Source organism: Prunus dulcis, chromosome 7 (assembly GCF_902201215.1).
Source record: "Prunus dulcis chromosome 7, ALMONDv2, whole genome shotgun sequence".
NCBI classification, from domain to species: domain Eukaryota; kingdom Viridiplantae; phylum Streptophyta; class Magnoliopsida; order Rosales; family Rosaceae; genus Prunus; species Prunus dulcis.
This window is the reverse complement of record NC_047656.1, coordinates 7,230,283-7,292,137: the sequence shown is the minus strand read 5'-3', so window position 1 is coordinate 7,292,137 and position 61,855 is coordinate 7,230,283. Positions and strand designations below refer to the sequence as shown.

The 61,855-nt window shown below is 35.8% G+C and overlaps 6 protein-coding genes, 1 long non-coding RNA gene and 3 other non-coding genes across 12 annotated transcripts; 3 read left to right on the top strand and 7 right to left on the bottom strand.

The window, feature by feature from the left end:
* Window positions 1-1,904: 1,904 nt before the first annotated feature.
* Window positions 1,905-8,668, bottom strand: LOC117634906. 2 transcript variants are annotated; one of them, XM_034369183.1, is made up of 13 exons: window positions 8,561-8,668; window positions 8,379-8,480; window positions 8,088-8,212; window positions 7,852-7,949; window positions 7,672-7,723; window positions 7,257-7,349; window positions 6,822-6,932; window positions 6,104-6,434; window positions 5,281-5,789; window positions 4,538-4,647; window positions 3,384-3,442; window positions 3,114-3,301; window positions 1,905-2,170 (listed from the first exon to the last, which is right to left on the bottom strand). In XM_034369183.1, exons 1-13 carry the CDS (start codon window positions 8,613-8,615, stop codon window positions 1,982-1,984), a joined length of 2,022 nt encoding a protein of 673 aa, XP_034225074.1. In that variant the 5' UTR covers window positions 8,616-8,668; the 3' UTR covers window positions 1,905-1,981. The 2 variants fall into 2 exon arrangements, with proteins under 2 accessions (XP_034225074.1, XP_034225075.1); XM_034369184.1 differs by having other exon boundaries at window positions 3,114-3,232.
* A 5,939-nt stretch (window positions 8,669-14,607) lies between these two features.
* Window positions 14,608-15,550, top strand: LOC117635583 (probable F-box protein At5g04010). The gene has a single exon (XM_034369891.1). It carries the CDS (start codon window positions 14,676-14,678, stop codon window positions 15,417-15,419), a length of 744 nt encoding a protein of 247 aa, XP_034225782.1. The 5' UTR covers window positions 14,608-14,675; the 3' UTR covers window positions 15,420-15,550.
* Window positions 15,551-16,481: 931 nt separating this feature from the next.
* LOC117636120 (GTP-binding protein BRASSINAZOLE INSENSITIVE PALE GREEN 2, chloroplastic) lies at window positions 16,482-21,156 on the top strand. 2 transcript variants are annotated; one of them, XM_034370585.1, is made up of 4 exons: window positions 16,640-16,754; window positions 16,850-18,204; window positions 19,258-19,425; window positions 20,580-21,156. In XM_034370585.1, the coding sequence occupies exons 1-4, from the start codon at window positions 16,640-16,642 to the stop codon at window positions 20,928-20,930; spliced, it is 1,989 nt and encodes a 662-aa protein (XP_034226476.1). In that variant the 3' UTR covers window positions 20,931-21,156. The 2 variants fall into 2 exon arrangements, with proteins under 2 accessions (XP_034226477.1, XP_034226476.1); XM_034370586.1 differs by lacking the exon at window positions 19,258-19,425 and having other exon boundaries at window positions 16,482-16,754.
* A 1,727-nt stretch (window positions 21,157-22,883) lies between these two features.
* LOC117635572 (protein EARLY RESPONSIVE TO DEHYDRATION 15) lies at window positions 22,884-24,625 on the bottom strand. Its single transcript, XM_034369875.1, has 3 exons — window positions 24,541-24,625; window positions 23,394-23,722; window positions 22,884-23,277 (listed from the first exon to the last, which is right to left on the bottom strand). Exons 2-3 carry the CDS (start codon window positions 23,698-23,700, stop codon window positions 23,132-23,134), a joined length of 453 nt encoding a protein of 150 aa, XP_034225766.1. The 5' UTR covers window positions 23,701-23,722; window positions 24,541-24,625; the 3' UTR covers window positions 22,884-23,131.
* A 4,505-nt stretch (window positions 24,626-29,130) lies between these two features.
* Window positions 29,131-31,211, bottom strand: LOC117636139 (protein TIC 20-I, chloroplastic-like). The gene is made up of 3 exons (XM_034370619.1): window positions 31,082-31,211; window positions 30,161-30,330; window positions 29,131-30,012 (listed from the first exon to the last, which is right to left on the bottom strand). Exons 2-3 carry the CDS (start codon window positions 30,318-30,320, stop codon window positions 29,375-29,377), a joined length of 798 nt encoding a protein of 265 aa, XP_034226510.1. The 5' UTR covers window positions 30,321-30,330; window positions 31,082-31,211; the 3' UTR covers window positions 29,131-29,374.
* Window positions 31,212-35,839: 4,628 nt separating this feature from the next.
* LOC117635085 (protein GAST1-like) lies at window positions 35,840-37,003 on the top strand. The gene is made up of 4 exons (XM_034369417.1): window positions 35,840-36,026; window positions 36,382-36,441; window positions 36,538-36,571; window positions 36,686-37,003. The coding sequence occupies exons 1-4, from the start codon at window positions 35,949-35,951 to the stop codon at window positions 36,865-36,867; spliced, it is 354 nt and encodes a 117-aa protein (XP_034225308.1). The 5' UTR covers window positions 35,840-35,948; the 3' UTR covers window positions 36,868-37,003.
* A 1,115-nt stretch (window positions 37,004-38,118) lies between these two features.
* LOC117634656 lies at window positions 38,119-40,927 on the bottom strand. The gene is made up of 3 exons (XR_004586816.1): window positions 40,740-40,927; window positions 40,595-40,649; window positions 38,119-38,425 (listed from the first exon to the last, which is right to left on the bottom strand). It is a non-coding gene; the product is annotated as an uncharacterized LOC117634656 (long non-coding RNA).
* Window positions 40,004-40,091, bottom strand: LOC117636240. Its single transcript, XR_004587040.1, has one exon. It is a non-coding gene; the product is annotated as a small nucleolar RNA Z152/R70/R12 (small nucleolar RNA).
* Window positions 40,176-40,263, bottom strand: LOC117636239. The gene has a single exon (XR_004587039.1). It is a non-coding gene; the product is annotated as a small nucleolar RNA R11/Z151 (small nucleolar RNA).
* LOC117636237 lies at window positions 40,373-40,470 on the bottom strand. Its single transcript, XR_004587037.1, has one exon. It is a non-coding gene; the product is annotated as a small nucleolar RNA Z157/R69/R10 (small nucleolar RNA).
* Window positions 40,928-61,855: the final 20,928 nt, after the last annotated feature.

The following is a 61,855-nucleotide window of genomic DNA, read 5'->3' as shown; positions in this document are numbered from 1 at the left end:
ATTTGGCTTATTAGTAGTACAGTAATCATCAAGCTCTATGATTACATTAAATCATGTTTCATGATATCGATAAGTTAAGTGATTGACCAAAATAGAAATAGGCAATTCCATTTATCACTAAATATGAAGTGTGACATATTGAACCTATAGCTTAAACACCAAATTACAAATGAAGGTTACAGATTGGTGTATCATTCTACTAGAGACATAATTTTGGTCTCCTATCGTAGATGCATCCACATTTCTATAGGTACAGATGTTTTGCCATGATGGTGATGACGAAAGTCTGTTAGTTTGGGTTCAAAAACCAATATACCTTGTGAGTCTCGAGCACAAGATTATTATTTTAACACCAAACTTATAGCATGTGTTAAATGCATATTTATTAAGACTATATGATACATGGAAATTTTTAAAAGCTCATTAAATGAATAGATCTCTTCATAGATTTAAAGTATCATGAAATTCTTAATTAAAGGATTGACACTAAGAGCCCAAAGCTCAAGTTATGTACTCAATATTATTATGATTGATCTAAAATTCTTTTGTGAGTACTTTGACTTTAAATTCGATATTGTTACAACATTGTGTTTGGAACACCAGTGATCTTCCTTCAACAGTAAATTCTCCTAAAATCATGTATGAAAACATTGCTGCTTGTATAATGAAAGTGAAAGAATGATTCATCAAGGCTGATGTAAGCAAACCTCTTTACTAAAATATTTTTTTGAAGTCAAGATTCTAGAAGTTGTTGAAGATCATGGAGGAATATAAATCACGGGGAGCATCCCAGTTCTACTACAGGACATATGCGCGTTGTATTCTTTTTTCCTTTGACTAGGTTTTTGTCCCATTGGAATTTTCCAAGCAAGGTTTTAACGAGGCAACAATAAGCGCATCCAACACCATATCAATGATCCATAAGATTGTTGCACTCTTTTCCCCTTTGCTTAGGTTTTTGTCCCACTCGGTTTTTCAAGCAAGGTTTTTAATGAGGCAACTATATCATTGTATGGTAGACATCCAAAGGGGAGTGTTGTAAATCTATTGATTGTGAATGACCACCATAATAACACTCATAATACCTACCATAAAACACATCATAATGTCGTTGTAACTAAAGATTGTATTTAGTACATTTATGGGTTGTAATTATGTGCTTGTAACCTACCAATAATGGGTGGTGAATATTTGTCTATCCCCGAAGCCTATAAATAGTATACCTTAAAGATGAATGATATACAAGTTCATAGAACAAATTCTTTGTCTTTCTCTTTCTCTTATTACTCTCTACAATTCACCCTAATTTTATAACACAAATAACTTAATTATTTTTTGTTTTATTTTTTACATATTTTACTAAAAAGGAAAATTGTGAACACCTCATAACCGCGAATGAATTTAGGGTTCAGAATAATGAATTTGGGTCAAATTCAAGAAACCCATCAATTTTTTGTTGTTGCCAAAGTTAGGAAATGGAAAGGGGGAACTCACACACATAGGGATGGCAACGGACAATTCGGGGCCGGGTATGGCAAATACCATCCCTATCCCCACTCCCCCGATAAGAAATTACTAATCATCACTACAAAAGAGGCCACCACCATTAACGTAATCACCAGCAGTTAACCACAACCAGTAACACTAACACTTAGAAAACTGAGTTTTACAATAATGTAAGACTTGATTCAGCTAGCACTAATTTCTCCAAAGTTCGAAGTTACAGTCCCATTAGAAACACAACTTTATGCTTCAGTTGAAAACAAAATGGGCCTTGTACTATCCTAAGAGCATCCCAGCCGAATAGACTTTGGAAATCCGCCCTTGGGTACCAGGAATAAACGGTCTTTCATGGTTAAAAGAGTTCTAGAATATATTATAAACAAAAATTATAACAAAAAGAGTTCTAGAATATATTTTAATTTACTGTTATGAGATATTTACATTCACTAGAGATATCCACACCATGCATATGAGTTCATCAAAGGGACTCGGCAAACTGGGGAGCCTCCAAGTCAAGCTCTTGTCCCATGACACAGTTCATAAGCCAATCACTGCTAAATGTCCATACCCCCTTCTTTACAGCCAACAATACTTCTTCCATGTCTTCTTCGCATGCCACAAAGATTGTTTTTGAAGCTTCATTTACTTTCTCCAATTCACTAATAATCTGAATTTGATCCAACATTAATCAGTGTCGACCGTTATAATATGAAGACACTACTTAGAAATAAAACATTGACTAGCAGCGTTTTAGTTCTGAAAGCCACAATGAAGGAAAATGAACATGGCAAACAGGTATACAAACAAAGTGGGGGCATGTACGTCATTAAAATTCACAAGCTCAATATTGTATACTGGCAACAATATCCCTCCCAATGGCAAATTCGATATTCCTCCCAAAAAGTTTAAGATAGTTTTGAGACTAACAGAGGAGTAAACATTCCAGATTAATATCATTACCATTAACAGTTTATCTCCTGACAGATGGGAGAACAATGATTATATAAAAGTGAAGTATTAAGAAAGAATGTACGAAATTGTTTTCAAGACAAAATGCCAAGAGACATTCTGGTCATCCTTTCTCCCCATATTACCCTCTTATAGATCCCTATCCCTATAATAGATAATAATCAATTTAAGGAATTACAATCTCCAGAATCCACAACCATGTTTATGATAACCAGTAAAGATCAAGCACAGTGAACCTAACACTTGTCACACAACCAGTTCTGAGCAGTTTAATGAAGACGGGGAAAATACGGAAAATGCTATGTTGAAATTGCATCATGCTCAAGCTGGTGTGTCCATGTCCAAATTTGAGAATCTTGAGTTTATATCTTGACACTTTTGTAAAACATGAATTTTTTTAATTTCGTTGCTTCCTCTAGAAACTAATAAAGGTGAAGATAAATATTGAAGCACAAAACACATAGTTAGCAGCGAAAACATTTTCTGGTTGAAATTAATGTTTTCTAAAACACATCCTGCCAGTTTGGTGGTAGGTTTCATTTGCTAAAAATTCATTTTATAAGTATGACATACAAAATGCAAGATGCCATTCCCCTAGACCATTACAATGTTCACATTTAGATTCAGAGTGAGGAACTTACATTTCCTCCAGCAGACCTGACAATGGAAGATAACATCCTAGCAGTGGGTTGAACATGAGCTGCTATGCATACATCGTAGCCTTTAAGCAAGCCTTGGGGACTTGCTTTTGCTCTGAGAACTGCACCTCTTAACTCAGTTTTATATTTGAGCACATATTCTTTATCATCTAATATGTAAGATGATTCATCTGAAAAAAAGAAATCCAACAATGGGAAAAAAAATGCTTAAGGTGTTACTAATACAACCGAACCATAGTCAATTCAACTCACCCACATATCTTCCTTGACGAAAGCTTTCTTTCAACCAGCTGGGAGAAACTATCCAAGCTCTGCACAGCACAGAAAGCTCTATTAAATATATTATAGGACAAACAATACTAGACTTTTCCTAATAAATTAAAGCTATAAGCAGAAATGAGTTGTTCATAATTGGGGCTTACACATGTGTTGTTCATGTAGGCTATAAACAACCTATGTTTGGGGATGATTGAGCTAATACTGTTGATTTTGTATAGCTAAATTATGGCTACTTTTTTTCCGTATAACTAAACTCTGGCTACTGATTGCGCTAAATTAGTTGATTTGATTGAGCATTCACCGACCTTTGTGTTTATTGAGGCTATATAAGGCTACGTATATTACTCAACTGAGGAATGACAAAATATGATGATCGTCTTCTCCCTTTTTTAAATGTTCTTTTCTACATGTTATCAGAGCGATATGCTTCTGAGAGCTACCTAACCCACAGCTATCCTTACCCTACTTTCACCACACAATAAAAAGGAGAAAGGAACAGAAATTTTCTTTATAAAAAAAATTAACGTATCTCTCACTACTGTGTTGTGGATTCCAATCAATCTTAATCGCCACATAAACAAATCCAGTGATCCTAAATACATAACTTCCATAATACATTAACTCCACCAATGAAGTTTGACTGTGATTACACAACCCAACTTGATATAACTGGCATTCTCCCATGTGAAATATTTTTCTGCCATTTTGGTTTAACTAAACATATAAGTTTAGTTTTTTTTATTTTTAAATAAGCTAGAGGATTAGGCAAGATTAGCTCCTCAGTGAATGCCACAGGATGCAAGCATCCACCCTCAATCCCAGAGGAGAGAGGACCTACACTTCGAGGAGCCCCTCATTACAGAATGAGTGTTAATGTAATAGTACTTTTTGAAAGCATAATGTGTGTGGACACAAAGGAAGTCCCCCTTCTATCATAGTACCTATTGAAGATTTGAGGAATATGTTCAGCATATAATTAGTAAAGAAGATCACTTCATAAAGGCTTGTAATTTACATAATTGACTACAAAACCTATGAGATCATCAAATGTAACAGATTTTTGCACTAGCAATGACAGTAGCAGAACAAGAGAGAGAGAGAGAGAGAGAGAGAGATTGACTACTAACCCTGAACAAAGAGCAGTACAAAAATTCAAAGTTGTTCTCACTTTCCCCGTGACAACATGTGTGCTTGTGCTTCCATCAGACGTAATAGCACCACCAAGGTCCTCAATTACCTGTATATAAAACAAATATAAAAATCAACAAAACTCAAAATAATTATATGCAGTGGAGGGGAAAATAATTAAATTTCATTCCAAAATATTGGACCCTAAAACTGAAAAACGATTATCAGTGTAACAAGAAAAAGTAAAGGAAATGCATTAAAATGATCAAAAACAAAAAAGCACAGCCTCCTTATTTATATAACCAACAAACTCATCTTTTCTGGCACATTATATTAGTTTGGAGGATGGGAGATCTTATTCTTTTAGGAATGATCTCCAAGCCGCGCCCATGATCAGGTCACGCATAGGAACAACTGAGCAAGGAGGAAAGGATTACAGTATTGTATCACCTCTAAGATATTAATTGGTCCCCTTTCTAATGTCAAAATAAAATAAATATCTACCAGGTCCATTCAGAAGCCCTAGATTATTCACCCCACTCTTTTTGTATGGTGAGTTCAAAGATAGAGAATCATGATTGAACAAAGACATGCACACACATTATGAATTAAGTTGTTGTGGTAGCAAACTGCAGTCTGCAGATAGAAGACATGATCTTCAACTCAAAAATGGATGCCAAAATAAGAATGAAATTGATATCAATTATTGATATTTGACAAACAGAATTAATAGAATGTATACCTTTGTGAGATTTGCTTTCTTGGTATCATCAGCAATATTCATCAACATGATTTTAAAGAATTCTCTCTGTGTCTGAAATTCCTTCCTGACTAAAGTTTCTGATGTAATATTAACGGGTCCACATTCTTCAGCATTTTTTTCCTTGTAACTACTACCCAAAAGATCTCTAGGAGGATCTGCAACTAAAGGTTTGTCTTTGTAAGAAACAAAGGAGCACCCTCGTAGACAAGAATCACTTCCATCAGTTTCTGAAACTAAACTGAAGTTAGACTCAGATTGGCAGCCAACTTGATGGCTTCCCTTTACTTTCTTTGACTTCAATGATGACATTGAAGCTTCCCAGACCTTTCTCTTTGCACATGAAACTTGTTTGGAGCAAGAACAGTGCCTTACATCAGCATCAACGCCACTAGTGAATACCTCTGCTGCACTGACGAACTTGCTGGAGTCCTCTCTGAAGAGATGAACTGGATCCCTGATACACTGCATTGTTTCCCGACACTGAGAACCTACCAAAAACATAAATCTTTAATACTTGCCATCATAACAGATTGAAGTTGTCTATGCAAGATATATGGGCAACTGAAATGTCAATCGATTAGTGTTTGTAAATGAAAAAATTTTCATTTTGATTAAGAATTTTCATAATGGTTTAATCTACAGTAAGAAAACGTGCATTCATATGATGCATACCCTTTTGTTTATAGGTATATTATATATATATATATATATATATGTATGTATGTATGTATGTATGTATGTATGTATGTATAACGAAACCACTGGAAGTTCAAAGAACTTGAATAAACCCAAAACTACCTACCTTTATCTTCTCTTGGAAGTCCATTTACCAAATTTTCAGGCTGACAATTTTCACTTCTTAAAGACATTTGATTTTCTGTATTCAGAGTAGTGTAATTCCCTTTAGAAAATCCCGGCAGTTGGTTTTCCGAAGCAGTAGATGACTTTCCATTAGGCTTCAATAAAATGCCCAACTTCAAAGATTCTGCAGTATTTGAGGAAACATCCTGGTTAAGATGTAAAACCATGAGGGTTGAACCACCAGGAAAGCATAATGCTCGACGAATGTCAGCTTTAATAGGTATCCTGCGGCATTTACCCTTGGTATCCACCTCTGCTATTGATACAAACCCCTGCAGTTTCGATCAATTTCTAGAAAACTTCAAAATTGAAAATCAAATGAACATAATTTTTAACAGTATTTTAAAAGGAAACAAAAATGAAAAGAAGCAGCATATGGCACTAAATTTCCAGAAAACGTACCCCCATACTGTCAGATGTATATCTTTAAGAAGTTTCCTTCTCTATCTAAATCTTAGATTAATTATGTTGTGCATGCAGGCCGCGTTTATATAAGCAAGAGAGAGAAAGAGAGACAATGAGGAGAGAATTACTTTCTTGTGATACAATATTTCCATCTTCATTCAAACAGAACAAACAAAATAATGATTGCCAAAACCAAGATGAAAGTAGAGTTACTATATCCTGCTCCAATTCTGAGGATCTACATCATGAATTACCTGTTTAAGCCAAAATCCTTCAGAATCCTTGTCTCCCCAACAGAATATTGTACATATACCAACACTTTGAAGTCTCTTTCTCAGCTCCATGAACAAGCAGCTACCAAATCCCTGGAATTACTGATTTTTTTAGTTAACCAGTAAAAGCAATTTCCAAATAATCCCACAAAATTCTTTGTGGTACTAGAGAGTTAATATGGGGGAGGGGAAATATTGAAAGGCACATAAGTAACAACCAAACAAACAATATTCATTCTTAGAAAGGAGCATTTAATCATGTTTATTGGGTGTAAGTTTGTTCTCATTCTTAAGAATCGAAACATATATCTCAGAGGAACAGCATCCCAACACTAAACAAAACTTTAATCAAAAGTAACACAATAAAGAATAAAAAGAACTGCAAAAAAAAAAAAAAAAACATAGGAGATAAAAGACCTTGTGCTGGTAAATTGAACTGACAGCAGCAAGAGGAATCTCAGCATACTGTGTATCAGCAGGAACTATTTGGTAAGTGATTGCAGCTATAACCTGCAAAAATAAAACAGAGGGGAAAGGAAGAAAACAGAAGAACAACAATTATCATTACGGGAAAAAAAAGGCTACTGAATTTCATTCCCATGCAGTAACTCTATTCAAGCCTAAATACAATATAATTTAAAGGGAGCTGATTTTCCCACTCCTCTTTTGTCCACTTACACTCCCTTGTATGTTATAGTAAAAAGTATTTAAAAAAACAAAAGGGAGTGTAAGTGGACGAAAGGGGAGAGAAAATTATCAACATGGACACAAATGTGCAGGGGTAAAAATTCAGTTGACAAAAGCACCAGAAAAAAGAGGACAGCAAGCCTACCTCTTCAGAATCTCCCACGGATTGCGATTTCAAAAGCAAAGTGCAATATTTCCTGAAACAAAATATATATATATATATATAGATGATCAAAAGCCACCTTCATAGATGTCGAGACAAGATGTGAAAACAAAAATAGGCACACAACTAACGAAAGGTTTATAAGAAGTTAGATAATGATACCCATTTGTAACGCATCTTTCTAGAAACATTGATTGCTTTCCAGTATTGGCAGCAAAATTCATTGCAGGAAGTTCCCTAATATACATCTTTAGTACTTCCTACAAGGAAATACCCATATGAGATCATCCTTAGCAGAAACGTAAAGATGTTAGGTCAATAAAACTAACAGATAAAGAGGGCAACTATTTCACATTCACACACACAGAAACAAGGGAAGATTAGCATAACAGAATTACCTGGAGATAAGATTTTTGACAGCTATCGGCATCTTTGGGATTAACAACCACGAACGAAGGATTACCAACTAGAAATGTTTCATATGCCGCAATACTATCATTATTTCTCTCCATCTCTTTCCTCACTGCCATAAACAACAACCCAATAAGCACAATCGACGGTAACTTACTTAAATACGAATGCAAATTTTTTATTTTTTATTTTTTTAAATAAAAGTGTTAAAGATTTGGACTTTGTTTGGTTTTAAAGATAACTGTTGGGAAAGGTGGAAATGGTTGTCGAATAAGTACCTGAGATGCTGATTTTGGCGCTCCTGGAAACGGAGATTTGGAGGGTGTTGGGGTCCGACTGGCAACTGAAATTACCTGCTTCCACTGTGACCTCGCAATTACCTGCGAAGGACAAGCGATTAGGGTCAGCGAATGGAATTGAATTTCTACCGTTAGGGTTTCTTCTGTGAGATTTTCTTTACCGATTGGGATCGGAGAGCGTGTGGAAGACGGTGTTGCGGTCTTTCTTGGCGCCATAAGAAATGAATGTGTGGTTTTTGATTTTGGAAGTGGGAAGAGTGAGAGGGTTAAATAGGCGGGAAAGAAATGAAGACCAACTTTTAAGTGACAATGGGACGGGATGTTTTATTTATACCCCACTAATAAAAGCACTTCTTTTTTTTTTCTTTTGAGAAATTCACTTTCTTCCGTTGATTTTATATATAAACACTAAAATCTATAAATTAAAGAAAAAAAAATCCAAAAATGATCAGTTAACTATTTTTTTTAATTTCAACTACCCCTTTGGTACATGCTGATGCATGTGCCAATTGTTTTTTTTTTTTTTTTAAAGAATTAAGAAAAAGATAACATGGGTAGTTATGTTCCAAAAAAATATGGCTTATTATCTGATTTTGTTTTTAATTTTAATTTTTTAATATAAAGAAATGTAAATTTACAATATTATCCTCATTTAATTAATAATTTTAATTCTAAATGTTTGAATTAATTAGGGGCATTTTCTGGTATTTTAAATGTTTCATCATTCTCTGCCTTTTGCTTTATATATATAGATGATGTGTGAAATACCATTATTATCCTTGCATTATGATTTTTAGAAAGAAAAAAAAAAAGCATTGATGGCAGTGTTTTAATTTTTAGGTTTTTTAAGACTTGTATTGTAATAACCCAAAACAAAATATCTAAAAAGAAAGAAAATATCTAAAAAGTAAGGAAAATATCTTTTAGTAAAAAGACAAGTTTGCTCTCGCATATTTTAATGGGGGAAAATTTAACTTTTTAATCGAGAAATAATTTGGGAATTCCGCTTACGCCATTGCGTAGAGCGCGGCGAAACGAGTTCGTGGACACGGAGTAGACCCGAATCGGAGCTGTAACGAAGAAGATTTGGTCTAAAAACCGCGAAGAGCAAAATGGTAATTTGGTCAAAAAGTCAGATTTTTATCTCATCTCTCTCCTCTCCCCCGTCAGTTTCTCTCTCTTCCTCTCTCTCTCTCCCGTCGCACCCTAGTCGTGCGACCCTTCGACTTCAACAAGACGGCCCGGCCACCACAAGCCGAGCCGATCTCCGCCGCGGGTACCATCGGGTCCGCCTCCCTCTCGCCGTCAAAACCTGACCGACCTCCACCCTTGGGCCGCCCTGAGCTGATCGGAAAACCATGTTTTCCGACGGAGGTTCGTCCGAGTCCACCCGATTTTCCAGCACGAATTTCTCCTTCGTTTCTCCACCAAATCGATCGAGTAAGGTATGGTTTCTCAGCTATTTTTTGTGTTCTAGCTGATGGGTGTATGGGTTTCGATCGATTTTAGCTCTAAAGCGATCAATTGTCGACTTGAATTTTGGCTGAAACTTCGGCCGCCTAAAACTACTGTTTCTGGTCACTTTTTGGGGTGTGTCCAAGAACAAAAGTGACTCCAAATGGGGTGTTTCACCTAGGGTAGGAGTTTGGAGTCTTGGTTCTGAGATTTTTCGGCCACCCGAAATCGCTTTAGACACCCGAATCTGCCCGCGAGTGCTGGGGCGCGTGGGCGAGGGTGGTGAAGTAATTCTGTACAGTTTTGTGACCCTCGTGTCGTCACGAGCACGTAGGATTTCGCGGATCTCAATTCGAAGTCCGTTTGAGCCCCGAACGGATTTTCCATATCGCGCGATCCGTGGGTGCAGTGTCGTCAAATCGTCGGATCGCGCTGAATTTCGGATATGTCGGTCTACATGACCTCAGGATCATGTAGGATTCGACGGATTGCGAATCGGAGTCCCAGATACTCCGGAATCGCAAACCCTGGGGCTAGGGTTTGGATTTTAAGTGATAACGCGATTTTGGCTAATCCGACCGTCCGTTTCGGACCAAATTCACGGAACATGGTTCCTTCTCTATGAGGAACCTTTAGAGAAGCCCAGATTGGCCATCGGAGGCCGTGGACCCGCGGGGTCCCGGGTCGGCCGATCTGACAGCTTATCGCTTAACTAAGCGTCGGGTCTTCCAAAACTGACCTAAGAGTCTAAAAAGCTAATGTGAGCTCAGGAGTAACTGGGATTTGAATGCACGTATTTCTAAGAGCCGGGGGCAGGGTATTTAATTTAATTCTTTTATTCAGCAGTTTATTGATTAATTATTTATGGATAATCAGGCACCAGGGGTCCGGTCGACCCGCAGTTGAGACCTTCGAAGGGTCAAATTAGCTCGGACCATCTGTGAGTGGACTTTCTTTCATGAATTATTTTATATAAATGAGTTATATAAAGAATTTCTATAAATAAGATTTTTATATTGATTTTATATAAATGAGTTTTTATAAATGAGTTTATTTGAATAAATTTCTTTATTTGATCTTGAGTAAGCTTTATGGTGGTTCCGAACATGATTAGTACAGTAATAGTTCTATAAGTCTGTGCTGCTTATTTACTAGTTATAGAAACAGAGTTTGAGGTTGGAATCAGTTGAGACCGCAGCACAACTTGAACTTTACAGTTATTACTCAGATATTTTTCTAAAGGAATTTATTTTAAAACCACCTCGTACCCATTTTCTTTGGTGATTACCCACAGTTGGACCGATGTCTACGGACATCCAGTCCGATTTCAGTTTATGTCAGTGCACTTGACTTTGCCTCACGAGTTACGGGGACGCTCGGACCGTGAGTGCCAGGATTTGCGGCTCGGCAGACTTGGTGTCCCGAGACCTGCCAGGATTGCGGCTCGGCTGACTCTGTGTCCCCAAGACCTGCCAGGATTGCGGATCAGGCTGACTACGGTCCCCTGCATCCTGCCAGAGCGACTCGAGCTGACTTGGTGTCATCGAGGAATCTGCCGGCGGGACAGGCTGATCATAGTCCCCTGATTTCGCCAGTTTGCGGCTCGGGTAGACTGCGTGGCACCCGAGACCTGCCAGGGGAATTGACGGATATGACAGGGGTACAAATATGTGGTATTTTCAAAGGATTTTGAGTTTTCTTTATTTAATTATGATTTTCAGTGATTTTATATCAACTTCTCTGATTTTTTTTCAAGCATTAATACCTTTATATATTTGTTCAGTTTTGCAAGGTTTGAGTACAGAGCTTTTATACAAGTTTGATTTCAATGTTTTATGCAAGCTTTGATTTCAGTGCTTTTGTGTGAAACTTTTCGAGCTTGAATATGATTTATATAGAATGCCTTGAGTTTAGTATGCTTTAAATGGAGAGTACGTATTCAGTTTTATTTAACTATTTTTGCAATGGGGGTTATTATGGTTATAAAGTTGTTTCTAAAGAACCTTATTTATGTCCACTCACATTTTTCAACTTGTTTTTCGCCCCCAGGCCGTAGAAGTGCACGGGATCCACCACCGGGCCATTCAAAGTTTCCGCGTCACCACGTAAGGTAGAGTTTCGTAGAAAACCCTTGAAACCCTGAAAAATTTAGAAAAATGCTCTGATATCTAGTTGAAACTGAGAAACTAGAGTTGAAATTGGTTACTTGAGATATTCTGGCAGTTGGTGTGAATTTATTGATTGTTTAACAGGTGAAAAAATTTTGGGATTGGTCAAAATACAGGGGAGACTCTGCCGAAATTTCGGCAGAAGTCTAAGGAAAATCTGAAAAGAATTTAAGACGAGAAGGGTAAAAAGGTCTTTTGTGCCCGATATTCGCCAGATGTCGGACATGCACAGGATTCGACTCGGATTCCAAAGCGGAAATTGGGTCGGGTCCTGTCATGTATAGTATTTGATCCTTGCAAAAGTCAAATAGGTTTTTTTCCTAAAATTTGAATATTATAGGATTTTTTTTTATAGGGATTTTTGTTAATAAAAAAGTCACTTGAACTTATACCTTAAAGAAAAATTTAAGAGAAATGTCACCTTAAAATTTCAAAATATATGATTTGTCATCTTACTTTAACACAATCCAATTTTTCATCCATTTTAAAGGGTGTTTTAGTTTTTCCATTTTTAAGGATAAAAAAAGAGAGAAAAAAGAGACCTCTCTCTCCCTTCTCCCCCACCCCCAAAACACATCGCACCGGTGAGATTTTTTTTTTTAATACACTTTTTCAAATAAATGAATTTTCTATTTTTAAAATACCCTTGAATACCCTTAAAATGGATGGAAAATTAGATGGTGTTAAAGTAAGATGGCGAATCATGGATTTTGAAAAATTAAGGTGACATTTCTCTTAAATTTTTCTTTAGAGTAACAAATTGAAACTGAGGTATAAGTTTAGTTGACATTTCTACAAAAATCCTTTTTTTATATTTTGAGCCCTATTTATAAGCTTAGATGTGAAAACCCTTTCATAATTCAACCAAAAAACCCTATAATCATGTACAAATTATTAAACATCAGTGAATAAATCTACACATGCTACCATACATTTTCTTTTTCCAAACAACAGTCTTGTCTTAAAGTGGAACAGTGCCACCATCTCCAAAAAGGACTTAGATTTTCCTCATTCCGCCGAGGTTTTGTAATAAAAATTGAAAAAAAGGTAACACTCAAATTTAGATTTTTCTCTTTCATATATAATTACTCATCTATACAAGGGATTACAATTTTCCTCACAAGTTAGGGACTTCTCGAGGTTTTGATATTCTAATGAGTTGGGTATGGGGAAATTTGGGGGTAGGGTGGAATGGTATTTTAATCCCCAACTCAAACCTATCTCATTTAGAATATATATAATGGAGCGGGGTGTTTCTTTTGAATCAAAGTAGGTCGCGACTGTTGTATTTTAGTCGGTCGGGGGGCTTGCTCCGCTTCCTCGTCTTGCTTCTGGCAAAGCTTCTACTTTGCTTGCTTCTCTCGCGCTTGCTTGTGCAAAGGCTTAAAGTCCTTTTGCTAGGTCCAAAAGCTTCCGTCAAACCGCGGTACTGCCTACTTTAGTTACTCCTTATTGTGATCCCTCACTCTGGGCTAAGAGAGTCTCTTAAGTGCTAGGGGCATTCGTTTCCCCAACAAAGGCAAGTGATGGGGAATCGCCGATTTCAATTTTACATGTATGATGAGGATGGAGGGAAAAAAATTAATGGAAATAGGGATGGAAACGACATACCTAGTCCCGATTCGAATTTCGACAACAAAACTTTGTTTCATAAATATAAACAATGGATAGGTAATTATAGAGTGTGGAATAATTTTGGGAGTTGGATATGATTCATATTAATTAATATTAACATTTTGACCACTGAATTTTTTTTTTTTTTACCATTAGATTTTACTCATACTAAATATAAGTCGTCAAATTGGAGGTAACTGTTGGGTTTTCATTCTTTTAAAAAATAAAAATAAAAGCTTAATTACTTTTTAAAATTATAGCCATATCTCACATTACTCCTGGAAATCAAAATGACCTACATTATCCCATTAACTAAAATTTGGTGATTCACATTATCATGTCGTTAAGTCCGTTAAAATATTATTAAAAACAATTATATGAAATAAGTGGGACCATTTTTTAGCTGAAATGAATGCTACATGTGAAAAAAAATGATGATAATAAATTTTCTCTCTTTTTATCGGATCCTCCCCAGGAACTGCATGTGGCAACCATCACCACCCCAACCCCACCCCGCATAGTCCACACCTCTTGAATTGCCATTGAAACCTACAAACAAAAATTTAGAACGAAAATTTAATCATAACTTGACCAAGATCGATTCGAAGCACATTTGGCACAAACAGAGGTGACACAGCAAATTTGGCTCAACACCAACCATGTTATTACATCATTGGTATTTGGTATGATCTCCTTCTATATAGTAAACTGGTGAGGTGACACAGCAAATAATATACGTTTGTAGCTAGTAATTAGTAAGTAACTAGCACATGTACATCCATGAGTGGCACGTGTGTTCCGCTCAGAATCCTCAAAACACACACTGCAATCTAACGTGGCAACTCATATCCATGCAAAACGCCACATTCCTCCACGTGCCTGAGTGCCTCTCCCCCCAAACACCACAGCCCTCCACTTTTAACCACCGTCACCTTCAAACCACTAATTTTTCAACTCTCTTTGATATTTTGGTTTCAAACAAAACACCGAACAACACCGAATATATAACATTCTGCGAGCACGGATTTTCGTTGTCACCATGGCCCCATGGGAAGTCCTTGACCTAGTTTGTCACCATCTTGACCCCAAATCCCTAGCCGTAGCCTCATGTGTGTGCAAGTCATGGCTCATTTCCATGTCCTCTGATCACCTTTGGAAGCCAATTTGCACATCCAATTTCCCTTCTCTCTCTACCCTCAAAATCACAAACCCTACCGTCCCCTACCGCCGCCTCTATGTCATTGGCTGCTCCGCTGCCAAACGCCGCCGACAAACGCCCCCGAAACCCCGCCTTCTTCTGGACAACCTCATCTTCACAATCAACATCTTCCGCCACAACAATTCATCATCAAACAGTTTCTGCACTCTCGCAAAACCCGGAAATGAGCTAACCCTCGATCCCAATGGCATCTTCAAGTTCGACATCGATGTTGATAACTACGATGTGTTTGAGGCATTGGAAGATGAGGAGGTGGTGAGAGTGACGTGGAACGTGGTGTTGGAAGGGTGGAGGGGTGTTTTTGGGATGATGGAAAATTGTAAAGGTAAAGGAGGGGTGGAGGGTTGGTTTTCGGAGGAGCTTCCTTCTCCGGGGTGTTGTTGCCGTTTGAGTGCGGTTGCTTGTAGTGGGATTGTGGCGGATTTGAAGTTGGGGTTTTGTGATGGAAGGAGGAAGGTGAAGAAAGTGAGTGTGGGGATTTTATGTGTTGTAAATTGGAGATACGTGAGCGTTGATGATGCTCTGAGATACTTGCAACATTTTCTTCTACCTTGTGCTGTATGAACTAATTACATCATCTTTTATTTTTATTTTTAATGTAATTTGTAGTTTGGCCTACAAGCTGTTTATTGGGTGTTTGGTGCCCAGAAAAACAAATCGGAACTGATATATACAAGCAAGGACTATGGCTCAAATTCCTTTTTTTTTTTTGGGGGTGCTTTTGAAACCCAGGAGAAGGTCAACCTGGGTCCTGCCATACAGATACAGTCCAAACAAAACGTATTAGATTGACCTATATCTTTAATAAGATCATTTCCAGTCAATAAATTAATAATTGTGTTTTATTATATTTAAAAATGTGTCATTAACATGTTTGTTTGTGTGTGTGTGTGTAAAAGATAATATGCCTAACTTACCTAAGGCATGGGACAAACTTAAGGACATGGCTTGGTGCAAAAGAGGTACCTTGCTGGCTGGGACAAAACATGGCTTAGAGCTTGACCAAAAACAAAGACATGGCTTAGAGCTATATGATGTTTCACCACATTTTGTTTTTCTTACAACTTCCTTTTTATTTTTGTTTCAACAACTTTGTGCGTGTAAGTATTGTTTTAAGGCAGGACCAACAACGAAGTAACATTTTCTTCTGGCAAAATGCAGGACCACGTTATAGAATGAGGACACACCAAAAGCAAGAAAAGTTTAGCACCATTCCAAGGAGGACTAACGCAAAGACATCCAAGTCATTTCTAAAAACTTTCAAGACAATCCAAAATTCCGTCCAAAATACCCATCAACGTAAGAGACACATGTTTATTCCGTTAAAAATATTGAATGTAAATCTGAATGTGTCCTTAAATTGTAATAAAAATCAAACTACAAGGTCAACTTACTAGTTTTCTTAACGTAAGTATGAATGTGTCCTTCAATTGCAATAAAGGGTCAACTTACAGTTTTGAAACTACATGTATTAAAGTAAAAATTTCATCATGCTACAAAAACGAAAATTGAATTTTTGTCAAAAAACAAAAAAAAACAAAAACAAAATGTCCCTAAAATCTATAGACACGAGTGTATAAAAATCTTTATTTAGTCTGCAACCACGTTCAAGCCTGATCCATTGAAGTGCGCATCCCTGACCTATTTCAGGCCCAGAAACACACAAGCACGAACTCGAATGGCCGACCCGACCCGACCCGAACTCTCTACCCGCCCTTTGCCATCCAAAGCGTAGGCACACAACTTGGTCTTCTTCTTCCCACTCTCTCCTTCCCTTGAACAAAATGACAACTTTGTTATCTATAGTAACTCTTCCTTCAACAGCAAAGCTGAGCTTGAAGCTTCTCAACAATGGCAACATACACGAAAACCCAATTCCGAAAGCTCACCTTTCAGCAGGTAAACGCACTCCACTTCTCCATTTTCATTCACTTTTCTTTTCTTTAGCTAGAACTGCAACCGCATTCAAATAACACTGTTTTTTGGTTTCTTAGGCTTTAATTTAGACAAAAACAAACATGGCAACAAAGTTTCATTTATAAATTTTGCTGTAAACAACCAACAAAACATAGAGACAGCCCAGAAAGTTCATGGGAAGATTACACGAAGAAAAGGTGGTGGAATTGGAAACCCATTTTTGAGTGAAGGAAGAGATGAGGATGAGAGAAATGGGCCATTTTGCCCTGGCTGTGGGGTCTTTATGCAAGATAAGGACCCAAACCTTCCTGGGTATTATCAGAAAAGGAAGCTTACTGTATCAGAATTGTCAGATGGCGAGGAGGGTGTTGAGGATGAATTTGAAGAGTTTGATGATGAAGAAGAAGAAGAAGAAGAGGAATTTTTTGATGGAATTGAGGGTAAGTATGAAGAAAGTGATGAAGAAGAAAGTGAATTGGAAATGGGGGATGAGTTTGACTGGGATTCAGATGACTTGGAAGGTAAGTTGTTGGGGAAGGAAGAAAATGATTTGGATTTGGATGGTTTTTCTCCGGCAGGGGTTGGGTACGGTAACATTAAGGAGGAAACTATAGAGAAAATGAAGAAGAAGAAGATTCCTAAAGCAGAAAAGAAGAGAATGGCTAGAGAGGCGCAGAAAGAGAAAGAAGAGGTTACAGTGTGTGCGCGATGTCATTCGTTAAGAAATTATGGGCAGGTGAAGAATCAAGCAGCTGAAAATTTAATGCCTGATTTTGATTTTGATAGGTTGATTGCTACCCGGTTAATTAAACCTGCTGCAAGTGCCAATCCTGTCGTGGTTATGGTTGTTGATTGTGTTGATTTTGATGGGTCATTCCCTAAACGGGCTGCAAAGTCATTGTTTGCAGCATTAAGAGGAACTGAAAATGATCCTAGGCTTAAAAAAAGACTGCCAAAGCTTGTCCTTGTGGCCACAAAGGTTGATCTCCTCCCATCACAAGTATCACCTGCTAGATTGGATAAATGGGTCCGCCATCGTGCTAAGGCTGGAGGGGGACCTAAGCTAAGTGGGGTTTATATGGTTAGTTCTCATAAGGATTTGGGTGTCAGGAATTTGTTGTCCTTCCTCAAAGAATTGGCTGGTCCTCGAGGGAATGTATGGGTTATTGGGGCTCAAAATGCAGGCAAGTCTACTCTAATAAATGCATTGGCAAAGAAAGAAGGTGCAAAGGTTACAAAGCTCACTGAAGCACCAGTTCCTGGGACAACACTGGGGATCCTGAGAGTTGGGGGGATTTTGTCGGCTAAGGCAAAGTTGTTTGACACTCCAGGACTTCTACATCCCTATTTGGTGTCCATGAGATTGAATAGGGATGAACAGAAAATGGTTGAAATACGGAAGGAGCTTCGTCCTCGGACTTATAGGATAAAGGCAAGTTAGTTGTTACCATTTTGTTTTATTTTTGGACCATTTTTTCTTTAAATATGTTTGTAGTTGTTATGTGCATTCATCAGTATTTTATCCTTATGCACATTTGACTAAAGCTAGTAGAACACTAATTCTTGAGACTTCTTGTTGAAATCCTAATAATTGATCATATTAATAACATATGAACATTTTCAATAACCTCTTGATCATAGCTCCCCACTGTTCCGCCCTAATCAAAAGACATGTAAACTTGACCGCTTCTGTAAGCAATTAATCCTTCTTCTGGTTTCTTATTTTACGTTGCAGGTTATGAATGATTTGTGAAGTTTAAGTTGAATTGTTGTACTGGATTTATCTTAGATGTTATGTCTATGAACATGCTTTTTCAGTGGCAAAAGAGGCTTTCTAAAATTCAGTAGATTTTAGATTATTTTGTTTACTTGATATGGCAGGAACACGTAGCTTTATTCTATAATGAAGCAAGGAGTGAACATCAGATTAATAGTTTGGGTGTTTTTTACTATTATGTCTAGTGTTTCCAGTTTTCATAGTTTTTGTTTCAATTGCTTTAAGTTGTTAAGAGGCTTTTTGGTGAGAAAGACGTTTATGGTTTTTATTTTTAATTAAATACAGGGAAAGACAAATAACTGCACAATAAAATGATTCAGGAATAAAATGCAAAAACCATGACAACTCTAGTTTCTTTAACGTATTCTCCTTCATATCTTCCTCACATCCTATCTCCATCCCTCATTTCTTCCTCGCAGCGCACCTCCCTCCCTCCTTTCACCATTAGGTTTTCCCACTATCTCTTTAACCTAGCAAGGAAGAGAAAGACTAAAAACGAAAATCATAAGCATTATCAAGCAGGCCCCAAAGTTATCAATTCAATATTCTATTTAGATTCTACTTTAAAATTTTAAAATGAGAAGAAAGTCCTTACATGTATATACTATTTGCCGATGCATGAGCACGGACTAGTAAATTTTGAAGGGGAGGGGTTGACTCAACCTAAGTGCTATGGGATTTAAAAATTCATATGTTTGATATCTGCAGGCAGGGCAAACCATACATGTCGGTGGTTTAGTGAGACTAGACCTTATTCAAGCTTCTGTGGAAACAATTTATTTAACTGTTTGGGCTTCGCCAAATATTTCTTTACATATGGGGAAGATAGAAAATGCTGATGAGACATGGAGGAAACATGGTGGTGTTAGGTTGCAGGTAGTTCTTTATCCCAGTTAGATACATCTTCGCCATTATTATGCATTTTATAGCATAGCTAGCTCAATGCAATTTAATTTTGGATCTAAAAACTCATAAGGATATTATAGTCCTGACATATGCAGGTAATATAAAATGATTGTTACTGAAATCTCATCTAGAAAATTGTCTTTTATAGCACCAATGGATTCATCATTTGAAACTTAGTAAGCAGTAAGAACTTAGTCATTAACACAGAAAAGGCCCACCAAATGTTTGACCGGATTCTTTGGAATCTGTGAGGGGGTGTAGCTTTATAGTGCTCTGAATCCACTGAAGATTCCAGCTTACCCTATAGTCACGAAGGACGAAACCTCTCCTAGAATATGTAATGTTGACAATGAATCTGATTGATTTGTTGGAAATTTTCCACTGCTTTGCAATTTAAGACAAAATGGGCTCCTCAAGCATACTGATGCATCACCAAACAGAAGTACAATAGGAAATATTATAGAAAAGTTAGATGCTCAAACATAACGAAGAGACAATAAGTCTATAGGTGGGATCCTCAAGCTCCAGCATACTTTTCATCCAGCACAACCATATTTTGTGTCCAGGACTAGTCTATAAGTGAACCTAAATGCTCAAACATAACGAAGAGAAAATGTTTTCAGTTGTCTGCCTGACTGTTTTGAAGTAGCGTTGAGATTGCAGCATAATTTGGAGCAGAAGAGACCTGCAATACCTATTTGCAGTTTGTTTTGAAATGGTTTTTCTTGTAACATAGTATCATTTTTATGATCTACTGTAGCAAATGTTGTCTTGAAAGGTTCTTGTGTCTGCATTTGTGACATGCTTTGCACTAAAGTAAGCTATGTTAATGTTTGATTAGTCTTCAAACTCAAAGGCACTTTACTATCATGGAAAGGTCAAATGAACGGTAGCATCCTTGGCATCCTTCCAATTGATTGATAATCATTATTATATATGTAATTTTTTTGGTTACTCAAATTGATAACCATCAATTGAAGGACACCGTTAGTACTATGTTCAATTGCCCCCAATCTTCATTAATTAGTTTCTTTTCCCCTTTGAATATTTCAAGAAATAACATGAAGGGGCTCCTTTGGTTAAGTGTACTTTTTACTGACCGTACACGGCTTATACTTTTGCAGCCTCCAATTGGTGCCGACCGTGCTTTTGAGATGGGCACATGGGAAGAGAGGGAAATCAAAGTGTCCGGAGCAAGTTGGGATGTAAATAGCGTTGATATTGCAATAGCTGGTTTAGGTTGGTTTTCTATAGGTCTCAAAGGGGAAGCAACCTTGGCATTGTGGGCATATGATGGCATTGAAATCACTTTGAGAGAACCACTAGTTCTTGATCGAGCACGATCTCTTGAGAGACCTGGGTTTTGGCTACCGAAGGCAATATCCGAGGCCATTGGAAACCAAAGCAAACTTGAAGCTCAAAGGAAAAAGCTCGAAATGGAGAGTACAGATTTCCTTTCAGAGGCGTCCATTTGAAGAGAAGATAAGCATGCTTGCTCTGCATCATTTGCCGCTGGAAACATGGTCAATCTTGTAGCTCTGAGAAGCGAGTCGCAGTTTAAAGGAACAGTTCCTCTAGTTTAATCGAAGGAAAAATGATTGTATGCTGACATTGTTTTGAGTAAACCTTAGCGTTAAGTATGTTGGTGGGATTATATAAATCATGAATACTGTTTCCTGGTTTAGGATTTTTATTTTTTTATTTTTTTTTTATTTATTTTTTTTTTAATTTTTGCCAAAGAAGAACTCATTGATAACAATTAAGAGGATACAACCATGTCATCGTTTACAATTAATTCCAGCCAGAAGGGAACCTCTTCAATCCAAGTTACCATAGTATTACAATTAAGAGCATGCTTTGCTAGAAAATGAGCTACTTGGTTACCCCTTCTTGGACTAAAAGAGATAATAACATCTTCAAAGTGTTGCAGACTCCTCTTAATATCATCAATAAGATGCCCATCTTATGCCCATGACTCTTCCTCGTCCTTCTTTACATCATTTACCACCCCTTGTGAATCAGATTCAATTAAAATGGAAGAAAAACCAGCATCCCGAGCAAATTTCATCTCGAAAAGAAACGTCATGATCTCCGCATGTTTAGATGAGGTGGCACTGGCAAGAGGAAGGGCCATAGCCACCATCACTTCCCCTTTGTCATTTCTAACAACAGTGTCAATTCCACCCACACCTGTTTCGGGAATAAAAGCAGGATCAACATTCAGTTTATATTTACCAGCTGGAGGAGGAGACCATTTGGTTGCTTCTCTACAATTAAATTAGGTTCCCCTTTTACAAGACTTCCATATTCACCAGCCAAGTGATGAGCTCTGTTAAAAATCACATCTTGTGCACAAGAACGACCTTCAATAACAGCTTTATTTCTGTTTTGCCATAAACTCCAGCAGATATATAAAAACAATCGCATTTCATACTTCGAAAGATACATAGTGGCAATTTCAAACAAATCCCCATAGTTGGAAAAGTTTAGCCCTGTGAAAACCTCCCTGAACAACACTTTTTTCCAAACTTTTTGGGCATTAGGATAACTCCACAAAGCATGAATTACACTCTCAGAATTCACATTACATATGGGGCAAGAGTCCTCAGAAATTATTTTCCTTTTCAACAGATTAGATCTGCAAGGAAAATAATTCTTAATAGCTCTCCAATTAAAATATAAGATTTTTTGTGGTACCTCTTGGGACCAAACTTTCCTCCAGAAAGCATTTTGAACTCTTGGTTCCGAAGAAGATCCAACAGCCCCATTGCAATCCTTTTTCTTTGACATCTTCAGCATATATCCACTTTTCACATAATAAATTCCATTAGTAGTATAATGCCACATCCATCGATCTTTGTGATAATTAACACTCAAAGGGATAAATGTAATAGTCTTAACGTCTTCCTCATGAAAACACAAATTTAGTAAATCAACATTCCAATTCCCAATAGGAAAAATAAAATCACTTACTTTAGTTTCTTCTGAGATGATTGGTTGAAGGGGGTGCAAATTATACTGAATCATTCTTTTAAGCCAAGATTTTAGATGACCTAAGGAAGTTGGCGATGACTGAATTGCTTCTTTTAGGATAAGATTTTCCCAAACTAATGTAGAAGGGGAATATGATTGGTGTTTCTTATTTTTATTTTTTTTAATTTGAGAGAAATTAAATTAAACGTAGCACAATTTGTTGAGGGATGAAAACAAAATTTGATGAAAAAAATTTATTTGGTGGAGCATGATGAACAAATTATGGGTCTAATTACAGAATTAAAATGCTTAATTAAACTGAAAAAATGCTAGTAAAAACCGTTGTCCAAAAACCCATTAGCGGGAAACTCCTAAACATGTTAAAACTTAAAAGTTGCTCAAGCTTGCTAAATAAGCTTAACAATTGCCAAAACTTAAATATGATACACATCAAGAAATATAAAATTTTCTCTTTTTACTTCTGCTGTTAAACTTTTTTTTTTTTTTTTTTTACAAGTTTCGTACCCAAAGGGTATTTTTGGTAAACTGAACAGAAAGCGCATCGGAATGAACAAGGATGGAAGCAAGCAAGTGTTTCAACCTTGCTCTATACAGAAAAATTACAGAGAGCGGAAAAACTACAAATTACTTAGGTTTTGCCATTGGCTAAACTACGAAAGAAGCCACTACAAGCTAGCTGCTTTCAACGGGGCTGCTGGATGAAGCGGGGGCTGCATTTCGGGCTCACATGCTTGGCAGGCTTCTCAGCATACCTCCTTGGCTCCACTGGGGAACGTTTGTCTTCCAGTGATTTCAAATTCTTCAAGACCGCAGTACTTGTTTCCAACCCTGTTGTTCCAAAAGAAAATTTGAGTCCAACAGTCTAACAGCATTTCGGAAACTGCATCAAATTTTTACATCCCAATTGCCAATAATCTACATTCTCTTGGAGTAGTTGTTCATACCATTTTTACTTTCAGTCTGAGACAATTGAAGGAACTCCTCAAACTGCGCTTCTAAACTGGAGAAGTCCTCACCAGCATCGAGATCAAAGGTCTCTGGAAGCAAATCTGCAACATTGTCAACGTCACCCTGGGCATTATCATAAAAGCCATCCTCACCCTGTTGACTGAGCCAGTAGTCGTGGTACCATGTGGAAGTGGTAACCAGTTGCCACCATTCAGGGGAGAAATCCTCCACCTGCTTAAGAGCAGCTGGGATAAAGAGTGGGGCATTCGGGTTCAACGTTGATCTTCCTGAAACCAGTGCCATCTTTGGCCACAGCGCAATTCAACTGCAAAGGGAAAATGCAGTAAATGAGATACTAAATCTTCTCTTAGGCTTCGCATTTCCATGTTCCATACAAGTACATGTCAAATTGAAGACAGCAAATGCAATTCATAAGATCAACCTGTTTCTGGGCAATGCACTTGTTTGCATACTCAATTATTAAAAATCTCCAACACCACCATGGTTTAAATCCAGATCAGCCTTGCGAAACTGATGGCTTAAACCATTATGGTGTCCCTTTGAAAATCATTAGAATTGTTGATTTTATATAAATCTAATATATTTCCCACCAAAAGTTTTGAAAATCTAGAAACACTGACTAGAATCTAAACATTTCTATATCAAATGGATAATTACATAAACCAAAAAGCTCATCCAATTACAAATTTTTTTTTAAAATATTTAATCTTTAAAATTAAATACGAAAAAGTTCTCCAAAGATCATAGTCATCAAAAGCTGTAGATCAAATAAATTAAAAAATCCGACTTTCAAATCTTCAATTTCCTTCACCAATTTTGTGCTTTCTGAACAACCAAACACAACCAGATCTACCAATCAGAAAAGGTAAAGACAAACCAAACCCTTATACAGCTAAATCATTCACTCAACAGCATCTTTTACATAATCACTTGAACCTTCTGGCCTTAATTTCGTTCCGCCACCAAAACCTAGTTTTCTATCGTTCAAGATTCCATGTTTCGTTTTCTCAGCAACCAAACACGAAGTAAAAGCATGTTCGTAAACCAAGAGATCCATTAATTAACAAAAAAGCAAGCGATAAAAGTTATCGAGAAGAAAACTGGAGAACTTGTTTTCATTACCTCTGCGAAGCTTTGAGCGAAGAAGAAGAAAATATCTGCGTGCGAAATTTGAGGTGAAGGGATTGACCCAAGAAATACGTGTGAGAGCGAGAGAGAGGGGGAGGGCGGTTTATATAGAGACGGAAATCCCAGCCTCTGTGGTTGGGAGTTACGAACCTAAGGTTCGGGTGTACCGAGCCAGCCCACTGGTTTGTACTGTACGGACTGCTGATTTTGGAGCCGCTACAACTGTTTTCAGCCGTTGATCGCCTGATTGTTGTCACACGGTAACTAGCTGTTGTTCATTGACTTTGACTGGATGGGTCAGGACTCAGGACCGATACGACCACGCCACTTTGCCACAAAATCCATCGTGCAAAATGTGAGCCCCATTTTTGTTTTGTTGCCTGCGCCAATACGGTATTCCAAATCATGTTTAGTACCAAGTTAATAAAATTTGAAGGTTTTCTACTCATGTTTTTTTTTTTTTTTTTTGGTTGAAGTACTCATTTACCATTTTAAACATGTCATTTTTGTTTAAAGTCGACCAATATCCCTCTTATATTCTTATGTTGAACATCAACGTTATATTTTATGTAAATTTTGTAAAAAAATATTACGTTTGAGACATGTGATCAATATAAATAGTCGTTAATGAGAGTATACAGATAAGTTTGTTCTTAAGAAGTGGATTATGCGCCTCACATGTGATCAATTTTGGCGCAGAATTAGACTAAATTGATGTCCAACATGATAGTTTATGCGCGTCATAAGAGGATAGGATGACATTGATTGAATTGAAAGAATCGAGACGAAAATTATGTGATTGAAATAGTACATGGATTACTCATCATTAAAAGGCAAATTAAAATATATCTTTAATTTAAATCATTAACTTTAGGAATTTCAAGTTGTTATTTAGATTAGGGGAGCGATAATTTAGTTTAGTGATATTTGGTTAATTTTGTTCTCATAGAAAATTATAAATTAATAATTTAAACTTGACTCAATAAGGAAAAACCAAATTTAGGGAACCATAATTTATGTAAAATGAAAACCAGAAATTTAGTTGGGTAAGAATTTTGTTCTGCTAAATTTATTGATTATTACATGGTACTTCAAATTGCCCTAAAAACATAAAATGATAAGAATTGAAGAGCCCATACCAAATCCTTTAGAGATGCTCTTACTTGTTTTCTCTTGTTTTTGTTTTTCTTATCAAAACAATTTGCAAATATGCCTATATTTTTAGTACCTCCATGTTTATTTTTTTCAAACAAACAAAACTGTACAAATAAGGGCCTTGAGGGATCTTTATAAAATACCTATCAAATTGCAGTCTATGTAAAACTTCTTCATGAAAATGACCTAGCCAAATATAAGGATTCGTATAAGTATGTCCATATTTTGCAAGGATATCACTCACTAATTTATTTCTCGATAAACATGACGCAAGGAAAAGTAATTAAAATTTTAAAGCAACTTCCAAATATCTTGAACAAATATACGAAGACTCCAACAAATAGGGAGTTGATGATTTAGCACTTGGATGAGAATTTTTCAACAATAGAAGTTTTTGGTTCTATTTTTCCATATGCTTGGAAATCTAAGGAAGATATTTGAAATCCATCGCTCACTTGAGCCTTGGGTCTTGATATTTTTCACCTTTTTTTTTTTTTGGGTCGAATTTTTGTGTGGAAATGATGATTTGAGTCTTGTTGGCCTGCATGTTTGATGTATCCTTTTGGCCCCTCGGCTGGCACAATGCCTTCATTGAGAAAGACAAAAGAGGTAAATCTCTCATGTGTCGGCGGTCCATCGTCATGGTTATCACAATCCAATCACAGCCGTTGGTACAAAATGGGGCCCAGGCAACGCAATCTTGAAGGGTCAAGATTACACCCTCTAACTCATCATCAAAAGCTCTAGAAACTTGTATTTTGAGTCGTAACACCCCCGATTATTGTATAATGACTTGTTTAATGACTTAAATTAATTAATAATTGAAATGCAGGAGTGGAAGTGGGACCCGTTCATGTGAGCCATGTTAGACTTTTCCAATACAAAGCACCTAATCGATGGCCAGGAGATATGCATATTTTATCAACGGCTGATATCATTTTGTGAAAGTGATGACGTGTCGTTTTTCTGGTGGGGTCAAGGCTCGTTCTGGTTTTCTCCGCTTCCAGATAATGCGCGTATGGCACATGGGGTGTGGGTTGTAAACTCGTAAGTCGGTTAGGTAAAGATAGCGGATATGATCATATGAGAATGACACAAGACATATCCTGCCAAGCAAAACGGTGTACACCTCAATCATGCCCTCCTCCCATCATTATCACTAATCTAATTATAAATTTAAGATGTCACCATAAATTATACTTGTTTAGTACTTTTATAATTGTTGTAGCAACTTCATTATGATTTGGCCTAATTACATAGTTGCAAAAAGTCGCTTTGGATTCTTGTGTTTATGGTGATTTATTTACTTATTTATTAGAAAGATGCTTCAGGTCTCAGGATACAACCAAACGAATATGATAATAAAACTTGAGAAGCATAAAAGTAACCTCATTAACACTTTACTTTAAAAAAACTTATGAGGGTAATGTCAAACAAAGTAGGACAAATATTCAGATATGCTCAGATTCACTCATATTATTATTCTTCTCAAATATGAAGATATTTATACAAGTACAAAGATGTGTTAGCCCTAAATAAAATAGGAAATATATCTAAATTATAATAGGAAGTAAATCTCTATTACAATAGGACTAAATAATAATTGGTAAGTAACTAAAATTCTAATGAAATAAGGAACCAAAATCCTAACTAAGTAAGTACTCGCCAACAGGTAATTCGATCAAGGGGAAAAAAAAAACCACAATTCTTCACTACCCATAAAAGCAATTAACATCCCCCTTCATTTCCTTTTTTAATAATGGCGCTAACCACGGCGGCGGTGCATCCTCTCTCATACGAAGAGCTTCCTCTAGTCAGTGACAGACCTAGGATCCAAACGTCGTAGGGTTGTAGGGTTATTTTTCTTATCTATTTTTTCTCTTCTAAATTTTATTCCTTTCTGGGACAAATATACTTTGAATGATTTCAATTTGTCATTTTTTTTTAATGTATGTTTTTTAGTGATTTCAATTTGTAAACCAAACTTATGCCAATTAAGCAAAAAACCACAACCACCTAATCAACAAATTAGCAAAAACTTCATCCAATTAATCAACCCAATACATGTAAATCATAAATTTCATCCAAGTAATTATAAATTTAATTTTCATTAAATTAAAAACAGCATACATCATCCTTATTTTGATATTAGGATTTAGAACTTACTTGAAATGAGAAATATCACAATAATAGTGGCGCCACAACATGTAGTGGACAACTCCGACGACAGTGGCAATACATCGACAGCACTACAGCAGGTGGGGATTGGGGAGCTTGGGTTTAGGGTTTGAAAAGAGAATAATATAAATTGGGAGATGGGGTTTAAGGGTTTTTGGGGTGGGCGGGAAGATTGGCTGGGTCGGGTGGGAGAGTGGAGGGATATGGAAGGTTTTTTTTAAATAAAAAAAAATTGCATGGGCAAAAACGACGTTGTTTTTGCCAAGGGTGCTTTAAAAACAAAAAAACAAAAACGTGCTGTGCTACTTCTTCTTCCTCATGCGTGCAACTTCCTCCCAAGCACAGCCAGCTCAGGTGGACCTCCAAGCCTATTTCCATGGCTTCCATGAGGTCATTTGACTCCAGTGACCCCACTGTGGGTCCGTCTTTGCATCTAGCATGACCAAAATTTAGCCAAAGCATGGGCTACACCATGCCTTGTCTGGGGTGATAAACGACTTTCAATACACTAATTCCTCCATTAATCGATGGATGTCAACTACATTGATCATTGACACATCCAAAAAATTTATCCAAATTTGTGACAAAGTAAGCACGTGTCCCTGACATAGAGAGTTATTTTAGACATAATTTTGGTCAAAATTTGAAGAAATATGACATAATTTGTAACATGCTCTATTGTGAAGGATTTAAAACTACATGGTAAATTAAACACAAGGTGTGGTGCAGTTGGCAAATTGTCACCTCCAACTGACGAGAAACATGGTGCTTCAGTTGCAGGGATTCGAAACCCGTTGAAAGCGCTTTGTAACCAGGGACAAGCTGAAACCGAGCAAAGATTAATCCCACCCTTCAGGTATGGGGACACCTTGTGATATTTACCCAAAAAAATACATGGTAAATCGATAAAACTGAAACAATAGGGACCAAAATGGTAAAACTACAAACTACAGTGCCTAGAAACAAGGATTATGTTGGGATTAATGTTCAACGTGTTCTATTCGCATTTGACAGAAATTAGGATTATGTTGGGATTGAACACACACAAAAATGGGAATAACAGTGACAAGATGGAATATGAAACCAAATAGGGGGGATAAAAAAATGCAATTTAGACTACAATAATTGGACGGAAAGCATGCTACGCGGTTCTTGCATTCTAATATGGAATCCGAATACTAAGCTTTGGCTAATCGAGTCTATTTTTTCCCCTCATATTCCTTCATAACATAAATATTGTTAATAATGGAATAAGCAAAGAATCATTTACTTGGAAAATTGAGAAACAACAAAACACTAATTCTGAATCTGATTAACAATGGAATAAGCAAACACCCGCTACAACACAAACCCAACTGATCCCAATTAGAACATTTATACAAAAGAAAACTATTCCGGCTAACAAGTTATCATCTCATACAACAAAATCCAAATAGATGGGAAGGAAGGCAAGCAAAACAAACCCTTCTCTCTCTTATACTTTCTCCTTCGCATATTAGTCATACGGAATTTGAATATATGCTGCATCACAAACGAAGGGGATATCTGCATACATGCCAGCAAGAGCACAGCGTATGGACTCCAACACTGTAAATAGGTAAGCAAATGCAACGGCTGTCCAGAAGTGCATCCCAACTTTACCCCAGTAGACAGCAAGTGGCATCCATCGGCTCACAGTCCCTATGACCTGCAAGGCAATCTCCAACAACATGCCCATCACCACATGAAATCTGAAGAAATGCGGCCATTCCTTTCTCCTCACTATTCCAAGATATGCAACAAAAAAGTATGCCATCAAGAACCAGCTGGGTAACCTCCCAATGGCCCCCAGGAAAGGGTAAGTAAGGAATTCAAAGTCTTCCAGGAAAGGGTGTAGATGATAGGCTGTCTCAGCATACATCCATGTCTCATGTAGGGGCATTAAATAGGGGAGGCATGCTAATGTTCTCCACCACCACTTTGGCTTCTTAGTCATTGGAGGGAACCGAAAACTGTATGGGACATCCTTGGATGCTCGAGGGGCCATACGAGTTCTGCATCGGCTTGGCAACAAAGGGATTGTACGTAACAGACTACCTTGATCCCCGCTTAAAAATGGGCTTGATACAGTACAATGGTGCAGAAGTGGCATAGCTAAAATGAAGATAACATTGAATGAAAACAAATACTAAGCTCACCCTATGGGTTGATAATGACATGAAAAAGTCTATTTGAGCTGATGTGTGTTTGTGTGAGTACATAATAGGTGGAGTTTTTGTGAAACACATCAACCAAGACTTACCGTCCTGATGAGCTCTCCATGAACTGACGCATGGAGAAGCCACCCCAGTTTGAAAACGAGGAATGCACGACAAGACAAAACCACCAGTATTTGATGGCTTACATACTCTGGAATTCACAGAACTACACCCAGCAGGCATGGCGCATCCATTTTGAATCATAGCCAAGTACCTGAGATTAAAGTAATTTCATAACTGGAAAACATAGAGATTAGGAACAAATGTTGCACGGGTTCAAGTTCAGGTTTGCCGATACGATATGGTACAATACATAAGTCAATTAACATAATATACATTAAAAAATAATAATTGAAATAGAAAACTAGGTTTTGAAGTTTTTGAACTTGACTATTGAATGACTGCTATTACTCTGTATTTTTTTAATGTATATTAACATGATATACATTAAAAAATAATGATCGAAATAGAAAATTGATGGTATTATTACGAACTCTTGCCAACATCCCCACACTACTCATTTCCTGTTCGAAAATATCGTTTTGATACAACAATTAATTCATCTAATCAACAAGAACCAATTCAATGACCACTGGTCTCTATAGTTTTCACTTTTCAGAAGCTATTTACAATTTACAAATACAGAGTAATAGCAGTCATTCAATAGTCAAGTTCAAAAACTTCAAAATCCAGTTGCGCTACCGATTCCTTGCTATTGAATATCAAAACACAACCAATATAAGCAAATCATCTTCCCATATATTCCCACCACACAAGTCTGTAATGTCAAAATCCAAAAAACTCATTTTTTGTTTCTTCTTTATAAGAACCCTAAATCCCTAAATAGGAAAGAAGCTGGAAAAAAATTCAATTGAAGGAAGAAGAAGATAAAGAAGAAAAGAAGAATTTCGAAGAAAATAGGAAGAATTTCGGAGAATTGTTTAGAAGAAGAAAAAAGAACTTACAAAGGTGGAAGTGGCAGCAGCGGCCACTGGCTGTGGCAGATGGTGAGGACTGAGCGGACAGGAGACGGGAGCGGCTGCAAATGGTAGGGAGGGAGGGACTTTGGGGTGACCTTTCTTTTATTTTTGTTTTGGTCTGAACGGGCTTGGATGCGGGTTGCTTAAGAGCATTGGGCTGAATGGGCTTGAATTTGGAGAGGGTATTGAGTGAAGTTTCTAGCTGCTGGTTTCCATTTGCCAGTGAAAAATAAATAAATAAATAAAATTACCAGTAAAGTTGTCAGCAATACATGAGTATTATGAAAGAGAAGATAAGTTAATTAAGAGAGAGAAAGTCATGCGAGAGAGATGAGATACTACTACATCATATTTACTTATTAGGAATGGGTATTAGAATAATTCTAATTCTTATTTCTCATGTGTTTACATATGGGTATTAGAATGATTCTAATTCATGACTTCTTATGCGTTTACTAATATATAATGAATAAAAAATTATGTGGATTTCAAATTAAAATGCTTAATCGAATACCCTTCAAATCCGGAATAGGATCAACTAAGGGGGAGTAGTTGATCCGATTCCTATTCCTTAATTATCCTATCTAAATTCCCCGATTTATCTTCCATTCCTGATAAGTAAACACATGCCATTTAATTTCTGGTTTGGTTTCCGTATCAGCTAAGTACTATCTTATTTTCTATTACACTTATAAGCCAACACATGTTTACATATACACATATCATATATTGAACAATTCCTACTTCTTCTATTTTTTTTTAAATAAAAATAATTGGAGTTTACAGACGTCTATTTATCATTTTATTTTATTTTTCCAAAACATATAGTCAATAATTTACTAATGAAGCCTGCCAAATTTAACCAAGTAATGTGAATTTTAAAAGAGTGTAAAAAGCTATTTTGGCTGTTCAGATTACATCTAAATGCTCATATTAGAATTTGTAAGGAGTAGTTTATTGAGATATTTAGTGATATACCCATTTCTAGCACTAATATTATAAATAAACCCTACACAATTGAATTTCTATAAACAAACCCAAAAAAAACCCAAAAAATGATAGCTAGCCTTATAGAATTTAATATTGATTATTAAATTACTTTGATGCCCTATTGAGTGCTTTGGGTATTTTTATGAGATTTTGGAGTTTGGCTTGTTTTAAGAAATTGATGGCAGTTTTGTAATTTATAAGAAGTTAAAAGTTTTTTTGTTATGTTGTAAATGGGTTTTGGGTGTGTTTCTAAAGTCCATTTTATATAGGGTATTTTTATAATTTGGGCCCCCATATTGGGTATAATAGTGAATCTCCCTAGTTTATTTTAATGAATCCGTGTTGGGCTCACAGCCCAACCGATCCACCTTGTCTTCCTAAGTTACTTTGGTCTCAAATTTTTGTATTTATTGTACCTATTCAATGCTTGCCATATTGGCTTCACAGTTTAGTTGCATATGAACTGAAGTTCCTTATCAAGTAAGGAGGCGCAGTTGCATCTTTCATTTCCGGAAAATTTTTTGGGGTGGACGAAATTTGCCCCTTTGTTGGTGCCTACCATGTGTTCGATTAAATGTCTGAGAGAGACTTTGTAATATTCAATTTGATTTATGCTTCACATAAACTTGTTGTCTCCCAAAATTTCCTTAATGTTGTATCTCTATTTAATATATATCCATGGGCTTTAATCCCTTTCTTTGTCATATGTTCTTTCTTAGTTTCTCAACTTATAATTTAATTTTGTTTTATGCAAATTTCACATTTATTTATTCAAGGTTTCTCTCTTCAATGTCGACTAATGTAGATAGGTTCATAGACTCCTTGCACTTGGATTTCCCTCACATACTTTTAGCCTTTTAAATGTTGCCCCTTCCTAAAAAATTTTTGAATCCGCAAGTGTATATACTCATATGCACATGCAATAATTGATTCAAAACAATATTGTAAACTTTATCCAACAACAATATTGTAAACTTTATCCAGAGCATATCCATACTATTACCCCCTTTATTTCACTGGCAAAGTTCTTAAACAAGTACATAAAGTATGGTGATCACAACATATAAACTTGTGACTGCTATTGTCAAACGTACTCATACACTGTGGGGCTGACTTCCTCGATTTCGGATTGTAGAAAATTTAACTTTCCCTCTTCAAACTAATTTTTTCTTACTTACAACCTATCCTTTTATTTTTTCTGACAAAAATTCGATGACTGGAATCTAACTATGTAAATTACCTTATCAAGCTTAACCTGTTAAATGTTAAATTTTTAATTTTTTAAACGTTTTGATTGCCTCACTTTACTGTTTTGTTTTTTGTTTTCAACTAATTATTTGCAAATATCGCACATTAATAGTGTTAGGCCCTGTTTGAGATTGCTTTTTTTGACCAAAAACTTGCTTCACTTTAAAGTTAAGCAGTTTAAGGTGTTTGGTAAAAATAACATATCCTGATTATTTTAAAAGCAATGGCCTTTTGGCAGCAGCTTTTAAAAGCAGGCTCTAGGTTACTTTTCAAAGCTGCTTTCAAAAGAAGCAGAGATGAATTTTTAATGAATTTTTTTAATTCCCTAAATACCTTAATTCATTTTAAAAAATGACACCACCTCCACTTCCACATCCAACTCCATCACTTGCACCACCACATTCACTACCTCCACCACCACCGCCGCCACCACCACCACCACATCCTTCTCCTCCTCATCATCCGCCACCACCACCACAACCACCACCTCCTCCACCACCTTCACCACCTTCACCACCACCACCTCCACCACCTCCTCCACCTCCACCTCCACCTCCATCACCACCAGCACTACCACCACAACCACCTCCTCCTCCAAAACCTCCACATCCACTACCACCTCCACAACCAACACCACAACCACCACCATGCTGCCACTACCACCATCACCACCACCTCCACAATCGCCATCCCCACCACCACTAACTCCACTCCATCACTACCACTACCACCACATGATCAGTACATAACACTTTTAACATCATGTCTATTTTAGTCATTATTCACAGTTACAACAATTTTATATTAAAATTTACCAAACAGTTTTGACACTGTTTTTTGTACTAACAGCACTTTAAAAATATTGTTTACCAAACATGGAGCTGCTTTACTTTACAGCTAATTATTTTCAAAGCACAGCAGAAACAACTTTTTTTAAAAGTGACAGCAATCTCAAACTGCGCCTTAGTGTTCCAACTTTGCAATCACATTAATTAAAATTAGTAGATGAGGTAGACAATCACATTAATTTAAATTATTTGTACTTTTTAAATTATTTTATATTATTTATTAATAATAAAAAAAGATCTCCTTCCTTCCACCACCATCTCCTCTCACCTTCTCTACTGGCACTCCACCTACACTATCCATGGACGCTCCACTATCCCTCCTTTTGTTATTGGCGAGTGTGTTTTTTTTTTTCGTATCAATTTCTTTTCTCTTGTCAAATCCATATTTTTTTTTTGTGAAGCTTCATACTTGCAGATTCAAATTTTCAGAGAGAAAAAAAAAATAAAAACAGCATGTAAAGAAAACAATAAACAATGGCTACAAGTCTGCAATGGTGGAGAACAAACCGATCCAAGGCCCAAGGCAACTGGGAAGCCACAATGTAACACCTGGCAACATTTTTTGGTTTTTTTCGTGTGCTGCCTTCGATTCTTGCCTAAGCAACGACAATGATTCACGAGACCAAACAACATAACCAACCAGCCAACTGCTCATCATCTCAACACCATCTCTCTCTCTCTCTCTCTCTCTCTCTCTCTCAAGAATACAGAAAAGAAAATTGAAGCAAATACAAAATTGGTCACGGGCATTGAGTTGAGAAAGAGAGCAAAAGAAAGGGCTCTTCCACTGGCAATGGTTTCCCTATGAGGACAGACAGCAGATAGGTGATTGTATGGTTCCCAAGCTCTATAAAACATTATAATTTTTGTGCTTTAGTAGTACATTTGTTGGGCATTAGAAACCCAACAGTAACAGGGTCATGTGAATGTACATGTGTCTTGTGGGAGGTGGTATGCGATCGCTTTCACATTACCATTATTTCACATGCAAGAGAATCGAAAGAAGGAATATATACCAATCCCTATATCCTATCCCAATTCAGGTCATGTCAATTTTCATCTTCCTTTACTTGGATTGTATTGTTTAGACGCCGAATTTTTTTTTCCTTTATACAAATGATATTGGAGAAGGGGGATTTGAACACAGGATCTCAGGTGCAAGAATAACTGTTCTTAATCACTTGAGCTACAAACACTTTGCTATTATAAATAACGAGAAAGTGTTTGATTGATTCAAATTTAGGTTCATTTTAAACTTTGTTTTTTAATACTAGCATATACTAGCAAAATAGTGACATCCATAATGCTATAATTGTTGCTTGCAAATATGGTTCTCAACTTCTCATCACATGTGACTAGGTCATAAATTCAAAGACAATTTATTTTGTCTTTTCGCGTCCATAGTTGCTGCTACCTCTGCCACAGTATTTAGTAACTACATGGTGAAAACAACAAAATTCTGTAGTTTGGGCCAAACTACGAGGACAAAAATGTGATTTGGTCCCTAGACTAACTTACATGGCATGGCAGTATGTCACACCATGCATATACCTTTCAATGTTTACATCCATAGAATTCTCTAGCTAAATCTATCAGTTAGAGAGATGCAAATTTAACAATCCTGTATATAAATAGTCCTATTTAGTCCTAACACCACACTTCAGGAAAACACATAACTCTCTCTCTCTCTCTCTCTCTCTCTTTCTCAATTTGCTTCTTGAGTCATTATAGCCAGCACTTCTCTTTTCTGATATATACAGTAGGCAATGATGGCAATGGAAAGGACTTTAAGGATTGTGATGCTCTGCCTTGTTATGCTTCATTTCTTAATAGTAGAGAACCATGTAAGCAATCAATTAATCTTTGCTCTCTCTCTCTCTCTCTGTGTGCCACCCTCTCCCTTATATACATGTTCATTTTCATCTGTAAATATTATGCATGCCTGCATTCCTAATCACCCTATGAAAATTCAAGTCTCTCATTGAACTGTTGAACTATTTGCATGTTGTACTTTGAAGCAGAGATATACAATTGCAGTAGGATTATTTAAAAGCAAAATTAAAACAAGAAGATTGTGTTAATCAATGGTTTTATTGAGTGCATGCAAGTCTATCCCATCAGAACTTAAACATTCTGAAATTTCTCCCCACCTCTATCTGATTTATTCATTTGCAAATTTCGTAAAAATTTATGTTGCAGGCTACTATCACCACTGAGGCTCCAGCACCACAGCCCCAAGGCAGTAACAACCAAACGATGGTAAATTATATATCTACTGCCATTTTCTGCTTCAATTTTTGATATGTTTTTGTCAGATATTTAATTTAATTACCTCTTTTTTCTTGAAAAATTCAGAGTGGAATCACTGAAGGCAGCCTTCAACCTCAAGGTAAAGATCCTAATCAGCCATATAATTTTTTTTTATAAATAAATTGTTTTATTTAACCAAAAAGGTAAAAACGAAAAGAAAAGGTTGATAGAAGTTTAACATGATACTGTACAGAGTGTGGTCCGCGTTGCTCTACAAGATGCTCAAACACACAATACAAGAAGCCATGTTTGTTTTTCTGTCAAAAGTGCTGCGCTAAGTGCTTGTGCGTGCCTCCAGGCACCTACGGGAACAAGCAGTTCTGTCCTTGCTATAACAACTGGAAGACCAAGAGAGGAGGCCCCAAATGCCCTTGAGCTAGCTCACTCCTTGTACATATAATTATGTTTTATTCCTATTTTTCTTTTACTTAATAATTCAACTTAATTGTATTTCTTTATATGTTTTTGAATTTGTTGTTTGTAGATATATTAATAAAAATTCCTTTTCGTTTGGCTAAAACACCTCTAGGTGGATTCTAGCATCTAATTAACCTCGACACTGTCTCCCACCACAGGGTGAATTCTTAAGACATTTACTAGATACTTTGATTACCAAATTGGTGATGCCTATAATAATTTTTTTTTTCTAATTATTATTATTTTTTTGTGTGGGATGTTTTAGCGCCCTTCAATTTTTATTTATTTTTAATAACTAATGTCTGTTACAATTTTTTTTAGTGGGATTTTTAACATGATACATTAACAACTTAGATTTAACTGATGTCATAACTATAATTAAACATCAAGTTATAACATGAAATTTTTGTTTTTACTTCTTAAGACATCGGAAAATTTATCATTAGTGAAGTGGTTCTTTCGGAAAGGCATCACAAATATGAAGAAAACAATGCTCATAACAGTTTGACACTACAAATGTGTAAAAAAAACCGATGCTAAATATATTAAAGACATCGGAATGAATACAGGATTGAAGCGATTCTCCTTAAAAGGCATTGATACTTTATATAAAGTGATGCTTATGAGGAAAATACACTAATGTTTAAGAAAACTTGATGTGAAAATTGTTACACACATCGGAAAATAAAACGTAAGTGAAGTAGTTATCATAAAAGGCATCGTCAAAGACATCGGAAGTCAACATAATTTGGAAGAAAGTCAACAACTGAAGCTAATTAAGGCATCACTTTGGTTGAAGAAACCAATGTTGTTTTTGTAAAAGACATCAGTTTTTCCCCGATGCTTTTTACACCCCCTTTAGCATCACTTTACGAGGCATCGGTCTGTAATAGTAAAGGCATCGATTTTTCCCCGATGTCTATTAACGTTTTTTTGGTAGTGTGTTGCATGCCATACTTGATCAAGAAAAGTCTCAATAAGACATTCATTGTTGTGCCACAAATTTTTTTGTTCCCTTCAGTTTCTCGAGAGATTGAAGTAAATATTATAGTAAGATCTCTTGAATTCAAAATATAAAGGTTACTTTGGTCCATATAATTTGGGGCCAAAAAAAGCCCAAATCATATTTTTTTAGCAAAACAAAGCCCAATTCGATTTCCTTTCAGCCAAAACCCTTTTTTTGTTGTCAAATTGCCAAAACCTATTAAATTCTTATGAACAAGCCCAAAACACTTTTTACTTGTCTTTCAAAACCTGAAATTATGTACATTCAAGCTATAAAAATCCATCATTCCAATCTAAGTTTCTAGACTAAATAAATCTCACACACACATTCAACCAACCAACCAAGGAAAGGAAATATAATCTCTTACAAACCATTACAAAAAATAATACACCAACCAAATTAAACTTATGACATTAAAGATTACAACCCATCACAAAAATACACATAGAGATAATATCCTTGCAAAAAAATATGCTGCATCCATTCTTCCAAAAGCCTTCACAAAGCAACCTACACAACACTTAAAAGAATTAACACAAAGTTTCACCATCAACAAATCATAATTAAAATAAGATGCAATAAAAATCCCTTCCAACATATCTTAATCACACTAAGAAGGGAGAGTCTTATTCAAATTTGTCATGGATGTTTTACTCCCCATTTCTACAAAATATAATAAAATAAATCAAACCAATTTCAGTCTTATTCAAATTTATCACATTACAAACAAATTTTTCATATCCACAGATGCAAGAAACAGATTTAAACAGATTACAAATTATAGAATACAAAAACAGATTATAAAAACAGATTACAAAAACAGATATTGAATTAATGACAAAACTTACTGAAGAAGAGTTCACCGAAAAAATAAAGAGGAGCAAGAAAATCTTAGACCAAATCTAGAACAAATCTTAAAATCGCTAATACAATCAAGCAGCACCTTAGACTAGTATAACATCATCAACTAATTCTCATGTTTTGAGTCTCTTTGAATCCAGTCGGATTGCAGGGCAAAAAACTTGACCAACAACATTTGAAATTTTTTTCTTTTCAAGTCTGAAACGAATCCATCACACAAATCCATTAAAATTCAAATAATTCACAGGCGAATCGAAAGGGGGCGGGTGTCATCCAAAAAAACACAAACTATCCTAAACCAAATTACATTACTACAACAACCAGAAGCAACCATCTGCGTTAAACAGTCAAAAAGCCAATGATCAAGTTGAGAAAGTATCAGAGCAACAAGAAAATTAGTTTTCAAAATTCCAAAATCTTAAACTTTGGGTCTCAGCCTCTCAGAGGAACCAAGACTTGGAGTCAACAGGACCAAACATACCAATTGACGACGACTGACTCATGCTAACATGAAAACAAAGTTTCATCTTTCTCTTTACTCAACCTTTCATTTCCTCATTAACAAGAAAACAGTTTGATATATGATTCAAAACTAGGAAGAACATCAGAAAGAGATAAAAGAAAAGAGAAAGCGTGCCACGAACAGGAGAAGAATATCCCAGGAGAGTTCTCCAACTTCAAATTAAAAACTATTGTACAACTCCCTAAACATGTATCCTATCCAAGAACCAAACTTAAACACAGTCAAAACAGAATTTTCTATCCAAAAACCAGATTTCAACACATATTCTATCCAAAAACCAGATTTCAACAGAGTCAAAATAGAGTATTCCTATCCATAAATAGACTAAAACAGATACAATCCAATTACCAGATTTAATCACTCCTAAATATTACTTTCCTATCCATAAATGGATTAAAACATATATATTATCCAAACAACCAGATTTAAACTGTGAAAACAGACTTTCATATCCATAAACAGATTACAACATGTATATTATCCAAAAAAACAGATTTAAAAAAAGTCAAAACAGATTTAAAACACACACAGAATCAATAAAACAGATTACAGATTACAGCAGCAGATTACATATTACATATCAAAACAGAACAGATTACAGATTACATATGTCACAAATCTGTTATAGGTATATATCATTCTGATATATACAATTTGGTTGTCAATTTTACTAGATTAAATTTAAACCTTGATAATGTGGGAATGGAGCTCAGTGGAAGGAGAAGTCGTTTTGTAAGAATGAGCTTGTCCACTGCCCAAAACACGTCCAGTGTTTCATCTCATCATCGCAAACCACAACCCAACAAATCAAGATTTGCACGCTTTAAACCAAACCAAAACTACTGTGAAAATTTGAAGGAAAAATAATTACAATTTGAGCCTCAGTGTGTGTAACAATCAGATCATTCACCCTAAGGTCTCACTGAAATCCGCTAAGATATTTAAAAATTATCATCATAAGCTCCATACTGCCATATAAACCCTACCAAACAAGAACAATTTTACAGCAAAAAAAAAAGCCAATAAATTTGAGAAAATTTTTATGGGTTTTGCCAGACAAGAGAAAACAGATTAAGAGTGCTCAGACAGCCAAGGGTTTGTAATCAAACTTTTGGGAGAAGAACCCAGATCATAAACTCTAGTCCACAAATAGCCTCATCACCGCACACTTCTGATTTAACAGAAAACACTTCCCATTGCTCCCATAGCATATAACATTCTCATATAGGTATAAATTTCAAAGCAAACAAAAAATAAAAATAAAAACCCTACAATGCACAGACGAGAGAATTTACCTTCGGCAATGGAGGTGGTTGTGGCGGCTCTTGATCGGGTTTGTGTTGTGTGTGCCTGAAACAGAGAGGGGTGATGTGGGTTAGGCTGAGGTCGACTTGAGAGAGAGAGAGAGAGAGAGAGAGAGAGAGAGAGAAGGGATGATACCTAGGCCTGGGCGGGAGATCGTGAAATCGATGAGGAAGCGGCACAGGCACAGCCGCAGCAGAGGTGCAGCTCTGGATTGAAGATTTGAGCAGCCACAGCACAGGCACAGCCGTTAGGTCAAAATAGAAGAAGAAATGAAAAACAGAAGGGAAGAGAAGAGAGAGAGACTCTGTCTCGTGCGAGAGAGAGGGGATACGGAAGGAAAAGAAAAAAAAAAAATCCGCTGCAACATGTCTCACATGCACCTATTTGTTGGCCAATCAAACGACGCCACGTGTTAACGTAGATATATATTTAAATATTGTCCGGTTCGGTTCAGGTCCACCGGTTCTGAAAATTTTGGAACCGAAGGCCGAACCGTGAACCTTCGGTTCGGTTCAGGTCCACAGTTGACTTTTTCGGTTTAGTCAAAAAACCTCCTTTTTCGGTTTGGTTTGGTTTGGTTCGGTTGGTTTGATCGGTTTATCGGTTTTTATGCCCACCCCTAGTAGCATTCTCACCATTGTCGGTTTGGTTACCGAATTGAACCCACCCCCTAGTAAAAAAAAAACTCTCATTTCGGTCAACTCTCCATTACCTTTCTACATCCCAAAAAAAGACTTTAATTAAATTTCGCAACTCCATAAGCTACAGTTCATATTTATGTGACATGTAAAGTGTAAAATTTGGATTTGATTAATTAGATGGTAATTTGACAGTTTGTCCATTTGCTCCCTCAAACGCTCCTTTTATTGCATTCTGACTTTGGCATCCAAGATGGTTGGTTGGTATCACACCATTACCTCTTTGATGATCAGTCCCGATCTCTTAGACCACAAGAGTCCAAGAGATTGTGGTCACCTACCGTTGGATATTAATCAAATGGTTCAAAATGATATATATAAATGTAATATAACATAAATGATTATTACCCGATTCAAGTCATAAATGAGTGAACCGTTGAATTTACATCCAACAGTGAGTGACCATAAATCTCTTAGACTACAAGGGTCCAAGAGATCAGAACTGGTTTGATGACTCAACTCGTTCTATCCCATGTGCAGATAATTTTGACGGAAAAGAGAAGACCACTCTTTCAATTCGGAACCAAAAGAAGTTTGACTTTGACCCGATCAAAGTCCTTAGTTCATCATCTGAAATCAAATGTCATTAGAAAGTAAACAATTGTAGGGTCCAACATATAAAAAACTATTTAAAAAATATTTGACATTTGATTATTTTCTACATTTGACATTTGATAATGAAACTGAAACCTTTCATTATTCTTTTTAAAGAACGAAAGGAGTATTGCAAATTATAATCCTTAATTTAATAATTCAAAGTTCATTAAAAAAAAATTGAAAATTTGAAGTTACAGCTTAAGTGTATTTTATTATTTCAATAGAAGATAGAGAACCTATCAAACAGAGGATTATACATCAATAACAATCTTTGAACATACAAACGCATAAACACGAGCACGAAGGCAATTCATTATCATCTATCTTCAGTAGTCTGTGAAGGCTCTTCGGTTGTATGAGCCCCCTTCTTTGAGTACCTTGTAGTGATGGAGGGTGTTGTTAATTTGACCAACTCCATGGCTTGTGGGCTTTAAGGGCTTTTGAAGATTCTCCACTCCATGGCGATCTCTGTTAGAAGTTTGAAGAGGAAGAAGAAGTTGATCTTTGGGACTGGGACTGGTGCTGTCGAAGGCCATAGGCTTTGTGCGAGGGTAAAAGAAATCAGTAGGAAAGAAGTTGTAGTGCAGGCCAGCCATGGTTTGGTTGTGAGAAAAGGCCACAAATGCGACTTTTTAATGAATTTAATGTTTTGGTTATATGGTGAAGTTCGCAATTGTATCTTTTATTTATAGGGAGGGAGGATTTGTTATTTGGCTTGGATTGTTAATTTGTTATTTTCTGGGATTCCAATTAATGTCATTATGTAAATGCATTTTTATTTTATTTTATAAAAGTCGATAGAATTTTATTAGATCAATAGAATAAAGAGTACAAAGGACACATACTGTAAAGGGAGACATTCCAATAACAATATGACAACTATGGGTAAAACTTTCCCAGTGACCTGAGCCAGCTGAAAAGCTAAAACAATCCGTAGAGAATCAAACTTGAAAATAACTTTTCTAAACATCTTTCAACGGCCATAATTTCTCCGAATATAGTCTAATGACTTTAAAGACAAAAACTAGCCGCTAACCGGCATGACTCTCTTAGTTGCAACATCTTAAAGAGTAGCCTCGCAAGATGAGGTACAACCAAAGCCTGTCCAGATCTGCGATAATAGATCAACCAAAAAAAGAGTAGGTCGACATAGGTCCACCATAAGTTGAAAAACATCGAAGATTCGATGGGATCAGGGGGAAAACCCTTGAATCTGAAGCGTTCTTTATATTTTTTTAATTAAGAGTTTAAATCTTCTTGACTCTTAATAATTTTGTGAGATTGCTTATTCTATATATGTTCAAAATTTAAAACACTTATGTAATGCATTTTAAATTGGATAAGTGTGTAAACAATACTATTCATTTACATTAAGGTTCCATTTGGTTCACAAAAAGGATTTGATGGGAAATTATTTCTCATGTTATTTCTTAAGAGATGAGAAATGGAAGATTCATTTCCCATGTTTGGTAATGTTGGGAAAGTAACCCCGAAATACCACTTTATTTCCTTTTCCATGTTTGGTTGGTGCAGGAATGTGAAACAAAGTTTGTTTAATTTTTCAATTATATTCGTGCGAAATTAAATAATAAAAGAATGCATTTGATATTATATTGTAATTCTAAATTATTAATGGGGACAAATAGTCAAGAAAAGTGTGCATTTAATGTTCGCTTGTTTTTCCAAACTTTCCATGGGAAGGGAAAATGAAACCTAAGGGAGGAAGAGGGTTACATTCCCCCCTCCCCTATTTTTCCATGTGCCACACAACCATTTCCCACACCTGAACTTACCAAACATGGGAAAACAATTAATTTCCCAAACGGGCTTTAAGGATGCGTTTGGTTCAAGTTTTAGGAGCTTGAGAATTTCAAATTGCATTCCCATGTTTGGTAAATGCACTCTTGTGAATGAAATTATGAACTCATGGGTATGGGCTTCCCATGTAAGGGGGAATTTCATACCCTTGGTTCATCATTGGAAACTTTTTCCCCCCTACTTGGGAAAACATTTAATACAATTTGTTTTGGACTAACTTACCCATGTTATTATTTTTAAATACTATTTTTGACCTTTAAAAAACTATTCATATTAATAACTTAAGAGGGTTATTAATACTATTAAAAGCCATTGTTCTTCCCCCCTCTCCCCTCTTCTCTTCATTCTTTCACCTCTTCCCTCATTTTCAGAAACAAAGGGTTTTCCCTATTTGTCTTAGTTTTGTTATGATTTTCATCCAACCATTATAGGCGGCTGCGGCTCAGCGTCGGATCTTCACCTGCATTTCGGCGTCGGATCTCCACCACCATCTTTTTTGCAATTTCTTTATGTTTGGAATAAGTTGCAGAGACTCTTTGGGTTCTTTGTGTAGTTTTCACCTCTCCTTTTATGAGAGTTTTTCATCTCTCTTTTGTTAGAGCTTTTCATCTCTCCTTTGTGAGAGTTTTATTTGTATTGTTATGGCTTGATTTTTTCAAGCTTTATCTCTTTTTTATTATTCTAAGTTTGCAATCTTAGTTGGGATGCCTATGCCAGAGTTTCTTCGATCCTACCTGATCGTTAGTGGAGACACGCCATATTGTCTTAATTTTGATATTAGACCGCTCCGTTATTGTAATGGCCATTTTGTGGCTAGTTTGTATTGACCCTTTGTGGCTAGCGGCTTTTTTGGCTGAATTATGAATGCAATCATAGAATTTCTCAACCAAAAAAAAACAAAAAAACAAAAAAACAAAAAAACAAAAACAAAAACTTAAGAGTAATGCCACACTGAACACATTTTTATCCCACATTTCTATACCACATGATGTGGCATGTCCATATTATATGTCACATCAATTAAATCAATGAAGTGTATTTTAATTAAGACAATTAGAAAAACAAATACTGGAATAAATCATAAAAGAAAAGAAAATATTAAATAATTTTAATTGATGTGACTGTCCACCTCAACTACCACATAATATAGTATAAGGATGTGATATACAAATATGGTAAGAGTAGCATTATTCATAACTTAAAGCAAAAAATAGGCCTTATAACTCTTATATTCTAGACATAAACTCACCTATTTTTCAACTTATATGAAAAACCCAGAATTGAATATAAGTTAATAGTTGTCCTAGTATTATAAAATATTTACAAGCTATGCCATCTACCTTACTTGTCAAATCCATTATTTTTAGCATTTATATTGAATTGCTTTTAATTTGGGAACCTATTCTTAGAGATGTGCCTTTATGTTTTGAACGTGTTCTTTGTGCGTTTAAATACTTAATGTCTAAGATTTGAGCATAAAAAAAAGTCTCAACCAAAAATAAATTAATGAACCCATCAATATACATAAATAATATACCTTCTCTTAAAAAAAAAACAATGATAATATACCAAATAGAAATTAATTTGTTTTCCCTAAAATCAGGTAGTTTTTTGTTAGAAAATTATGGTGATACATGCCCAAAAAAAAAAAAAAAAAACACCTACATATCTAATACATGATAGGTAAATTGATATGTACATATTTATGTTAGAAAAAAATAGGCACATTAAATATATTTAAAAAGATAGGTGCATAATTCATAAACTGTAAAAACGATAGGTACATTACTTAGATATAGACATTAGATAGGTAAAAAGATATTGGTAAACTATTTACCTATATGCACCTATATTTTTCAGGTCCCCAATTTACCTAGAGTAAAGCATGTAAATTATTTTACCTATAATTCTTTCTGTTTTTCGCTAAGATTTACCTTTTTATATATATATACATTATGTAAGTGTATTTTTTATGTATATTAATTTACCTATATTTTTAAGTACAATGATTTACATATATTTGAAAATACAATTTAAAATAAAAATTTTTGAATTTAAAAGAACGGGTACATTAATCTATAAACAAAAGTTGAATTCTTGGCCAAAAAAAAAAAAAAGTTGAATTAAAAAGAATTGGTAAGAATTGATGGAATGAAAATTGAATATATTGCCAAAAAGATAAATCCCACGCCAAAAATAAGACAAAGAAACTATGAATTGTAGAACATTAAATGTCACCAATTTGACAAAAATAAACATTAAATTTCACCAAATGAGTTGAATAATAAAGTCAAGAGTATAATAAGAAATTAGCACAATAAATTGAGGAAAGGTAAACTGAAATGAAGGGTACTTTTGGAATCTAAAAAAATACAATAAATCAGTTTTTAAGTTTGATTTGGTAATTTACTAAGTTGGATCCTACTCATTGGGTTTTACTTATAGAAATCAGGGAATTATGTATAGAAAAATAAGATGATGGTTGTAGGTAAGGAAATTTTAATACTAAAAAGTCAAGGGTATTGTTGGAAAACTGAATAACTTTTCATTCCTAATACTGCACTAACCAAACATGGAAATATGAGAAAATGACATTTCCTACACATTTCTCAGCATCCCAAACATTGGAATTCTCCATCTCATAGGATTAGACTTGGAAAGTTTATTTCTAAAAAGTTCAATATGCAAATCAAACGAGGAGTGGAGCCTTAAAGTAATCAAATACTAAATTTTAGTTATTTCATTTCTCAATATCACTAGTATAAAAAAAAGTACTAAATTACTAAAATGCTAAATAGACTGTTCATATTAATAAAATTTGGAGAAAATTGGTCTCTTCAATGTTAATTTTAGTTATTCGATGATGCCCCTGTAAGTTGTTTGAGGGCCATGTTAGGTTTACCTTTTTTTAATAATTTAGATGAACAATTTTTTTTTTTTTTGAAGTATCAAAGATATTTTGGAAAAGGGTGATTTTATTTGAACCTATCAATCTTATTTTTTGACCCTACACTAACTTTAAACATGGATAATCAATTTTATCCCTATGTGTAATTATTGTCAAGGACAAAGAATATTTAAAATAAAAAATAAATTTTATCACTAGACCCAACATACGTTCCTACAACCCTAGTCAGACTTATTTATCAAATTATCATGTTCTTACAACCAGGTTTATGTACTTATATTGGTTAAAACCTACCTAGTATTTACTTATGAAGGATGTGAGTGAAGTTAGGGAGTCTTCGAATGAGGTACGAGTTAATTCATTTGGAGTTGTATGATGGTTGCTGCTTACGTTCAGTAGGCCAGTACCAAACACAATAGAAAAATTCAGTGGCGTTCCATTGAAAAATCCAAAGTATTTCGGTTGTATTTGATCGATAGTTAACTCAATATATAGTGGTGTTCCACCATAAAATTGAAGGAGTTTGGTTGCATATGACCAAATTTTACCTATTATTCAGGGGTGACCCATCGAAATATATTTGTTTTTTCAGTAACTTGTTATCAATCACAAATTTAATGCAAGTTATTTTGACCTTATTCCTATTGAAGGAACAAAAAAAAAGGTGACGTCGCTAGTGAAGGCAGCAATGTTGGAACATAATCTATAATGGACTATAATGATCAATTCACAACTTATGAGGTAATCATTTTTAGTATCGTTTTTTTTTTTTTTGGGTCTAAAATCATCTTTAGTATCATTAACGTGGCATTAAATTTTCAAATTTTAACTTCAAATAACGTGAATGTTATGTGTAGATATATATTTTTATAGTACTTTAATTAATGAAATCTTGTTTTGTAGGTTCATTTGCCTCCAGATTCATATTCCACCAATTTCTAGGATGTGGCATGAACAAAGTGACATACGCAATGTAACACATTTGTACTTAATGTACCAAATGCATGTGGATCAATTTAAACAACTTCCAAGAGTGGAGAATGAATCTACTACCGATAAGGTGGTCATTGATTGTGAAGAGAATATAGCCAATACGGATACGGTGGCCTCAATGACTAAAGAACATGTACCCACTACTGATACATTGGCCCTTGATACTGAAGAAGTTATAAATCTATGACAATTGAGATACATATGATTTCAGTTATTTATTTAGTTACCTTCAGTTCTTTCATTAAACATGTATGGCATAAATCATCTAACCTCGGTTTGTAGCTACTCAAATATTAAATAAACACCGAATAAATCATTATGATTCGGTGGAACAACACCGACAAACAATTCAAAATTCGGTAGAAAGCTACTGAAATCTTAAATAAATACCAAATGCATGATTCAGTGGAATAGCATCGACGAACAATTGAAAATTCGATAAGTAGCTACGAAATGCATCATTATCATTTGGTGGAACAATATCGAATAACAATTCACAATTCGGTATGTAGACATTGAAATCTTCAATAAGCACTTAATAAATATGCTGACAATTCAGTGTATTGTCGCAAAACTGATGGGGTTAGCCTTAGGGTTCATGTCCATCACAAAGTCATGGAGCGCATAAGAGATGGGGTTTTCTAAATAGGGGTTTTGTTGTTGTTGGAAAATTAGGGTTTGTGGTGGTGTGAATATAAAATGTATGTGATTGGTTTAGGTTAGTGAGGGTAATTTAGGAAGAAGTGATGGGTGTAGAGAATAAATTTAAATTTCACTAAAATTTTATGTGGGCATTGCTTAATTTTTATAATAGAAATGATTCTTGAAGAAGCGCCAATAAAATTTATGGTGGCAAAAAAAAAACGACGTACCTAATTAAACAACCGACGTCTATTTGAAACAGATTTCAGCAGTGTAAAATCAAAGCCAACAAAGAACGGCAGAAGTTATGAATCGACCGACGTAGAAAGTAAAGACGACGATTTCAATAAAAGCTGCCGTTTTTACTCAAAAAATAACACGACGAGGTTTTCGTATAAGACGCCGTATAATTACAAACAAATCCACGGCTTTAAAATACAAAATATCGCCGTATTAAATTAATTTACAACGACGGCAAATATAAATATATCGACGTCATTCTCGTATAGTTCTACGACGTTATCTTTAAATCGTACTATAAAATTTAACGTCGTATTTATTCATTTTATATGTCGTACATTTAATTTAAACCGTCGTCTTAATAAGAATTTTTGTTAACAATTTTTTTCTTTGATTTTCTTATCCTACGCCGGTAGATCTACTTAATGACAAGAATTGAAATAACCACGACGGTTTATATAGAAAACCGCCGACATAATCAGATTTTTCTGAGAACCCAAGGGTTAAAAAATCTTACCAGCAAAATCTATTTATAATTTCCTCGGGTTAGTAATATTGCGTCGTGTTAGTTTACAAATTCTAGAACATTAATTTCCCTCATTTTAAATTTCCTCGAGAAAGGAAAATCTATTTATCACGCTTTGTAATTGAAAACTAAAACTGAAAGAATTCGGGAAAAAAAACTATTTATAATTTAAAAATAAAATCCACGTCGGTTGTATTACACTTAACGACGTTTAACAAAATAATCTACGTCGGTAATTATAAATCTACCGCCATCTTACCTTAATATAGACGACGGTATAACAGAAAACCGTCGTTGTTTCAGTTTCTCTAACAATTTGGTCCTTTATCTTTATGCAGGACTTGTATAGTTCAAAGCATTGACAATGTCTTCATCATATCTCCCAGCAACTACTGATTCGATTGCTCATGCTTTAGAGGCCATTTCTATTCTTTATCGCATTCTTGAAACCCATCTTCTTCTTTCTGAAGCTCTACAGATAAAGGAAGAGGCTATCACAAATCTGACGGAAAGCAAGGAGTATTCAGAAGCACTAAGTGTCCTATCAGGCTTGATCAAGGAAGTGAGAAGGCTAGTTGACAAGCTTCTTCTTGTGGACATAGATTTGATGCGAGTAAGCTCAATTTCTTTTTGAGAAAGACATCCAAATTATTGTCTTTGAGATGTGAGAGACAGTGTCTCTGAGAGAGGAAGAACTTGGAACCCTAAATGTAAACCGAAAATGAATGAAAGCGACAAATTTATAGAATAAATTTTTAAAACCAACGGCGGTCCTTACAAAAAAAACCGCCGTTTAAATTGTAAAATCAACGTCGGTATGACCGACGTATATTACATAAATCCACGTCGGTAAATTAATAAAAACGACGTGTTAAATAATCTACCATGACGCAAGTTATTACTTATGTACTTTAATTTTTGAGTTTACTACGACGGTACCTACAACACTACTGTCGTATTTATTTACCACGCCCGAAGTTAAATGTACCGTCGTATTTTGTAATTTATACGTCGTAGTTATATGTAACCGCCGTATTATTTTTTTGAAATGGTTTTATATGTAAGCAACTTTTCGCCTACCTGACTTACACATGCACTGTTTCCAAACCCGATTAAAAATTTCAATCTCCCAGAGAAAATTTTTCGTCTTTTTTCCTTGTCAGAGCACTGTCAGAGTATCTCATCGTCTTCCTCTCGTCTTCTTCGTCGCCTCTGAACTTAAACATCGCGTCTTCCTCTTGCTTTCATTGCACGCAAAAGGTAAGCTTTCATTTTCACTATTTTGGTTACTGTTTTGCATGCTCATATGTTTTTTGTTTGAAAAATCTTTTTACCTTTTTTCTGGCCAAAATCATTTTACTTTTTTCCAAGTTTGATAAAATATACAGACAAAGAGGGAAAGTTTCCAACTTTGAAGACAACTACCTCAACTAAATAAGACGACGGTAGCTTCTTATTTACGTGGTTAAATATGTAGACCACGACGGTTCGTCAATCGTTCTAGCGTCGTCTGAAAATTGACAAAGTTGTTTTTAAAATTATAGTCTTTTTTTTTATTTGCTTGTTTAATTGCAGGTTTGATTTCTCTGAACAATGGTTTTTGTTTTTCCCTAATTTGATAAAATATAAAGAAAAAGAAAGTAGGGTTGGTATCTAATATAGACGACAGTATATCTTATTGTTTTACGTCGTGTGAATGTTAATACCACGACGGGGTATTTTAGGGTTTTGGATCTGCAATCAAACATTCACAGAGAAAGAAAGAAGGGTTTTGGATCCTTATATAGACGACGGTATATTACTATTGACGTCATGTGAACATAAATACCACGACGTTATATAAATAATGGTTTTAAACATTTATTACGTCTGAGATTATTTCATTGCGTCGCTTAAAATCATATCATACGTCGTATTTTATTAATAACCGTCGTTTGTGTTCTTAATCTTTTCCTGAAATATTTTCACTTGCAGTTTTGGCTGTTAAAATGGTTTCTCAACAACAAAGTAAGGATTCTGGCTCCAAGAAAAATGGAGGTAAGGAGCTTGGAATGGTAGCTCCTCAAGACAAGTCTTCGAAGAAGATGAAGTTTGCTTCATCATCTGCTGAGACAGAACCAACCAGCAAGACAACAATCTCTGATGATTCAAAGTCTGGTCGAGGTATGAGCACAATGCCTCGTGTTGTGAAGAGAAAACTTCAGAAACTGAGGCCAATTGTTGAGTACAAAAAAAGGGGGAAAGGAATTGGCCAAGCACATAGTGAGATGCAGTCCTACATTGGTGTGTTGGCACGCTCCAGAGTTCCACTTGTGGACATGAAATGGTCTCAAATCCCCAAGGATATAAAGGAGCAGATTTGGGAAGCAGTTGACATGGATTTTGTGGTAGGTCAAGGGGGCAAGAACTCTGTGTTAACTTCTGCTGCCAAGAAATGGAAGGATTTCAAGTCTACACTAACGAGGCATTATATCCTTCCATACACCAATGACAAGGAGAAATTAAGCCAACCCCCCGAAACATATAAATTCATAGAGAAAGCACAATGGGATGCCTTTGTAGCTTCAAGGTTATCCAAAGATTTTGAGTCTGTGCATTCTCAACATGCACAGATTAGGGAGAAACTCGAGTACAATCATCGATTGTCTCAAAAAGGATATGCTGGATTGGAGGATCAATTGGAGGAAACCATGCCTGGGGTAGAAATTGATCGATCTACCTTATGGAAGAGAGCTAGACAGGACAAACATGGTAACATCCCCGATCCAAAGGTGGCAGAAAAAGCAAAATTAATTGTAAGCCTACTCACTCTGTTTTAAATTTTTATTAAACTGTCAAAAATTCTTATTACGTCTTATGTTATATTTTTTCGTCGTGTGAATGATATTACCACGCCGAAACTTTTTAAAAAACGTCGTTAAAGGTCTAAATAGGAAAAACTACTCTGTTTTCTTTAATTATAGCATAAGACGCCGGTGGTTCATTTCGCGTCGTGTGAATGATATTACCACGTCGAAACTTTTTAAAAAACGTCGTTAAAGGTCTAAATAAGGAATCACTACTCTGTTTTCTGTAATTATAGCATAAGACGTCGGTGGTTTATTGATTTCGTCGTTTTAAAAAACTAACCACGCCGGTATAACTACCGTCGTGATAAGTTATAATAACGTCGGTTTATATGTTATTGCGTCGTGTGAAATTATATAATACGTCGTTTGTATATAAATAACCGTCGTGTGTTTTTTGTTCTTACTTTTTTTTATATCTTTGTTTTAGGATGAATTGCAAAAACAAGTCTCGGAAGGCAAAGTCAGTGTATATGGCAGCAATGATGTGTTGACCATGGCTTTGGGCCCCGAGCATCCTGGCAGATTGAGAGGAGTAGGTGCTGGGATTTCCCCAAGGCAGTATTTCAATTTACCCAAACCACAGAGGGTTAGCTTTGACGACCGTTTGAAGGAGAGCTTAAGAGTTCTCCTTCAAGAAGAGACTAAAAAGATGGAGGCTAAGGCAAGGGAAGAGGCCTTAAGGATGGAGGCTAGAACCAAACAATTGGTAGAGGCTGAGAGGGAGCATTTCCTAAGTCAGCTTTCCCAATTAATTCCCAATTTTGATCCAAGCATGCTTAAACCAAGAATTAGCCAAAGTCCCAAAAAACCAATGTCTGACAAAGCAAGCTGCTCTGGAGGTGATGGGAAACATCAGGAAGAAGAAAAAAAAGATACTGCCAAAAATGGGAAACATCAGGAAGATGAAGAGAAGGAAGAAGAAAAAAAAGATGAAGAGAAGGAAGAAGAAAAACAAGAAGAAAAGGAGAAAGAAGATGAAGAAAAGCATGACGACAAGGTATGTTCACATAACTTTGCCTTTTTTTATTTGTTTTTCAAAATTTCAGACGTCGATATTTTTCTTTAAACCGTCGTTTGTTTACAACTTAGACGGCGGAATTTTTTTAAGACGTAATAAATTATTCACCACGACGGTTTTTTCACCGTCGTTTAAATTCTTTTCAGACGACGTTTTATTCCTTAAACCGTCGCTTTTATTGAATTACCACGTCATTTTTTTTATTTCTTTAAACAGGTTATTGAAGTTGGTGATTATTCAAATATGGAGGCTCCATCTTCTTTAAAAACCCTTTGTCGTTATGTGGAAACGACACTCGTGCCTGAGGATAAGACCTTGCAATTTACAATTGATAAGGAGGTGTTTGGTCGTGAACGCGATACCTTCCTCCTGCCTGAAGATATTACACAATTTGCAAGCATGGAAGAAATAGGAGCTACTGTGGTTGCTGTATATATGAGGTTTGTCATTCTAAAATAATACGTCGTTGGTTTATTTATTGCGTCGTCTTAACTAACTAACCACGTCGTTAGTATGTACCGTCGTGATAAATATATTATAACGCCCTTTTCTATTTCAGTACGTCGTGTGAAATTTTATAATACGTCGTTTTGTTATACATAACCGTCGTGTGGTTTTTTGTGCTGACTTGTTTATATTATTTTATGTATTTAGGTACTTACATGATGTTTTGAAACAAGCAAATATGTGCAGCATGGTTGGCTTTATCGACCCTGCTACAGTTAGTGCCAACTCTGGCACAATAGCTGACAGATCACGATTAGTAGCAGCTCGACTTCAGAAGACGGACGGTGAACAGATTTTCATGATGCCTTACAATCCAGGGTTAGTCTCCTTAACAGGATTTTGTTTTTATGATTTTCAATAAATGACAGCGTATAAACTAACCACGTCGGTGTTTTATTTTATTGAGTCGTTTGAAACTACTAACCACGCCGGTAGTTATTTATCGTCGTGATAAATATATAATGTCGTCGATTGCTACTTTATTTCGTCGTGTGAAATATTATAATACGCCGTTTTTGTAAATAACCGTCGTTTTTATATTAATTTTGTGCAGCCGTCATTGGATCTTGCTGATTGTGAGAGCAAAGAGGGAAACCGTCTATTTTCTGGATTCTCTGCCCGGAAATCGTGCGGTCGATGAAGAGGCCAAAAACATCGTGAACAGTGCTATAAAATATATAATTCTCAAATAGCCAGAGCAGGCCGTAAAGCAGTAATTTGGAAAACTCTGTCAGGCACACCAAAGCAACCCAGCAGTGTCGAATGCGGGTATTATGTGATGCGCTTCATGAGGGACATCATCATGGATCCTTCCTTGGCGCTTGAGAAGAAGGTAAGAAGAAATTACCTTCATACATTTCACGTCGTTTTTTGTATTATCAACGACGGTCATGTAAAATTACCGTCGTTGAATAGATATACTACGTCGGTTATGAAAAATATCGTCGTCTGTGATTGAATTTTTTTTTATTTATAAACCCTAATAGTCATTGTTTATGCAGTATGCCAAGGGAAACCAGGAAGCTTCATACCCCCAAGAAGCAATTGATGAAGTCCGGAATGAATGGGCAGAGTTTGTTTGCCAAATTATTGAACAGGGGAATTATTGAACACTTGATATTTATGTATAATGTACAAATTTTGTCTATAATATATAATGTAAAAATTTGTTGAGGTTTTCTTAAATTTTAAAAAAAAAAAAACATACAAATTGCGTAACCGACGTGTAATACTTTTCCAACGACCTAATAAAGTAAAAAACCGTCGTTTTTTGTTGTTTCGTTTTAAACAAATCCGACGTAAAAAGATATTTAGACGACGTTCTTTGAACAATTGAGTCGTTTATGGTTTATAACATCTTCAATTTCTTAAGGGTTCAGGGTAGTACTTTGTAACGACAGCGGTTAAGTCGGGGAATATATATTTTACGTCGGATAGTTAAATAGCCGCCATGGTTTCTCATTTAAACGACGTCATTTTAACAACTTAGTCGCCTATTACAATTTACAACGTCTACAATTTATTAACACCGACGTGGTTTGTTGTTGTGATAATAATTTTTTATTATTTTTATATGAAAATATTCAAAATAAATTTAAAATAAATCAGAAAAATGAAAAGTCAACTCCTATGAAGTCATTGATATATTTTCTTCCCCCTAAACCTTGAAAAATTCATTTTGAATAACAAAAATTTAAAATGACCATCCAAAACAAAATTGTTTTGATGAGTCATAAAATCACTTCTAGTTTTATGGTTTAGGTTTAGAGTCTAGGGTTTAGAGATTAGGGTTGTTATTTATTGGGGTTTATTTTTAAAGTATAATTTTTGGGTAGTATAGGGTATATATTAGGCTGTAAACCATAAACCCTTTTATAAACTTAAAATTTTAAATTATATAATTTAGTTTTAAGGGTTTAGGGTATTAATTTTTAACGACGGTGGTTGAGTCGTGGAATACATATGTTACGTCGTGCAGTAAAATATCCGACATGGTTTCTACTTTAAACGACGCCATTTTAATATGTAAGTCGTCTATTATAATTTACAACGTCTTCAATTTCTTAACCCCGACGTGGTTTGTTATTGTGATAAGAATATTTTATTATTTTTATATGAAAATATTCAAAATAAATTTAAAATAAATCAGAAAAATGCAAAGTCAACTCCTATGAAGTCATTGATATATTTTATTCCCCCTAAACCTTGAAAAATTCATTTTGAATAACAAAAATTTAAAATGACCTTCCAAAACAAAATTCTTTTGATGAGTCATAAAATCACTTCTAGTTTTATGGTTTAGGGTTTAGAGATTAGGGTTTTTATTTATTGGGGTTTATTTTTAAAGTATAATTTTTGGGTAGTCTAGGGTATATATTAGGCTATAAAACCATAAACCCTTTTATAAACTTAATTTTTTTAAATTGTATAATTTAGTTTTAAGGGTTTAGGGTATTAATTTTTAACGACGGTGGTTGAGTCGTGGAATACATATGTTACGTCGTGCAGTAAAATATACGACATGGTTTCCACGTTAAACGACGTCATTTTAATATTTAAGTCGTCTATTATAATTTACAACGTTTTTAATTTTTTAACCCCGACGTGGTTTTTCAGTCGTCTTTATATAAAAATATTCAAAATAAATTTAAAATTAATCCGAAAAATGAAGCTTCAAAATAAACGGCCTTACGTTCAATGCTTCCGTCGTGGAATATTACATTTACGTCGGTTCTTGTAGAACTTTCGCCATGGTTTTTCTTTCGACGTTTTAAAGAGCGCGCTCTCTAAAAAATTTCGCGCGAACTAATTTTTTTAGATTTGGCTCTTATTCTTATACTTCTAACCCTGAACCCTAAAATTTTCAGATTTCGCGCAACATAACATTTCGCGCTCTCACTTCTGCTCTAATTAAAAGTTGCACTCTCCAGGCTCCGTCGAATCTGTGAACTCGTCCAACCTGTAAGTACAAACCCTATCTTCCCCTTGTAAATTCATTGAATGATATTAGGTTGTTTTGTTAAAGGGTTTTAGGTATATGCTTTGCGATCTGTTAATAATGTGCTTATAGGTATTGGGTTCATGGATTTTCTGTTTAATGGGTTCATGGATTTTCTGTTTAATGGGTTCATGGATTACATTATCTGTTATGTTGAATTGGGAATGGATTTAATTTTGTCGGATCTTTTAATCACCCTATGTTATGTTGAATTGGGAATGGATTTATTGTTTTCATGTTTGGTTTCATGTATATGTTGGTTTCTTGCGTAGAGATGCAGCATGTGATTCCCTAATCACTATTGAGTTTTGTAGTTTGCAAAAATTATAAATTTAAAAAAAAAAAATAGTCTTGTTCCCTTTATGGCAGTCTGCAGAGATGCAGGTGCAGCATGTGATTCCCTAATTACTATTGAGTTTGTAGGGTCCCTGAAGGTTTCAAATATTAAAAATCTTGTATCTTTACAAGATTCAAGACTTCTTGGCCTTAAATCACATGATTGTCATACCAAGGCACAAGATGATGTGCGGACAACTCAAAATAGTTAATTTTGAATTGGGAATGGATTTAATTGAATTGGGGATTACATTATCTGTTATGTTGAATTGGGAATGGATTTAATTTTGTCGGATCTTTTAATCACCCTATGTTATGTTGAATTGGGAATGGATTTATTGTTTTCATGCTTGGTTTCATGTATATGTTGGTTTCTTGCTTGGTTTCATATATATGTTGTGTTCTTAATGGGTTTTGGGTTCTTGAAAATAAACTGAGACACGACGAAGTTTTAGGCATACGACGACGATTACACGACGGTTTTTTTTAAACTACCGTCGTTGTATTACTTATACACGACGGTTTTTTCATAAACCGTCGTTTGTATTACTTATAATAGACGACGTCTGTTGAAAATCCGTCGTCTATATATGCCAAATAGGAATGACCAATTTGTTTTGGCTTCTCAAGTCAAACAAATATTTTTTGTTGACGACCCGATGCATCGTGGTTGGTCAGTAGTGTTATCAATGCCTAATAGAGAATATAATGATGTTATTGGTGATGAAGTCTTAGGTGATGTGATAATTGAGTGTGAGCCATTTACTAGAGGGATGCCAAATGTTGACACATTTGATGAACTGGTGGGTGAGTTAGGTGGTCAAAATATTCGAGGTGGGTGTGAAGATATATGGATTGAATGATGCTTATGTAATTGGCCGTGTATGACATTAATTTTGTAATATATTGTAATGTGATTTCTTCACTTTCATTATACATGTTTTGGCCACAAAACAATCAGTGCAAAAAATACTGGTTCCAGATTACATCATTATATTCTGCATAAAAAAACGACGTCTGTTCAAATAAAACACGACGTTATGGTGAACCAGTTATTCAGCATATTTACCGACGTCTTAAAGCAACGTAACAATGAAGAACCACGACGCTATTGTGAAGCAATTATTCAGGATATCACGTCGGGGAAGGATTAAGAACCGCCATGTAATTCTAAATAACACGACTCCAATCCCATAATACCGACGCCTAAAAAACGAGATAAATAATCTGAACGTTAAAAAATACGACGTCATCATACATTTTCCACGTCGCAAGTTCTTTTATAAACGAAGAGGAACGAAATGAATTTCGACGGTAATTCATTATAACCGCCGTCTAATATCAATTAAACGACGTTATTTGTAATACGGCTCTCATCATAATCAACGCCGCCTATATGTTCTGTAATACGGCTCTCATTTATTTGGAACCGACGTTGTTTAGAAGTTCAACGTCGTCTACATTAATAAGTGCGGCGTGAGTAATGAATACATATAAATACAACGTCGACTATATAAATTCCACCGACGTTGTTTCGCATTTCAACGTCAACTATATAAATACATATGTCGTAAATAATGACACTGACAACAATTTCCACGTCATCTTTTTTAGAAAAATCGAAGTGGAAAATTTATTCCACGACGGTTGTTTGTAAATAAGAGACGTAGTAGATTTCAATAACGTCGTCTTCTCATATATTTAAAGACGTCATATTTTTTCTTGTCGTGAAAATTATATTTAATGGCGTAGTGTTTTAGTTGTCGTCGTTGTATGTCTATCTTGCGGCCTTGTTCTTTTAATCTGTGTCATATTTTTTCTTTTTAACGACGGTTATTTGTTTGAGTTGGTCGTCTATTCTCATCCTCGACTATTTTTTAAAACTTTAGCAGACTAAACACGTCTGTTTTTATTTGTTTTCGACGTTGTTTTATTTAACAACGCCTAATATTTATCGTCGTTGTTTGTTTCTGAAAATAGGACGTATAAATTTTGTAATACGGCTCTCATATATTTGTAACCGACGTTGTTTCGTTGTTCAACGTCTACTCTATAAATACATACGTCGTAAATAATGACACCGACAACTATTTCCACGTCATCTTTTATAGAAAAATCGAAGTGGAAAATTTATTTTACGACGGCTGTTTTTATATGGGCGACGTAGTAGGAATCAATAACGTCGTCTTCTAATGTATTTAAAGACGCCATATTTTTTATTGTCGTGAAAATGATATTTAACGGCGTCTTATTTTAATTTTCGTCGTTGTATGTCTATCTTGCGGCCTTGTTATGTTAATATGTGTCATATTTTTCCTTTTTAACGACGATTTTTTTAGAGAGTTGGTCGTCTATTCTCATCCTCGACTGCTTTTTTAGATCTTTTTGCAGTACAAAGACGTCGTTTTGTATTTGTATATGACGTTGTATATTTTAACAACGACGGTGATTTAGCGTCGTGGTTTATGAGGGAAAAGATGACGGTGGATTCCACGACCATTGAAAAACCGAATACACGACGGTGATTTACCGTCGTCTTTTTGCTTTTTTGTAGTAGTGCCAACACTCCCCCTCAAGTTGGGACAAAGATATTTTGTATGCCCAACTTGACAAGCGAGTCATAGAACACTACACTCGAAATTGACCAATCAAACAACTGTAGAGAAGGCCTTGTCATAAACCACACGTGAAATAACTGACAAACCCTAACAAATAGGGCACATAGAAGAACACATAAAAGCCGAACACAAATCGTGTGAGCACGGCAATAGGTAAGGTAAAACACAGAAACCTTGTGAGCAAGGCAATAGGTAAGACAGAACACAGAAACCCTATGAGCATGACAATAGGTAAGGCAAAATACAGAAACCCTGTTAGCACAACAGTAGATAAGGCAGAACACAGAAATCCTGTGAGCACGACAATAGGTAAGGTAGAACAAAGAAACCCTGTGAGCATGACAGTAGGTAAACTAGGTTCCATTGTAGCATCATCAATTTTTCACTTTCCAAATTGTGGATATTTGGAATTTGGGGCATTAGAGTCACGAGTTAGGTAACCTAATTTTCCTTGTGAAATAGAATAAAGTTCGATCATCGAAGCCCAAATCGCATAGTTGGATCCATTCAGTTAGACACTTAAACATCTGGAATAAGAAATGTTCGTTAAACACTTAAACACCTGACCAAACATCTATGGTTGAATGGTTAAAAGAGCCAAAATTATTACAAAGCATATGAATTTCAAACCAGGCTTAAGAGCAAAACATAAAAACTTCATTTAAATTAATAAAACTACCAAATCGTTTCTAAGGCAAAGTTGTTCAAAAAAACCATGCCTAGATCTATTAGTGCCTAACTATATCTCTTAGGATAGCCACGCAGCCTTCATGTTGGCCAGTAGCCATCCAAAGAAAGTGTGATAGGCAATGAGCAGTTCTACAGCGTTGACCTTGCCCAGATTTTCATTAATCTTCATATGGGCTTCATCTCTCCTAGCTCTGGCATTCTCTAACTTGTGCTCTAGCCTAGTGATGTCCATTGAAGTTGCTTGAAATCTTCAGCATACCTCTTGCCAGTTGCTACTGCTTCTACCCTGGATTGAATACTTTGATCATATCATAGAAGAGCTAACTCAGCATTTGGAGCCAAATCAACGTTGGTATGGTATTGGTTTAGAGTTTCTTTGAGCTCTTTTACTTGATTAGCAGCCAGGGTGAGATATTCTTGCTAATTTTGATATGCTTTTATCAGCTCCACTATGACCTCATAAATGGCCTACATATCCACATAACTTTGTGTAATGTCAAAGGCCTAAAAGCCTAGATGGCCAGGACTTCCTTTGCTACTTCCACCTCAGTTGAGACACTGCTTGATTCTGGGAGGTCATCCAATTCCAAAAGCCCCTGCAAGCTTCTATTGGCTGCAGAACCAAGACTCTTAACACCATCCTCATTCTTCATTTCTTCTTCTTCATCATTCGGCACCTTGAAGATGACATCTCTAGCCTGATGAAAACTGAGAGGAACAACATCAGAGACTAGAGTTGCATGTACAAAGGATGCAGATAAATTAGTATTCGCATCATTGCCAAGAAGTCAGTGGCAAGGAAAGAGGAAATAGGAAAGAAGAAAACTTACTTTGTCTGGAGTTCCGAAAGTTTTTTTCCCCGAAAGAAGAAAACTTACTTTGTCTGGAGTTCTGAAAGTTTTTCCATCAGCAGTCACAAATGGCTTAGGTGCAATCTCAGTATCCATCGGACTACTGGCACTGCCCTCCATGTCAGCCATCTTCTCCTCAGCGGTTGGAGCACTGACTGATCTCACCATCTCTATGACAAGATCAAAGGCCGAAGAAGAATAACCCGCAGAAGGGTTAACTCCCAATGTTGATCCTATCATCTCCATTTCCTGGTCGGAATAGCGTGGTTGCGACCAGATACAAATTAGTTCATACGAGTTTAACTCTCCCGAAAGTCTGAAAGGGTAAAAGAAAAAGAAAAAACTCAGAAATTTTACTCACTAGATGGCTAGAAGAAGTGGGAGTGACAAGAATCAACAGCACATCACTCTTTCCAACCCTAGCACTCCTTGGAATTACCTCATGACGAATGCGCACTGGGGTTTACAGAAGAAAGGCAAGATATGAAAACTCTCCTTTTTGCTGATCAATAAAATTCTTCCCCTTGTCCTCATTGGGGGCAATCTCAGCATTTGTCTGCACAAACACAAAGAATACAAATAGTTAAACAAAGTCAGAAAGACCAAATCATGGTTTGCTGAGACCAAGTGCTGATGTTAGCATGATTAGAAACTATACCTCTGGTAATGGGACAATCTGTGTCTCATAAACTGCAACTATTGAGGGATGAGTTCGGGGCGTTGGAACCTGTAGAGCAAAAACAAAACCAAACATTGGTTCATAGCCTGTATAGACAGTTAAGGTGTTACCTTTGGAGCCATCAGACTCTTTGTAGTAGGCTTGGTTTGCTTAGTAGTTCTCTCACATAAGGTAGTTTGCTTTACCTGAAAGAAACAGTGAAAAGGAGAAAGTGAGAAGGAGCCAAAGTGTGGTTCCTCAAACTAATGAAAAACTTGCACTCGGCAGATGCCGTTGAAGTCTG

Excerpts from the sequence above, each read along its gene's own strand:
- LOC117636139 (XM_034370619.1), bottom strand. The coding sequence starts at position 30,320 with ATGATTCAAAATGGATGCGCCATGCCTGCTGGGTGTAGTTCTGTGAAT. Across the intron at positions 30,013-30,160 it reads ATGGAGAGCTCATCAGGACG|CTATGCCACTTCTGCACCAT; the intron begins GTAAGTCTTGGT and ends TCTTCATTTTAG.
- LOC117635572 (XM_034369875.1), bottom strand. The coding sequence starts at position 23,700 with ATGGCACTGGTTTCAGGAAGATCAACGTTGAACCCGAATGCCCCACTC. Across the intron at positions 23,278-23,393 it reads TCAGACTGAAAGTAAAAATG|GGTTGGAAACAAGTACTGCG; the intron begins GTATGAACAACT and ends TTGGAACAACAG.
- LOC117634906 (XM_034369183.1), bottom strand. The coding sequence starts at position 8,615 with ATGGCGCCAAGAAAGACCGCAACACCGTCTTCCACACGCTCTCCGATC. Across the intron at positions 8,481-8,560 it reads ACGCTCTCCGATCCCAATCG|GTAATTGCGAGGTCACAGTG; the intron begins GTAAAGAAAATC and ends TGTCCTTCGCAG. Across the intron at positions 2,171-3,113 it reads TCAGGTCTGCTGGAGGAAAT|ATTATTAGTGAATTGGAGAA; the intron begins GTAAGTTCCTCA and ends GATCAAATTCAG.
- LOC117636120 (XM_034370585.1), top strand. The coding sequence starts at position 16,640 with ATGACAACTTTGTTATCTATAGTAACTCTTCCTTCAACAGCAAAGCTG. Across the intron at positions 18,205-19,257 it reads CTCGGACTTATAGGATAAAG|GCAGGGCAAACCATACATGT; the intron begins GCAAGTTAGTTG and ends TGATATCTGCAG. Across the intron at positions 19,426-20,579 it reads ATGGTGGTGTTAGGTTGCAG|CCTCCAATTGGTGCCGACCG; the intron begins GTAGTTCTTTAT and ends ATACTTTTGCAG.
- LOC117635583 (XM_034369891.1), top strand. The coding sequence starts at position 14,676 with ATGGCCCCATGGGAAGTCCTTGACCTAGTTTGTCACCATCTTGACCCC.
- LOC117635085 (XM_034369417.1), top strand. The coding sequence starts at position 35,949 with ATGATGGCAATGGAAAGGACTTTAAGGATTGTGATGCTCTGCCTTGTT. Across the intron at positions 36,027-36,381 it reads TCTTAATAGTAGAGAACCAT|GCTACTATCACCACTGAGGC; the intron begins GTAAGCAATCAA and ends TTTATGTTGCAG. Across the intron at positions 36,442-36,537 it reads GCAGTAACAACCAAACGATG|AGTGGAATCACTGAAGGCAG; the intron begins GTAAATTATATA and ends TGAAAAATTCAG.